The 71,741-nt window shown below is 42.9% G+C and overlaps 5 protein-coding genes across 7 annotated transcripts; all 5 read right to left on the reverse strand.

Annotated features, from left to right (window-relative positions):
* LOC8074479 (rapid alkalinization factor) lies at nucleotides 10,495-11,549 on the reverse strand. The gene has a single exon (XM_002457545.2). The coding sequence runs from the start codon at nucleotides 11,300-11,302 to the stop codon at nucleotides 10,874-10,876; it is 429 nt and encodes a 142-aa protein (XP_002457590.1). The 5' UTR covers nucleotides 11,303-11,549; the 3' UTR covers nucleotides 10,495-10,873.
* On the reverse strand, nucleotides 15,794-17,400 carry LOC110433620. The gene is made up of 5 exons (XM_021456109.1): nucleotides 17,391-17,400; nucleotides 16,471-16,699; nucleotides 16,101-16,176; nucleotides 15,901-15,978; nucleotides 15,794-15,808 (listed from the first exon to the last, which is right to left on the reverse strand). Exons 1-5 carry the CDS (start codon nucleotides 17,398-17,400, stop codon nucleotides 15,794-15,796), a joined length of 408 nt encoding a protein of 135 aa, XP_021311784.1.
* On the reverse strand, nucleotides 19,605-20,625 carry LOC8074480 (flowering-promoting factor 1-like protein 1). Its single transcript, XM_002457546.2, has one exon. It carries the CDS (start codon nucleotides 20,379-20,381, stop codon nucleotides 20,058-20,060), a length of 324 nt encoding a protein of 107 aa, XP_002457591.1. The 5' UTR covers nucleotides 20,382-20,625; the 3' UTR covers nucleotides 19,605-20,057.
* LOC8074481 (zinc finger CCCH domain-containing protein 5) lies at nucleotides 27,069-32,554 on the reverse strand. The gene is made up of 7 exons (XM_002457547.2): nucleotides 32,215-32,554; nucleotides 31,897-32,057; nucleotides 31,018-31,086; nucleotides 30,792-30,905; nucleotides 30,428-30,706; nucleotides 29,511-29,831; nucleotides 27,069-27,975 (listed from the first exon to the last, which is right to left on the reverse strand). The coding sequence occupies exons 1-7, from the start codon at nucleotides 32,270-32,272 to the stop codon at nucleotides 27,628-27,630; spliced, it is 1,350 nt and encodes a 449-aa protein (XP_002457592.1). The 5' UTR covers nucleotides 32,273-32,554; the 3' UTR covers nucleotides 27,069-27,627.
* Nucleotides 37,973-43,821, reverse strand: LOC8074482 (zinc finger CCCH domain-containing protein 6). Of its 3 annotated transcripts, XM_021457051.1 has the most exons (9): nucleotides 43,477-43,821; nucleotides 43,141-43,337; nucleotides 42,161-42,229; nucleotides 41,799-41,915; nucleotides 41,464-41,736; nucleotides 40,820-41,140; nucleotides 39,337-39,405; nucleotides 38,567-38,978; nucleotides 37,973-38,481 (listed from the first exon to the last, which is right to left on the reverse strand). In XM_021457051.1, exons 1-8 carry the CDS (start codon nucleotides 43,589-43,591, stop codon nucleotides 38,625-38,627), a joined length of 1,515 nt encoding a protein of 504 aa, XP_021312726.1. In that variant the 5' UTR covers nucleotides 43,592-43,821; the 3' UTR covers nucleotides 37,973-38,481; nucleotides 38,567-38,624. The 3 variants fall into 3 exon arrangements, with proteins under 3 accessions (XP_021312726.1, XP_021312727.1, XP_002457593.1); XM_021457052.1 differs by lacking the exon at nucleotides 39,337-39,405 and having other exon boundaries at nucleotides 40,802-41,140; XM_002457548.2 differs by lacking the exon at nucleotides 39,337-39,405 and having other exon boundaries at nucleotides 43,477-43,817.

A 71,741-nucleotide genomic window follows, 5' to 3' on the forward strand; every position in this document is an offset into this window, starting at 1 on the left:
GACAGCCTGTTCTCCTTCGCCATCGAGATCTCTGAGGATGAAGGCGAGGAAGCAAGTTCTTCTCGAGCAGTTGGAATCTCATCGGCAGAGATTAGAGCAAAGCTGGCGGATCTGTCAGCCCTTCTCTATCAAGACACAGCGCAATTGGTCGATGACTCTGATCCAGCCAAAGCCCTGTTCAAGGCTCTCAGAGGTCAAATTCCTGCCGATGCCGAGGAGGTTCTTTTTCAGGCTGCACACTTAGAGAGTCGTCAGCTGCAGTATCAAAAGGCTGCCCAGCGTCTTGCCGATAGAGCTGCTCACGCTCAGCTCTCAGAAGAAATGATGAAAGTGAAGCTCCTTGCCGATGAGAAGCATAAGAGCATCGGCATTCTGAAATCCTCAGGAGATGTACTGAAGCAAAAGATCTCTGATCTATCGACGAGAAGGGAAGCTCTGGTGGCTGAACTCAGACAAGTAGAAGAAGCTCTGTCTCAAGCTCAACAGGAAGAAAGCCAACTGCCTTAAGCAATCTAGACTCTTGAACAAGAGCGAAACATCCAGGCCCGTAAAGCACTGCAGATGAAGAAGAAACTGAAGCCAGTGGAAGGCTCTGCCGATGATGACGTGAAGGAGATAGAAGAAGCCAACCAGATCCGTCTGCGCGCCATATCGACGATCCAGGCTCTGTTAAACATGTGAACTCTTCATCGGCGGCGTTCTCTGCTTCTTTCTTCTAATCATTTTGGTCCAGCCGATAGGACTGTTATCGGCATTCTTTTAAAACATTAAGTCTGGCCCCAGATACACTTTTAATTCAGCCAATAGAAATGTTATCGGCACTTAAACTTTCATGCATCAAGCCATATGCTGGGGTAATATCTCTTTAAATATTTACCGTTCAATGCTCTGGGAAATTCAACTCCTTCGAGAGTTTCTAAGATATAGGCGTTGCCAGGAGCGGATCGATTTATCCGATAGGGACCCTCCCAATTGGGAGACCACTTCCCAAATTTTGAACTTTTAGTCCCGATCGGTAAGATTAGTTTCCATAAGTCTCCATCGGCAAACTCCTTAGCCTTTACCTTCTTATCATACCATCTGACAACTCTCTTCTTATTTTTTTCTATACTTACCAAAGCCCTTAGCCGATGCCCTGCTAGATCATCCAACTCGTCTGTCATCAAAGTAGTATAATCATCGGCAGCTAATTGATCTTGAAAAGATAGTCGCCTAGACCCAGTTTTAATTTCCCAAGGTAGCACTGCATCATGTCCATACACCAACTGATAAGGTGAAACTTTGGTCGACCCATGACAAGCCATCCGATATGACCATAAAGCTTCATTCAACAATGTATGCCATCTCCTAGGATTTTCTTCAATCTTCCGTTTAATAAGTTTGATAATTCCTTTGTTAGACGCCTCGGCCTGCCCATTAGCTTGAGCATAATAAGGAGAAGAATTTAATACTTTAATTCCCATACTGATTGCAAACTCATCAAACTCCCCTGATGTAAACATAGTACCCTGATCGGTAGTAATTGTTTGAGGAATTCCAAATCGGTAAACAATATGCTCTTTCACAAAATCAATCATATTGGCCGATGTGACTTTCTTCAAAGGAATAGCTTCAACCCACTTGGTGAAATAATCGGTGGCAACCAAGATGAATTTATGTCCTTTGCTTGATGGTGGGTAAATTTGGCCGATTAGGTCAATAGCCCATCCCCGAAATGGCCAAGGTTTAATAATGGGGTTCATGGCCGATGCGGGTGCCCTTTGAACATTGCCAAACTTCTGACATCCTTGACACCCCTTGAAATATTTAAAGCAATCTTCAAGTATGGTTGGCCAATAATACCCATTCCTCCTAATCATCCATTTCATCTTAAAAGCCGACTGATGTGCTCCACATACTCCTTCATGTATTTCTCCCATTAAACTTCTAGCCTCATCATCACCTAAGCATTTGAGAAGAATTCCGTCAATTGTTCGATAATATAATTCATCTTCGAGGAGCACATACTTGGTGGCTTGAAACCGAACACGTCTCTCAACTTTCTTGGATGGATCCTTTAAATAATCAACGATTTCTTTTCTCCAATCATCGGCACCGATTGCCGATATTGTGTTTAATATAGGTTGATATCCCAAGGCATGCCGAGCCAACCGATTGGCCTCTTCATTATGCAATCGAGGAACATGCTCTAATTGGAAATCTTTGAATTCCTTTAACATTTGCATACTCCTTTCATAATACGTTATTAAGACCTCACTTCGGCATTCATAACTTCCAGCTAATTGATTTATAACCAGCATAGAATCCCCAAAGATTTCAACAGTGTCAGCACGAACCTCTTTTAACAACTCCAACCCTTTAATTAAGGCTTGATACTCAGCTTGATTATTTGTCGACGTAGCAACAATCGGTAGGGAGAATTCATACTTCCTTCCCTGAGGGAAAACTAACACTATGCCGATTCCTGCCCCCCGGTCACACGTGGATCCATCAAAGAAGAGCGTCCAAGGCACAATTTCCAAAGCTTCCACTGCACCGCAATGTTGAGTTACAAAATTGGCCATAACCTGTCCTTTAACTGCCTTAGCCGATTCGTAACGCAGATCGAATTCCGACAGTGCCAAAATCCACTTACCGATCCTGCCGCTCATGATCGGCATAGATAGCATATACCGGACCACATCATCTTTGCATATAACAGTGCATTCAGCCGATAACAAATAGTGCCTCGACTTAATACATGAGAAATATAAACACAAACACAACTTTTCAATGGTCGAATACCTGGTCTCAGCATCAATCAATCTTCTGCTCAAATAGTAAATCACACGCTCCTTCCCTTCAAATTTTTGAATCAAAGCCGAACCGATGACCATCCCATCGGTAGATAAATATAATCTGAAGGGTTTTCCTTGCTGAGGTGGAATCAGAACTGGAGGATTTATCAAATAATTCTTGATTTCATCTAAAGCCAACTGTTGCTCTTTCCCCCACACAAACTCTTGATCGGCTCTCAATTTGAGTAAAGGACTGAAAGCACGAATTTTACCAGACAAATTAAATATAAACCTCCTGATAAAATTTACCTTGTCGATCAAGGACTTGAGCTCAGTTTTGTTGATAGGAGCAACTATTTTGTTGATAGCATCAATGGATCTCCTACTAATTTCAATTCCCCTTTGATGCACTATGAAACCAAGGAATTGTCCTGCCAATACACCAAATGCACACTTGTTAGGGTTCATCTTCAAACCATGCTTCCTTGTACATTCCAACACCTTTCGCAAATCGGCAAGATGTTTTGTGAAATCCCCAGACTTAACCACCACATCATCAATATAAATTTCCACCAGCTTGCCGATGAACTCATGAAAGATAAAATTCATAGCCCTCTGATAAGTAGCACCAGCATTTTTCAAGCCAAAGGTCATGACTATCCATTCAAACAATCCAACATGACCAGGACATCTAAATGCAGTCTTTGGAATATCTTCCTCAGCCATGAATATTTGATTGTATCCTGCATTGCCGTCCATAAAGCTGATGATCCGATGCCCAGCCGCAGCATCAACTAGCAGATCGGCAACCGGCATTGGGTAGCCATCCATCGGTGTAGCTTTATTAAGATTCCTGAAATCAATGCAAACCCGAAGCTTCCCATTTTTCTTGTAGACTGGAACAACATTAGAAATTCACTCGGCATACCGACACTGCCGAATAAATTTAGCTTCAATAAGTTTGGTTATTTCGGCCTTAATATCAGGAAGAATATTAGGATTACATTGGCGCGCTGGCTGTTGATGTGGCCGAAATCCAGATTTGATGGGTAACCGATGCTCAACAATCGATCGATCCAAACCGGGCATCTCAGTATAACCCCAAGCAAAGCAATCTTTATATTCCTTTAACAGATCAGTTGACTGTTGCTTACACTCAGAATTTAACTTGGCACTAATAAAAGTTGGTCTAGGTTTATCACCACTACCTATATCTACCTCTACTAAATCATCGGCCGATGTGAACCCCTGGCCTAGCTTTCCATCATCGGCGAATCTATCCATTAAGACTCCTCATCAGAACCGATTGCTTGGATCGGTGGAATTTCATAATCGGCAACTTTGAGGAAATCCTTCTCCCAAATTTCTCCCGAGATACACCTAGTCCTTTCATAGGTGTCTGCCTCTGCCGATGCAATGACATAAAAAGAATCTCCTGGGACAATCTCAATCTTGTCACCTACGCACTGAACCAAGCATTGGTGTATCGTAGATGGGATGCAACAATTGGCATGAATCCAATCTCTCCCTAGCAGTAGATTGTAGGCACCTTTCCCACTGATCACAAAGAAGGTCGTCGGCAAGGTTTTGCTGCCGATGGTCAACTCGACGCATATTGCCCCCTTAACTGGAGACACATTCCCTTCAAAATCTTTTAGCATCATATCGGTCTTGGTCAAATCTTGATCTCCTTTTCCAAGCTTCCGATAGACTGCATACGGCATGATGTTAATAGCAGCTCCACCATCAATTAATATCTTGGTCATTGGCTGACCATCAACTCTTCCTTTGACAAACAGAGCTTTAAGATGCTGTCTTTCATTGTCGGCAGGCTTTTGTCATCGGATCCAGAGCCAACTGAGCTATCTGGTCGAAAAACTCTAACTCCTCATCATCACTAGATGGCGCAAGGAATTCCATCGGCAACATAAATACCATGTTAACATCTGCCGATGGCCCTTTCCCCTTAGGATCTGGTTGCTGCCGATCCTCAGACTGACCAGAATTCTCGCCCTTGCTTAGCTCTTCTCGTCTTTCGCGTTGCAGTCTCCTTTTTTGTGTCTTAGTCAACCCCTTCGGACACCATGGGGGAAGTGGTGACTGCCTTGCCGATGGACGACGATGTCCCCTTGACTCCATTCGATAAGTATTAGCGTCCCTGCAAAATATGAACTCATCGGGAACTTGTGCATCAGCCATCTCTTCAAGTTCTTCCTGGTTCCTGAGAAAATATTCAACACGATCACCAAGCCTATCGTGCACACTGAGTCTGTCCCCCAGCCGATCATGAACTGACGCTCTCTCCCTAATCGGCCCATTGAATCGCCGATCATCATCGTGATAGCGCCGATCGGATCTGTCATACCGATCATAACTATTGCACTTAGGGCAATCTCTAACAGTAGGCAATTTGATGTTCTGCTCCCAGCAATGGATAAAGAATGGGCAGTTCTAGTGATCCTTGTGCCGATTCCACTCAAGTCGGCGTCTTTCTTCTTCCCGACGATAGTCTTCTTGCTGGCGCCGATACCGATCCTCACGTTGTTGCCAAGTCACCCGAGGCCTTCTGTGAGTTATCACAATACCAGATCGAGGAGGCCTTCCTGAACTATTTCCTTCCTGAATCAAGCCTTTTCCTTTGGCATCAGCAGCAGTAATCTGATGCTGAGGATCTACCGATGCACTCCTTTCAGCTGCTTCCGACGTTAAGACCTTAGTTTTTCCCTTAGCATCCAACATATTTGTTGGGAAAGGATGTTGATCGATCTTCATTGGCTCCTGAGCTTTAGAATCAAATTTGATTCTCCCAGATTCTATAGCCGATTGCAGCTGTTGCCTAAAAACCTTGCACTCATTGGTGCTGTGAGAAGTTGCATTATGCCACTTGGAGTATTTCATCTTCTTTAATTCTTCAGCCGATGGAATTACATGATTGGGTGACAATTTGATCTGACCTTCCTGAAGTAGAAAGTCAAATATCCTATCGGCTTTGGTGATATCAAATGCGAACTTCTCTGGCTCTTTATGCCCAAAAGGACAAGACATCGGCTTCTTATTTTTCACCCACTCTGCCAAACCGATGACTGGCTCTTCATCAGAATCCGAGCTTGCTGCTTCGTCGACAAATGACACCTTTTTATTCCAAGCTCTCTTAGGTTCAAAGGGTTTGATATCCTGATCGGAAATCCTCTAGACCAAGTGACTCAGGCTCTCGAACTCTTGAGAAGCATATTTATCCCTGATATGTGGCAACAATCCCTGGAAAGCCAAATCGGCTAGCTGCCGATCATCTAAAACCAGACTATAGCATTTATTCTTGACTTCCCGCAACCTCTGCACAAAACTTTCAACCGATTCATCATTGCGTTGTTTCAATCTAACTAAATCGGTAATCTTCTTCTCATGGACTCCAGAAAAGAAGTATTTGTGGAATTGCTTCTCCAGATCGGCCCAAGTAATCGCTGAGTTAGGAGACAACGAAATAAACCAAGTAAAAGCCGATCCAGATAAAGATGATGAGAACAAACGAACCCTTAACATCTCTGTTAGCAGCTTCTCCACACTAGATGATAAACCTATTGACATGCTCCATGGTCGATGTATCATCCTGCCCAGAAAACTTGGTGAAATCTGGTACCTTGTACCGATTTGGAAGTGGAATTAAATCATATGTCGGAGGATACGGTGTCCGATAAGAGTAAGTGTTGACTTTGGGTTTTATCCCAAATTGGTCTCTCATTACTTCAGCCATCTTATCGGGAAAATAAGCATCAGCATCTTGCCGATGAGGCGGTTGTAGATCTGGCACCTGCTGGTAAGCTTCCACGTGTCGCTGAGGCGCACGATCTGCATGGAACATGGGGTTAACCATCTGACCACCAATCTGCTGACCCAGATTCATCGGCTGATTGATCAATCCTTGATTCTGAAACCCAGGTTGGATCTGACCTTGTTGAAACCCTGTAGCCTGATGATTCTGTTGAGGCACCTGTGGGAAGACAAATTGCCCAGGCCATCCACTATTAGCATTCATCGGCATAGGCCCTGCCGATGACTGATAATTGGGCATCATCATTGAGTTGACGTACCCCTGCTGTTGCGTTGGCATTGAATCTGCCGATGCGTTAGGCATCTGGAATGCTGGAACTTGAGAATTCCCAGTGTAAGGTCTTGCAGTAGTAGTTGTAGTATACTGGGGACTCTGATTCATCGGCATATTTGGAGGTGCCGATGCCATAGGAGCCTTGCCTCTCATGTCAGCCGTTTGAGACGTGCCAAGAATCTTCAACATCATCTCAGAGGGCATACCATAACCCCACCAGTTAGGAGGAACTGACCCTGACATTGCCGATGCGAGTAGATCTGTAGCAAGTTTAATCGACTCATTTGATGTCGATGGATTAGTTGTCATCGGTGTAGATTGCGCGTTAGTGACTCCTAACGTGCTCGGAGGAACCGTAGTTTCTGTGCCCGCTGCGGCTGTAGTGGCCGATAGAGCTGTGACAACTGGTGATCCCGGCTGATGATAGACAGGGCCCACATAGTTTGGTGGCAATTGTCCTTCTTTGAAAGTTCTAGCCACGGCATTGAAAACCGTATTGGACAGCACACCAGCTTGGTTGATCAAGGCACGGTGGATAGCATTATCGACCATGTCTTGGAGTTTACCAGGATTGGCTTCAAAAGTAACCTGTCGAGGTGCCGGCAGTGCTTCTTTCTGGATCGCTTCACCGCTCCTGTTGATACTGAAGGATTTCAAGCATTGCTGCTTGTAATCCTCCATGGCTTTTGCAATAGCTTGCTTTTGCTCATCTCTGAGATTGGCTTCCGTCACAGGGATGACGTTCTCCTGATCGAACTCGGTAGTCGACATGTTGATCTTGAATCTTGTATCAGGGAGTCCCACTGGGCGTGCCAAAAGATGTGTTGGTGCAAAAGCTGATCTGCAAACACAAAGGGCTAATACCCGATTTAAACGTTAAGGCATGCCAGCCGATTTGACCTTACTATCGGCAAAGGTGGTAACTCGAATACTTTGGTCCTGACAACAGCGATGCGCCCGGATGTCACGGCCAAGAGGTACTCACGCGGAACTCGAGAATACGCCGAGCTTAAGTCGACGAATTCCTAAGAACTCGTAGTAAAAAGGAAAATATGACGAAGTCGTCGAAAAAGTAGATGCTGGAATATGAGTAAAAACTTGTGTTTGATTGATTGATAGATATCTCATTATAAGGCCCTAGGGTCTACATTTATACCCTGCTCAAAGAGCTACAATCAGACACGACTAGGACTCGAATTCCAAATTAAACAGAATCCGTACACAAAACAAATTTAAATAACTAATGAAAACATAAAACTACCCCTTTGTAACCGACCAGGACACCGCCACAGATCAATCGACAACCTCCACGCTTTCCTTCAGAGTCATCGGCAGTCTTCCTGTTATGACCATCGGCAAGCACCAATATTGATCATCGGCAAGAACACGTCACAACCTCTGGACTTAGTCATATTCAACCGTCTCTTCATCGGTAACTATCCTCATCGGCAACTCTTCTGCAGACTAGTTACCGTTGCTCCACCTGCCGATCTATACTCTACTGGTCCCCGGGTACGTGTCCAAAAACGGTGTCAACAGAAACTAATCAAACTTGTGGTAGTAACTTTTGGAAGAGAACTAGAGAGTACTATAATGCAAACAAGAACTTTGTATCTGATTGCTTTGAGAGATCTTTGATTCACAGTTGGTTGACTATTTTAGAAGAAGTAAACAAGTTGAGTGTAGGAAACAAAGTGGACATACTATTTAGAACAAAGTTATTATTTTGTCACTTTTTTGTTTTCATCAACGTTCTCATTTGCAGTGACAACTATAATGTTAACTATATAAATTCTCACATGTGCATCTACGTTGATGCAATTGCTTCAAGTAACAAGTATTTATGGACAAAGACGAAGACAACAACTCGTTCCAAATAATCCATTGCTGGAACAAGTTGAAGGATGATGCCAAATGACATTCAAAGCAAAAGGATTTGCCGATTTGGTAGTCCATAAGAATGGTGCTAGGAAGAAAGAAAAGATTGGCAAGAATGGAACTCCACAAAACTCACGTCCCAACATTGTTGATAGTACCACAAGTGAAGTAACTGAAGTTAGAAGTCCATAGTCTAATGAGTCTGGTGGCCTAAAGAGACCAATGGGTAATAAGATTGCAAAGGAAGCGTTGAGGCGAGATGGGGGTGATGATATATGTGGAGGAATTCGTTTAAGTGCGAGTGGAAAAGGAGGCTTTGACATAGAAAAGAAAAAAGTGGGGGAAGCGAAAACATTCGCTATAGAGAAAGAACGGCTTGAGTTAGAAAGAGAGTGGACACTGAACAAGCCATGGTTACACATAAGGTCAATAAGCTTGACCTTCACAAGATTAAGGGTGTCCCAAACATCACGAGTAAATCGTCGGTTGAGATGTATGAACAAAACGATAAAATAATTACTAGACTGCATAGCTAATGACGTGGGCCACAAGAGGAGAGACCAACATCTCTTGGGGAAGTGTGTGAGCCTAGCTATGAGAATGTCACCAGTGACAAGTTTTTTTTCTACTTCTCTTGTCCATGTCAGAGAATAGCTAGCTCCTAACTACTTGTTGGGGGACGCCTAAAGAGAGATTTATAACCATTGACACTATTTCCATGAGTTGCAGCAGGAGTACTATAAGAAATTGTAGAAAAATATCATTAGTCATTTCTCCATCTACTTAATATTACTGTCAGTAGACAAATATTTTCTCAGTAAATTTATTTTAATATGTATAGTAAAAGTTAATAATATCCAATATAAAATAGTTTGACTTAGAGCAAAACTATAACGAGCATTCTCTGTGGGACCGATGTAGTAAGTAAGAATTCACTAAAAAGGAAGGTGGTCCAAGCTGGCCGTTGTAAAGATTTACTGTCACTTTGCTATAGGGCTGTACAAATCAAGGAGTTGTTACGTGTCCCTCTGAAAAAGCAAAAGAACCTGCTTTTATTTATGCCAACAATAAAGCTCCTAGGTACATTGACTCCACATATGATGAAAAATGACAGCCCAACCACAGTTGGTGGCATCAGCTAATGACTAGTTTTAATACAGATTACTAGCTAATCCCGGTCGCTGAGCCATTTGAATTGATCTTTTCTACTACATGACCAGGTCGTTTTCCCTCATAGACGAAAGATGACTAAAGATTGGCCTCCATAGTGCCTGCTCTGATCCGGATCCGCCGATCACCCAAAGAAAGTTAGAAAAAGGGGGTGAAGTTGATGGTCAGAAACGGACAGCTCAACTCAAAAGGAATTGACGTCTCGTTCCTGACAAACCTGGCCTGCTGCCAAAATTCATATACTGAATCGATCAAGAAATAAACATGCAGAAATAATAACAATGTTGCTTCAGGCGTATGAGGATAATCATATAGGCCTTGTTTAGTTCTCATCGAAATCCAAAAAGTTTTCGAGATTTCCCGTCACATCGAATCTTGCGGTACATACATGAAGCACTAAATATAGATAAAAACAAAAACTAATTATACAGTTTGCCTATAAATCATGAGATGAATCTTTTGAGCCTAGTTAATCTATGATTGGATAATATTTGTCAAATAAAAACGAAAATACTACAGTACCGAAATCCGAAATCTTTTCGGAACTAAACAATGCTATAGTATGTATGAATGAAAGGCAGGCACTGCAAATTATTCATTGGCTGTAAAATCAGAGACACCAGAAAATTACACGATCATCACAAATAATTACTTTTACTTTCATCCTGAAAGGGATGCTAGCAACAACAGCACAGACACATATCCACTGCACCACAATAATCGATGGACCAGTCATGGAGATGCCGCTTGATCAGCCGGACAAAGCTGTGCTAGCACAGCAAAGACGACGACCTCCATATATGCATGTCTTCTCAAATTAAAAGATTCAAAAATGAAAATCACCATGAAGCTATCACACAGCAACCGATCGATCATCCTTAACGCTAGCAGCTGCGATTAACATTAACTGGGGAGGAGAATGGACTGAAAACATCAGCATCAGCCATCAGCCCCTGCACTGGGTGATGGCGCTGCAGCCGCGGGAGTAGGGGTTGGCCTCGGCGCCGGGCTGGCAGTTGTAGTAGGACGCGCCGCGCTGCGAGCAGGGCACGTTGTCCCTGCGCAGCGCGTCGTAGCCGATGTAGCCGGAGCCGCCCTGCAGCACCCGGCGCTTGCTGCCGCCGGTGGCCATGCCCGCGACGTCGGCCTCGCCCTCGGCGTCCGCGCCCAAGTACTCCATGCACTCGCCCACCGTGCCGCGGCACGTCCGCCCGCCGCGCCGGATCACCACGGCGCCGGCCAGATGGGCCACGGCCAGGTCGCCGACGGCCACTCCGGCCGCCGACGCCGGCGCCGCCGAGAGCGCGGCCACGGAGACGACGGCCATCAGCAGCGCGAGGACGGCGGCGGCGCGGAGCTGCAGGCGCGGCGCCATGGCGATAATCGAGCTGAAATGCGCGCGCGCAGGCGGAGGGCGGAGGCGGCGGCGTGTCGTTGCTGGATGCTGGTGCGATGGGTGTGGAGGGCCGGCGCGCGGCCGATGCAAGAAACAGTCGCGTTTGGTGGTGGTGTGGGAGAGCGCGGGGTGGGGGTGGGGGATTATATCATGGCAGCAATGGCGGAGCCGATCGACGGCAGTAGCTGAGTAGGTGAGGACTGAGGACGCGCGAGAGGGACCGCGACGAGACACGCGAGAGAGGAAGAGAGGGAGGGGAGAGATGGCGCGTCGGCGTCGGCGTCGGCGCGGCGCTGTGGGGGCGGGCCGGGCGGGCGTGACAGCGACCGTTGGCCGGTCTTGATCGATGGATCAACGTAGGCCTGCCGGCCTCGCGACGCGGACGCGGTCACCACACACACCTGATCATTGCGCTCGGCCGGCTCGTGCTCGGTGCCGTCGGAAGGGCGGGCGTTGGAGGCGGCACACGCGGATCACCATCGCTTATTCGCCTGTCTCCTAGCCTCTGTACACGCACGGCATGATTGCGTGATCTCGACGGTGGGTGGCAGTGGCAGGCAGTTGGTGTGCGTGTGTGTGTCAGTGTGTGTGCGCATCGGATCACGAGCTAGCGTCGCTCGGCGAGCCCAGGTGCTCGGGGAGGGGAAAAAAAAGGCGAAATTATCCGGTAGCGTAGCGAGCGAGAGACGCTAGCTCGGTAGGAGTTGTAGGACGACTAGGAGCCAAAGGACGCACGTACGCACGGCGGCCTCCAGGCAGGGTGGGCACGCTGGGGCCTCGCGTGCGTGCATGCCAGGCACGTTGGCAGTTGGTCCCTCGATCGGCCGGAACAACAACGGAGGGTGCACCCCCTGCGCCTGCACGGCACATGTGAGTTGGCTGTGAGCGAGACCAGCTTATTAGGGCCTTGTTTAGTTATCGGAACGAAAAAATTTCGGCTATGGTAGTATTTTCGTTTGTTTGTGACAAATATTATCCAATTGTAGATTAACAAGGCTCAAAAGATTCATCTCGTAATTTACAGTTACACTGTGTAATTAGTTTTTTGTTTTTGACCATATTTAATACTTCATACATGTGCCGCAAAATTCGATGTGACGGAGAATCTTAAAAAGTTTTTGGTTTTTGGGGTGAAAGCTTTTGGCGAGTGGGAGCTGAGGTTAATAATACACCTGGTTGACACCAGCTTAGCTTGGCGAGTGAGAGCTAAAGTTAACAATACAGCTCGTTGACACCACCTAGCTAAGATTAATAATACATCTTGTTGTATGAACATTTAAAATTTATGTATCAGTGTATTTATATTTTAGTTAGCTCACTTATAATTTACATTTTCCTTTCATAAAGTTTTTTGTTTTTTCATAAGCTCGATGTAAATTTAGAGCATGTTTCTCTTATTTCTCCTCCTTTCTCCCCACTTGAGCATAAATTACACATAAAACCCTTTACTATACCGGAGTTGAGCAGTACTCTTTGCTCAAGTTAGAGCAACTGCAGCAGAGCTCTCAAATTAAATCCTTACTTTTGATTTGAGAAGCTCCCCTACTCTTGAGGGCCTGATCAGAGCTCTCAAATCCCAATACACACTAGCAAATGGAACTCACTTTTCGTCTTCTCATGACCATTGTAACTGTCTGAGGCTCCGAGCTATGTTCTATGTTGTAGGGAGGCACTAGAGGAGAAGGAGAGAGCCGAGCACCGACATGATGGGTGCCTCGCCAGCGAAGAGGAGACACGCCCTCAAGGGGCTCACCACATCGGGAGAGAGCCTCTCTGAGGGACGGTACGAGGGGAGTGGTCCTCAAGGGGCCTAGCCGCACTGGAAACGGGAGAGGGCCTCACCGAGGACAAGAGTGCAATTTTGCGAGTGCACGGGGGTGGGGGGTTGTGTGCTCAAAATCAGGCCCAAGTGAATGTCGACGAAAGCTAGTCGGCAATCTACCTTGGAGTATACCCACGGTAGTAGTTTATCGACAGACAGGTGCGCAAGCTATGAATTTGATGGTGACGCCAGACACGGACAAGGTTTTTATCCAGGTTCGGCCGCCGTGTGGGCGTAGTACCTACGTCCTGCGTCTGATTGTATTGCTGTGGATTGAATTGTGTCGAGTTGAGTTGTGTATGATCTGTCCTCTAGGCGACCTTTGCCCCTCCTTATATATCCTGAAGGGACAGAGTTACAAGCAAAGTATCCTATTTGGTACAATATCTTGTAGCCTTGCGGTGCACGTCGACCAGCATCGTACGCCGCACGTCTTCATCTTGTGGGCCGAGCCACCTCTGATGGTGCGGCCCATGTCAACCCATGAGGGTATAGGGATTTATACCCCCACAGTGAATGAGCTTGAGAGTTGCTCCTAGGCCTTGTTTAGTTCTAATTTTTTTTGCAAAATGGATACGGTAGCATTTTCGTTTGTATTTGATAAAATATTATCCAATTATGGACTAACTAGGCTCAAAAGATTCGTCTCGTAAATTACAGACAAATTGTGCAATTAGTTATTTTTTATGTATATTTCATGCTCCATGCATACGCTGCAAGATTTGATATGACAGAAAATCTGAATTTTTTTATAAATTTTTTTTGAACTAAACAAGGCCCTAGTATGCACTACTTATTGACCACGGTGTGTTGATGAAATCATTTTTTTCCAAACACTTGTTAAAATTGATTAACAGCCGCTACAATAAGTCGTTTAATCACAGTAGAAACAAATTAAGGTGCAACTCAATAGTACAACCATACTCCTGTATAAATCTTGTGATTAATGCCGCCACACTGATCAACATCAATTCAGTCCCTTACATTCTACGATATCTAGCAATGCACGTGCCTGGTAGGGTATTCGCTTGCTGCATGTTAACTGGTCCTCGATCTACTATGAACAGTGAGGAAGTAGCACGGTAGTACTGCTGATAGGTCGTCTCAAGTCTGGTGGAATCGAGGGAGCCAATGACCTAGATGTCTCTGCTTCACTTTATATATATATATATATGATGAAACACACACAGTACAATTTAGCCGTTCACGCACCCACACACCAGATACAGGTTGAGCCGTAGATCTCCTGTTAATTGTGAATTTGTAATCGGTGAAGTCATCACCTATCACACACGGCAATATGCTACCAGTAGTAGCTTTCTGGGACTGATGAGCTTGATGGTACTGCTGGCCTGGCGTCCTCTTTGGAACTTTAACTTGCGTACAGTACTGTATGGACCTGGCACTCGAAATATTAATTCGAACTTTAATAGCCGTTTAACGCCGCAGTTGACAGGAGTACTGTTTCTTCTGGGCCTATATGTAAGGTGTTTTAGTTATGAGCTTGGGCTTCCGCACGAATTCAATTTCCCTGCCTTTGTTTTCGGAACCATGTCCATGTTCCTTTTCATCTTTTCTATTGTGCACTGAAGTGAAATGCTCATGCTGTTATTATAATAATTTCAATTGTGAATTTCATTATGTTGTTTTAAAAAATGCTACATCAGCTTTATAGGTTTTATGAGTTACGACATCATATCTCAATGCATAGTTTCATATATCAAAGTTTCATAGGTTACTCATACCGTTGAATTATTGAATAGCGTTTGTGATCCACTGTGCTATATAGATTATGTAGCCACATATGATTTAGACTTGCTAAAATTTACTCAATCTGAAGTCATGCCTTATAACCTTCATTGTTTGGTCACGTCCTGGATAACTAAATTGAAACATGATTATATTGAAAATTGAACTGAACAATTTGAACATAAATCAAAGTGCAGCCCTGAGCTCAAGTTTACTATAATTTTCATCATAACTTCACAAGAAGATGGACGACAACCTATAGACAAGGACTTCGCCACGGCCTTGGTTATAGGCACAACCACGAACATGATGCTGTTGTGTGCCTCCTCGCCCCTACCATTCCACATATCACGGCGGCCCGTGGCACTGGGTTCTTAATCTCTGTGGCTGATCCCTATGGCGCCTACGTGGCCAATGTTGCCGACCAACAATGACCACCACTATTGCAATACGGAGGATGGGGGAAGCACATGTACATTGCAAGCGGCACTGGATTGAAGGAAGGGACGAGGATGAAATTAAATGGCCTCGGTGCGGTTTTCAACCATGATCCAACTTCTGAGAGGTTTGAAACACTGTGAACCAGTTTCATCTTGGTAAAACTCAAATATTCTCTTTTCTTATTATAAGATGTTATCATATTCATTGAGATGACATATTATTTAATATAAATGAAACTTTTATAAAATCGCTGTTGAGACTAGTCCTACAAGTGTAACGTCTCGTGATGTTGCAAGTTCTTCTTGTTTTGCGTGGTTTTTTTTTCTTCTTTTTTTTGGGCCACAGGAACCACCCAAAAGCCAAAGGTGTGTCGATGCCCCGTACGTGCATTTTTCTTGCTGCATGATTGGAGCTGCGGTGGACGTGCAAGAATGAAAACGTCCAGATCAAATCAACTTTCATGAACAGTGTAACTAACAACGCCCGGATAGTTAAGAATTAATGAAAATGCTGAAACAAACACTACTACACAACTGTTTAACCGTGACGGGCACTTTACATTTACCGCAGCGGGCATTGGCGTCCACCACGAATGAAAGGTCACGGTTAATCGTGGCCTCACCGTGGCGGGCGCCTGTGCCCGCTGCGGAAAATGGATTTACCGCAGTGGGCAACATAAGGTGTCCGCTGTGGTTAATCCCATTAACCGTAGCGGGCACCTTATGTTGCCCGTCGCGGTTAATGATTAAAAAAACAAAAAAAAACCTGGACAGGCCTGTCGAGCCCATCCAGAGGCCCGATGAGCCCATCCAGGTTGTTGCCGCCGCCGCCGCCAGGAAAACCCTAGCGCCGCCGGTGCAGGGTTGTCGCGGTCGTAGTCCATGGATCTACTCTAATCCACCTTCTCAAATCTGGCTCGTGGCGGCTCCTTCACCGGATCTGAAAAGAGAGAAGGAAGAACACTGAGATGAGTGAAAAAAGAGAGGGAGACGTGAGGAAGAGAAGGAGGAGCAGCGTACCTCATGTCGACACAAAGGGGGATCTATGTCTTGGTGCCTTCCCCGCCGTGGATCTGGGCTCCATCCGCGCCGCCGTGCCGCCGTGCTCTGTCCGCGCCGCCCGAGGAGGTGGGCAGAGCGAGGAGTGGTAGTAGAGCAAGGCGAGGATGAGGAGGAGCATGAAAGCGACGCCGACGGGGGAGCCTCCCACGCGGTGGACGGCGTCGGGGAACCTGCCGAAGACGGGGAGGAGGAGCAGACCCACGGGGCTCAGTAGCTCCGCCACGGCCTCCGCCAGCGCCTCGTCGCCGTTGCCCAGAAACAGCGGGGCCGCCACCACCACCGCCAGCAGCAGGCCGTGAGGCACTAAATTGAATAATCACCGCTAGCAGCAGCAGCAGGTAGAGACCTTATATATTTGGGCTTCAAAATTTACTGTGACGGGCATGATAGGTTGCCCGCTGCGGTAAATCGATTTACCGCAGTGGGCATCTTAATATATCCGTCACGGAAAATATATAAGTGCCCGCTGCGGTAAATCGTACGATTTACAGCAGCGGGCAAAAAAACGCCCGCCACGAAGTGAACAGTAGCAACGTCACGGAAGTTCGTTTGTGTAGTAGTGAAAACAAAGAGCTGACTGCTAAGGAATGGTGATAACAACAGCTTGATTATTATATATACTCCGTAATTTGGAACCGGCCTGATGTTTGTTCTGGCGAAATATATATATAGAGCGCCTCATGCAAAAGGAAAAGCAATAAACTACTACAAGTACTGTAGAAATTTTAATTTGCTTCTTGGGCCTTGTTTAGTTCAAAAAAAAAATTGCAAAAAGTTTCAAATTCCTCGTCACATCAAATTTTGTGACGCATGCACGGAGCATTAAATATAGATAAAAAATAATAACTAGTTACACAGTTTAGCTATAATTTGCGAGACGAATCTTTTAAGCCTAGTTAGTCTATATTAGACAATATTTATTAAATACAAATGAAAGTACTATTATTTTTATTTTGTAAAAAAAAATTGTAAGTAAACAAGGCCTTGCTACAACATGCAGACATCCCGGCCGGAAAGCCGAGACACTGGGACTGCCACTGCCAAACCACACACGTATCATCACGGGAGCTACCCTAAGCAGTTGACCCGGCGGCCGGCGGACTGGTCTCCGGTGCGCACACCGTGCACCAAACGACGACGACAGGTCCAAGCGAGAGGCCGAGAGGTACAAATAGCTAAGGCAACGAGTGCGCATGCGTAGGCGCGGCGCGCAGGCCGGGGGTGGTTGCACCGGCACGCGTACTACCAATTCAACACGAGATGCGGTCCGGGTGCCGCACGGTTGGTGATTGCCGGCCGGACACGAGTGAGATCGGCCGGCGAGATCGACCCACGATGACGTCGCACACGTACGCGGGCGCGATGCGATGGGGTCGAATGCGTCAAATCTGTTCACGAGCTAGGGCGCCAAAATTTATCCAGTAAATTACAGATAAACTGTGCAAATATGTCAAATCTGTTCACGAGCTAGGGCACCCAAATTTATCTCGTAAATTCAGATAAATGGTATAATTAATTATTTTTTAATCTATATTTAGTATTCCATGTATTCACCGCAAGATTTAATGTGATGAGTAATTTTGAAAAATTTTACAAACTAAACAAGGCCTAAAGACGCTCAAATAGTCGTCTCGATGTCGTTCTCTGCTCATTTCGTTGTTCTAGACGAATAGGCTAATGTGTTCTCCCCAACGCACGCTATAGCAGCCACACGCGGGCGGGCAGGTCCAAGTCCAATAATGAACCAAGGCGTCGTCACCTCAGCGCCCGTATACGTTTCTCTCGAAATTGTGCCCAGAAAGATTTTCACTTGAAACCACAGGCTATTAATTTTATATAGCAATTGAGGTCATGGCTTGCTTGTGTTCCTCATATATCAGATACTTTTACCAGAGCGATTAGTATGTCCGAATTACGACGGCCTCTTGCCATCAGAGAACTAATAATAAACTGCGTAGCTCAAGCTGAGTCTGTCATGTGTGTATACACGCGCTGATCTCTGCAGCATGCGCGCATAGGACGACCTATAGCTGACCGATCGATTCTGATGGATGACCAACTGCACTTCCTTTGCTTTGTAAATACTATTTATTTTATTTTCATTAGTGTAGCAATCCATGGGCGTTGCAATGTCCATGAGTCGTATCAGTGTATATATTATATTTATTTGCATTATAATCATGACAAGCTACACTTTGGTAGAGGCGGCTACGTAGCTTATATATATATATATATATATATATATATATATATATATATATATATATATATTGCATTATAGTCCTTATATAAATATAAGTATATGCGATGCGCGGGGCGCGGCGCGGTGGTCAAAGTGTAGCCGGAGGAGGGGTCATCGGGTGTACCGCGCGTCCGTCCGTTTCAGTTGGATCTGCTTCGGCGGTAGGGGACAGTAGCACCTGCAAGCCCTTCTCACGTCGCCGTCCACGGTCCACCTGTGACTGTGACTGTGAGCCTCACCTCATCGTCTAGTAGCCCTTTGGTGCTTGTCCTGTCGGTTTATCTTTTTCTCAGGCCTCGTTTACGTCTAGTTTTCGCCTCTCAAAAGCTATTTTTTTTAAAAAAATTTGTCACATCAAATCTTACGACACATGAATAGAACATTAAATATAGATAAATAAAACAACTATCGCCATGTTCGGCTAATCATTTCTGTATGGCTGATGCTGATACTGATGCTGATACTAATATGTTCTGAAAGGAAAAAATACTTTTTTTTTGGCTCAAAAGCAGTGGCTGATATATATTTACCAATGCTCTTGGAGCTGCTTTTGGACTTTGGGTTTATCGCTATACCAGGTACCAGGGCCCAAAGAAAGAAGGAATGAAAACGGAGAAAGGGGGCGCCGTGCGTGCTCTATCTCTATTCCTTTGTGGACCATGATGGGCCTTAAGTGGGAACCGCATGTTTGTTTCCGCGGCGGCTCGTATGGAACTACGGGCCGAATTACAAAGTGCGCGTCCGTTCGTTAAAGGGCCTTTTGGGAGAGTGTTCCTTGGCATCGTTGGGCCATTTTTGCCACAGCAGCGCACACCCTGCTGCCTGCTTGTTCTGCATTTCATACTTGGCACATGGCAGCGGCTCTCGGTCTCAGCTCCATTGATTTGGCAGAGCTAGCTCCTGCATCGTGCCCTAATTCTTCTTGAAACTATAATGTGTGTACTATAGTGAAAATGCACGCATATATCAATAATGGTGGTGGTCACTGGCACACAAACGATAAATGTACAGTCGTCACACGCATGCGTGATCCATCGTCTCGAGCAACTTACACATCATCACTCCCAGACGACGACAGCACGCACACACACTGCTGGCACGTACACACTACACACGTAAGCTACTGATTCAGATCAGCTCCACACTCACACACACACTGCTTCGAAATCAAATTTAGCGAGACATGCATGCATAGTAGCTAGTAGCTAGCAAACTCACGTACGGCGACTGTCAAACACTAGCTAGCTATATATCTAGCTGCTGTGCACGTACTCCTCACAAAGTCACCACTAATTAATTAACAAGAGCAAGCTCTCCACCATAGACGACGATCGATGATACTGATGAGACTGATCGAGATGCTAACAAGAGGTAGGTAGGTAGGTAGCTAGCATCAAGCAGATGCATGGATGGATCATATCAGACGTCGACGACCCTGAAGGAGTCGCGGTTCTTGATGACGATGTCGTACATGTGGACGGAGGAGAACCTGTTGAAGTCGGCGGGGAGGGAGATGAGGTCGAGGGAGCCGCGCTTGTGGAACTGGTACAGCGCCGGGTCCTCGTAGTAGCGCTCCCACCCCAGCGCCCGCAGCTCCGACTCCAGCTCCGCGTACGACCGCACCACCTGCCCGCTCGGCGTGTGCACCAGCGCCTTCCGCCGCCGCACCGCCTCGCCGCCAGCCGCCGCGCCGTTCTCCACCAGCCGGACCACGCCGTTCTTGAACACCCAAACGCCAGACATGATTGATTAATTGAGCTGAGAGGATGGTGATGATAGCTTTGAGTACTGCTTCAGAGCAGAGAGATGGTTATAGCTTAGCTAGTGTTGCTGCTGCTGCTGCTGGCCGGGAGCTAGGATTGTGTGGTGGATGGATGGATGTTTGATGAAGCAAGGGAGGCCGATCAAGGGTGTATATATAGAGCATGAAGGCAGGGTAGAGCATGAAGAAAGCCAAAAAGTGCCAAAGGTATTTTTTGATGATGTGGGGTAGATGTGACATGGATGTAGGAGACATACAACACATACATATATAGATGTTATAGTACACGTATGTGAATATATACTCTACCACTATAGATTATAGCTACATACAGGGCACGTACTAGATATATCATGATGCTAGATAATGAATGAATGAAGAAGGCAAATATTAAGGGAAAAGTAAGCCAGCTAGCAAGAGATCAGGAGAACATATATCTTGGTTTGCAGGTGTGGATTCGCAGTTAGCTTGGTTAGGTCACGGCAAAGATGCTGTTTATATATTCTGAACATCGAAATTAAATTAGAGAGCTAGGGAAGAGGAACGGAAGAAGATTATATACTTGAGTGCGTGTACACCGGATCAGAGAGAATATATGTGTATACATGTATCTACCTATATATATTGTAACAGTGTTAGTTAAGGATTCTCTCTGCTCCGATCCTCAATGTGCTTGATAAGCTACCTGGAATATATTTTCTTTTTTTGCGAAAAGACAGAAATGAAAGATCCACGCACAGGTGCACTGCACGGATTGTACAAAAGTGTGTGGTGTGGATAGTGCAGTGCATCCGACATCATCCATATATAATTGCACGCACTGTAGAATGTGTAGTCTCCGGAAAAGTAGTAAGGCCTTGTTTGGATGTAGTCGGATTCGCATTAATCCACATGTGTTGGAGTGGATTGGAGTGGAACTTGAACTAAATTCCACCCCAATCCACTCTAACACATGTGGATTGAGATCAATCCGACAACATCCAAACAATGCCTAAATCGTTTCATATATACTGGAACCTACTGCCATATATTTTATGTTCAGGCCGAATTCAGGTGATAGATCAGTTTGAGAATCGCGCGATTTCACCACGTGTCGCAGCACCGTCACGGCACGTAGCAAAGGCAGAGAAATATCGCCAAATTTTTGCATCTTTTGATGGGGATGTTTTGGAATGAAAATGTTTGCTTAATTGCAAATGGGGGCGATCCTACTATACTACCTTTACGAAATGTTCATGAATGCATTGTTTATAAATAAAGTTAATTCTGTGGAAGTTAGATAAGTATTCGATCGCTTGTCGAGAGAAAAAATATAGACGTTGTGTGCGGAATCCTACCAACCTTTTCCCCGAAAAGAAAACAAAAAGGATCGGGGGGCCAAATTCTCACTACTCAAGATCAAGGGAATACGATTCACTCGCTATAGTTTACTCCTTTACTTAGCCATCGCACAAGAGAATTTGGGCTGTACGTCCTCATCCTTAGAGCAAATTCTTTTTTTTAGCGAAAGGGAATTTGATCGATCATCGAGATCAATCTCGCCTTTTATCGGCCGGGAACAAAATTGATCCTCGCTCATTGTCAAGTATATATTTTGGTGTACGGCAGGAATAATGCGGGATGCAATTGCTGTAGGCAAGCTTGGAGCATCCGCAAAGAGAGATTTTGGCTTATCTTAGTTTCCCCTGGTGCCTACGTAAGTGATGGCACATTTGTTGGCTACCTATAATTCCCGTGAATATTAAGATCATTTGGCACAACTTTACTTCACCTGTAAAATTCTTCTTTATTTTTTCCTTCAGGTCCATAAACAGTTTTGTCTTGATGGAGCTAGAGCTGCTTTGATAAACCATTTTACACATGTAGATCTTGTAATTAAAACATGCTCTCACATAAACTCCATATAGAACCCACTAGGACGAGGTGAAGCCCTGCTTCATATCTCTTTGGAAGCACAATTTAAGAAGTTTTCTGGATGAAGCCATTTTATTTACATCGTTTGACAAAAAAAGACTGCAAACGGCTTCTGAAATGGGACCTAACTTGGCACATGCTATGCTAGCTAGCTCATGGATTGATAAATCTCAGAGTCGGTTCGGTTGTACAGTTACATGGTGAGCGCGCACCGCAAAGGAAATGCTTGTTTTTTGGTGTGTATGTCAAAGTCGCCTTTTCACGTATATATTAAGCTGCTGTGTGTGCCAAAATTAAAGTTCTCCTTATCTTCCTTCTGATTCTCTATTCTGCATTACGAATAGTCGGCTTGCTAGGTATAAAGCTACGAGTCCTACCTAGCTAAACCATGCATCCTGCTGGAGAATTTGTGATATAGTAGTATATGTATCTGTGTTCTGTGGTGATCCTGCTGGAGAATTTGTGATATAGTAGTATATGCATCTGTGGTGATGATTTAATCTATATTAGTACAGGAATAAGATCATACTACTGCAGAGTGACACTTTAACAGTAGCAATCAATACATACCAAACACACAGCACACAAGTTTCGATCTATCACTGAAAGTATTAGAGAGCCTTGCTTATTACCATCCCCTCCCTGGTAACACTCCGGCCTCCGATCCTTTTCGTTTTTATATAAGACGCTGTTATTTGACCCACGTCTCTATCACCACACTTTTACATTATTCTCATATATTTTATAATGTCGTCTACGGCTATGCATTTGAAACTATATGAAAATTTTTGTGTGGTATTCCAGTGATACTAAATTTGTAATGGTATTTTCTAAATTTTTTAAGTGTTAATCAAAGAGTAATATGTTTAAACCTTTACTTGCTTGTGTCGCTAAAGAAAAAGAAATGAGAGAGTAGTGAACCAAGATTTGTAACTTCAGAGATACTCCTTCCACCGCAAACTATAAGTTATTTTGACTCTTTTGTATACAGCTTTTACTATATATCTGAATGTATATATACATAACTTTTACTCTAGAAAATCAAGAACTACTCATATTTCCATAAAAAAAAGAACTACTCATATTTGGAAATGAATTATACAGATGTATTTTTTTTCGAGATCGCGACCTCACATATTTTTCATTAAGAAGAAGAGCCGAGAGAACGGCAAAGTAACTGATACAAAGGATTCGCAAGTAATAGGATTACCAACGAAGTCCCCAACACAAACGAAAAGCAAGAAACATGAGGGAAGGGACCCTCTACCTAACAACCCTATGGATGAACCCAATACAAAGAACACAACACTTTGGAAGCAAGCAGTGAGGTGAAGTCGTAGATAAAAACAGTGGCAAAGCATCCGCTAGAAACATCCGACGGCACAGCATCCGTCCAAGTACGAGGACCATCGACGCGGCAAATTATACAGATGTATATATACTACTTTTGCTATATATCTAAATGCATATATGCTACCTTTTTGTGATAGAAACCGTTTACCTATATCTACACACACGAATTGGTTCTGTTTTGGATCGAAGAAGCCCTACGTGGCATATGCCCCTGTTTTGGAACCGGGGTCTTTAATTTGCATGTTCCTGTATTATAACAAAAAGCAAGGAATGAACCATCAAGGATCGATACATATGATTAATTAGGTACGGTAAGTGGGTACGTACATTAAGTACATCAACTTGTGAATGGCACGCACTTTCCGTCACTGAGCTGGCCGGCATGTATGCGATTACTTACAGCCAAGAAACTCTCGATGGGGAATCATATCCGACTGATTGATCAATGGATCGTACGCGTATATATTGCATGCAGTACACACAACGCATACACATATTCTCACGTACGTGTAAACTGTACAGCAAATCTTTAAGATAGTAACCCGGCGCATGGAAAGGCGAGCTCGTGCGCGCCTAACTATTTTTGACGAGTTGAACACGTGCTGATGGGTCTGATCGCGAGATGATCGCCTACACAATAATATATTCCTGAACGGCTAGCTGCATGGGCGACCTGACCAGTCGATCAATATATATGTTCATCTTTCATGTGTGATTCTCTCTCTCGTTTTCAGCCTGAGCTCGAATATTTAGGCCTTGTTTAGTTCCAAAAAATTTTCAAGATTTTATGTCACATCGAATCTTGCGACGCATGCATGATGCATTAAATATACATAAAAACAAAAACTAATTGCACAGTTTATTTGTAAACCGCGAGATGAATCTTTTAAGCCTAGTTACTCTATAATTGGACAATGTTTGTCAAATAAAAACGAAAGTGCTACAGTGTCGTTTTCCAAAATTTTTTACAAACTGAACAAGGCCTAGGTTTAGACAAATATGGCTTTATTACGTAACAGTCGTAGTATTCTTATTAGACGCGACTGATCTGACGACTAGATGACTGGTGGTGACTAGGATGCATGGTTTCCACAAGTTACAGCATATACTGCTCCCAGGTCAAGCTCAAGATGCTAATTTTTTGTTCAAACCGAGCGGGAATTGTCCATGTTTCACACTGCGTTTTGACGATCATGATGATTCGATCGTGTCAGCCAGTTTGCTTGGCTTCCAGAGATCGGCCAGACATAGATGCTTGGATTAGCACGAAGTTAATTAGCCAGAGCCAGAAGAAGGTATATTAATTAGATTTATGTCTCCGAGGGGAGTCACTACTACATAAACATATGTAGAGGCGGCTAGGAAGTCTTTGTAGAGGCGGTTGTCCGTCCCTATAAGACTGTTGTTTGGATCTGATGACACCCACAAGTTACCCTCACTCTATACCTGTAAAAAAAATCGTTTAGGACAAAGACACGGTTTCTAAAACCTACTTTGACTTCTTATTTTTATAAAAAATATTTAAGATAAAGTGGTATATGTATATTTTTATAAAAATATTTTTCAAGACAAATATATTCATATAGATTTTCAATTTCTAGACTCAACAACTTAAGAGTTATTCATGATGATTTATATTTTCAATGTTTAACTCGAACCTTATCTAAAATGATTTTCTTTATGGATACGAAGTACTCTATTCACATTGTGAAGAGGGCTTGGATGCTTACTAGTACCCGTAGACCGGCAAGATAGGTCTAGCTATGTTGCCACGCTGAGCTTGGCGTAGGTCGACGTTGGGCGCCATAGTGGCACTGGCACCTAGTGGCGAAGCCACGTTGAGCCACCCGAGTGCACAGGCACCAGGGTAAAATCCAAATATTATGTTCAGCTGCATTCAATACAAGAGATTCATTTCATGATTTCAATGTGGATAGTTTGATAAGCCTAGCTAAGCTATACCCAAGTGACTTTGATTCCGTGCAACAGGGAGATCTGCATACTCAACTTTTCCTTTATATTGATGATGTACGACAAGATGACAGATTTCTTAACATACAAACCATTGCTGAGCTTTCCAAAAAATGGTGGACACAAGAAAACATCTTACCTATCCTTTGGTTTATCGGTTATTGAAGCTAGTACTTGTATTGCCAGTCGCCACAGCTACAGTTGAGAGGGTCTTTTCAGGCATGAAGAAAGTGAAAACATGTTTGCGCAATAGTATTGGTGATCAGTATATGAGTAACAGTCTCATTTGTTATGTGGAGAAAGAGAAAATGTTGAAAGTTACCAATGCTGATGTAGTGGATCGCTTCAAGAAAATGAAAAATCGCAAATACTAGGAGGTGATGATTACTTTCATATTTTATTATCATTTTCTAGTTCTGAATCCATCTTTTCTCGACATATTTAGTCATCTAACTAGCACTTCTGTTATAGGTAATTGACTCATTGAGGACTTTGGCTTCACAATTATTTTATGCAGACCATGTAAATTTGGGGTGTTTATCTGAATTGACTATTAATATCTCAAATCCATCATTTTGGTAAGCATTTCTCTAATTATACTGTGTATGTACGGTCACTGTGTAGTAGATATTATCATTATCCTTATGAAGTGTGCACTCGGGTCCTTGATGCTCTAGCTTCGCCACTGCTGCCACCCCTACCGTGCCACGTTATTTTGCCATGCCAATGGCAGTGCTCTGCCTTTGACGCGACCAAAACGATAAAATTTGCACACTTGAAGGATGTTTTTTAATATATTGATTAAAAAAGCTAAAAATAAAAATAAAAATATCTATCTGTAGAGCACCACTGCAGTGTACGTCCTCGGTTCACCATTAAAGGCTACATAGGCTATAGCTAATCCTAATAAGAACCAGATTCGTGCTAACAGTATTCAATCTAGGATGGGAAATCAATTGATCGTGCTCGTGGAAATTGCGATATGTGGAATATATGGGGATCATGTCGAACACATCCGAGACACTGACAGGCATCTCTTTGTCACGTGTGCTTGACCCACATCTTGAGCTCTATCGGGAGGGAATAAGCTTCTTGTGAACTTGGCGTGCATGTATACTTGTAGAGACTATAGACACTCGTGCAAACGAAGCGTGAACATTTTTTTCGATCGAGACGACAGAACATTCCATATGCTTCAGGTTTCCTGTGCAGACGTGATGCGATCCCGTCCCTTGGGTATGCATGGTTTGGTATGAGCATCTTACCCTAGACATTTCCATGGGTTTGATGTTACCGATAGATCAACCCACGTAGCAGAGATGTTCCTCCGAAGTAAAAGCAGGCAGGCAATAGATCCCACGGTTTAGAAACCAGACATTAAAACCAACCAATTCGTACAAACAATAATCTTAAAGTCAGCACAACAGAATAAAGTATCAAAAGATCAGGGGATGACCAGGGAATGGTTTCAGATTGATTCAGTTAAGGGTTCCAATCGTCTCGTTACAACGTGCCGTGTTCCCAGTTTATATATATAGAGATACATACATGTTGCGGAGGTCGTAGTTGCTGTTCCAAGGGATATACATATTATATATAACATATATAAGATGATTGATGAGATAAACAAAAGATTTGGGCTAGAGCTACGAACCCATCAGCTTTCCCATACGAATCCCCTGCACCTCTGCATCTTAGACGTGATAATAATGGAGCTCTGAACCCTACTAGAATCAGAATTATATCTCCTCTCATTTCAGAGACGGACAGAAAAATGGCAAGTGAATGAGCTTGCCAATTCCTATCTTTGCATTTATTCAGACTTTTCTATGTCAGCTGCAGCCTTTATTCACAATTGATTGATGGGAAGTCGAACTGGAGCAAAAAAGAATCCGAGACCTCATTCCACCTATGGCAGAAAATCCTGAGAAGGTTGCCCAAGATCTATCTTTCATGACAGAAAGGGGACTAAAGCTCTCAACTGTCTCATTACGACGCTTGCATGCCAGCAGCTGCAGAAGCTGGGGATCGGATAAGCGTGTGGGGAGCATAAACCTTTGACATAGACCCAACAGGTCCATATGTAGTTCCAGGCGCTGGAGGTGGATTAGCAGAGGAATCCTTGACTAGAGTGTATTGTGGACGCAGATCAGAAGATGGCAGATATGGAGGCATAGGAGTAACAGGGAAACTGTGAGGATATGGAGCGACTGGCACATCGGCAAGTGATGATGCTGAAATACTATAGTTTGGAGTACCCATCGGATGATCAAACTTGCATGTCGGCCCAAACTTGCAAAACCCATGGTGTGCATAGTAAGCACATGGCTGAGAACCCTGCACATCAAGAGAAGCTTCAGACAAAGATGTACTTGAAAACTGAAAAGGCACAAACAAGAACTAAAGAAGTGCAAAAAGGAAATCAAAAAGAAAAGAGGCAACATATGATGTCAATCTCAACCTTGTGTGTTTACATTAATGTTCACAAAACTGCTATCATGCTTAATTATGATAGATAAAAAAACATTTCAGCAAAGACTGCTATGCTTCATATCAGTTGCAGTGGAACATTAAAAATCTGTCTGTGTCAAGGTAGATTCAGAAGAAAAAAAATTGTCAAGAAAACAAGGATGGGGGCATGACTATATTCATAGCTATTGCAAGGTTCAACTTCACAAATAAAAGAAAATGAATCCAAGACAGATCCATGTCACGACAAATGAAGTTGGTCACTGCTCAGATCTTCAATAAGCTTCTCCCTCCCAGCCTCTTTTGTGATTTCATAATGGAAAAGAATATCCAACTTCTATCATAAGGATGGCTGCCTCAGACATGGATAGAAAACTATTTTATATCAACAAAAAGGCATAGTAGACCAAATTTGCTCCAGTTAAATTCTACAGTTTGCTTTGCACTACTTAGCTTTCCAACATCATGGTACAAAGCTGAAGGGTTTTTGAACTCTTTAATGGTCATTCAACAATAAAAATCTTTGAGACCAAATACAGGGGTACCACTTTTTAAGTATAAAAAGCTGTAGACTTGGAAATGAAAATACAGTTTAGACATAACCAAAATCTCATTCCTAACAAGTATTGATTTATGGACGTGGAAATGAAACAGCCTCGTTGACTACTAGGGCCACTGCTCCGAATGAACAATGAAGAAATTACATGGACGAACTTAGGTCATAAAACTAAGGTGTTTGAGTGGACAACTCTTGAAGCTGCAGTAGTTCAACTGTTTTGGACTTTTGTCCAAAATTGACATACTCCCTCCAGGTTGGTAAAAGAAGTCATTTTGGACAATGACACGGTCTCTAAGGCATAACTTGACCTCTTATTTTTATAAAAATATTTATTGAAAATTGATATATGTAATATTTTTATGAAAGTGTTTTTCAAGACAAAGCTACTCATATGGTTTTCACAATTCCAAACTCAACAACTTAAAAGTTATTCATGATTTATATTCCCAATTTTTGACCCAAACCTTGTCCAAAACAACTTTTTTTACCAACCTGGAGGGAGAATTTAAAATGCAGCTCGTTTCCATCAGCAACTTACCTAAATGCCACCATCTGAAGTTTTATTTTGGCATGAATTCTGGATAATCTAAACATTCTAAAAGATGAATGTGTTCGAGTGATCAAAAGGCCTCAATAATAGTGCAATTAGGGCAAACAAAATGCATGTGAAATTGGTCAAAAAAAAAGATCACCTTGCACGCAAATTAAATGTAAATTATCAATTAAATTGTATCAGGCAATAAAATGCACACTGGTAATCGAAGGATGAAAACCAATATGGATTATATTTCATGTAGACAGCATAGAAGTTTCCTGAATGAAAACATGCATGAGATCTACTCACAGGACGCAGGGGAAGACCCAGAGGGCTCAGCATGTAGTTAGACTTTGGTCCACTGAAGTATTGAGGATGATGATATTTGCAAACTGCTCCATATTTACAGGTTCCGGTCTTCATGTAATGTTCACATTCAGGCTGCCCAGGCCGCTCTGGAAAGGCATATTCTTGTATGTTGCTGCTTGAAGTCCCAGATGAAGAATACAATTGTGCATAATGACTGCCATAAGTCATGGCAGAGGTAGGGCCCTGGTGTGACAAACCATAAGATGCCCCTGCTGGAACAGCTTGCTGTCCCCCAGCTGGTGTAACTTGGTTCATAGGTGACTGAGAACCAAATAGAGTAAAAAAAAAATCATTAGGCAATCAGCGGTCTTATAATCATGACTACCATTGCATTTTCAAGACATGAAGGAATTACTAACTCGCATCCAATTATTTGCAGTCTTATAAAATCTCCATTTTAGGCCACTGCGCCTCTATTTTGTCATGAACTCGAGATAGACAAAAATGTTACATAAAGGACATCATGAACTTATCTCTGGATTTTCATTATTTAACTCAATATTGGTCAAGCCAATTTGGAACAAAGATATCTTCCTACTCCCTCCATCCCAAATTATAAGTCACTCAAAGAATCTTGGAGTCAAAGCATCTCAAGTTTGACCAAATTTATATGATAAAATAATAACATTTATGATATCAACTAAGTATCATTAGATTCCTCATTAATTATATTTTCATAGTATACTTATTTGATGTCATAAATCTTCATAATTTTCTTTATAATTTTGGTCAAACTTGAGATTCTTTGGCTCTTCAAGATTCTTGGAATGTCTTATAATTTGGGATGGAGTAATTTATATCATGGAGTGCCTTCTTTAAAGTAATAAAGTACAAAATGACAAGTAATAGAAACTTACAACATAAGGGTTCCATCCCTGCATTGGCATAACTGTAGGTGGAAGCATCATTGGTGGATACGAGCCTGGTAAAAATGACCCTGGCACAACAGGAGGCCTCCCCATTTGCCAATTGGCAAGATGCGGATATGGATGTGAGGAGGAAATAGGTGATGGTTGAACTGGTGGGTACATGCCAGGTGTCTCCGAAAGAAAACCAACTTCTGGGTGATGGAATTTACATGTAGATCCAAACTTGCAATGTCCAGTTTTCATGTAATAGGAACATTCCTTTTCACCCTGCATTAACCATGGAAATTTTCATAAAATAAACAAACGAGATCCTAGATTGAACAGAAACGTGGATTGAAATGAAAGCACCCACCAGACGTAGAGGGAATCCACTGCTGTTTAATGTGACAGGTACAAAACCACCTTCCCTGGGATGATCAAACTTGCAATTGGAACCAAATTTACAGGTGCCATTCTTTGCATAGTACTGAAAATAACAAGAACATTTGTAACCAGAGCTTCCACAACATGACAATAAAAAATAATATATTTTGACCTAAAATATCAATCAGAAATAGCTTTAGAATTGGTTTAATTACCTCACAGAGTGGCTGTCCAGGACGCTCTGGGTACTCCACCATACCTGCGGTCTTTCCAACTCCATTAACCTGAAAAGCACGGCAGAATTTCATAGCTACATGCTTAAATCAAAAGCACACAAAAATATTTTCAGAATATCCTACAAGTCTGTACATTCGACTCCAATCATCACCCATTCATTCTGGTGCGACATATGAAGGTTTCAGCTCCTATTCGGTACTAGTACATGTTTATTGGTTCTAGCTCCTAGCCTCCTACCAGAGACTCCAATCTCTCACTCATTGTAGAAAAAAAACTGGTTATTATCTGCTCCCTCCGGTCCAAATTATAAGATGTTTCGGCTTTTTTAGATACATCAATTTTACTATGAATCTAGACATAGTGTATATCCAAGTGGATAGCAAAGTCTATGAATCTAACAAACCTAAAAGTCTTATAATTTGGAGTGGAGGTAGTACTAAAGACGCAAGACATAAGAAAAGGACATGCAAATAGGCAATACTAGGAGTAGAACTGCAGAGCGAAAGCAGCCTACAATGCAAGCTAGTTAACGGCCTAAGCAGTATGGCAGTATTCACTATTCAGAGCAAAGATGGGAAGTCTGAATTCCCCCCCTCATCAACCACAAGACACCAATTTTTCATAACTTCCACACTTCCATGCCGTTATATAATCATCAATTCGCCGAAAACCTTCAACTTTAAGCAACAAACTCGTCACCCACCAACCATCATCACGCGGTGTCGGTCATTGTCAGGAACTCAGGATAGCAGAAGCGCTAGCTCACCGGTAACCATCGAGCTAAAGGAGGAGGGGGAAAAAAAGAACAGAACAAAACAGAGCAGAGCAGGGGGTAGGAGGGAGCGGCGTGCCCTCACCGGAGGCGGCCGATCGCGGGGGTGGTTGTAGCGGCAGCGCTCCCCGTAGCCGCAGGCGCCCGTGCGGAGGTAGTAGGCGCAGTCCGCCTCGCCCGGCCGCTCCGGAAGCTTCTCCTCCCCCGGTTCCCCGTCGTCGCCGAGCCCCAGCCTCCGCATCGACTCTGCGAAAACCACCCACGTCAACACCACGCGGCGGGTCCAAAGCAGTCGCATCGGAGATCCAAAACCCTAGCGAGTGGGTGGGCAAAAAAGCAAAGGCGGCGAAACCCCCTCACGGACGCAGCGGAACCCCCAAGCCCCAATTGGTCGGGCCCGTACCTTCCAGGCCGGTGCCGGCGTCGGCCCCACCGCCCTTCGCCGCCGCGTACGGCTCCATCCGACGGCACGGGCCCCGGCGGAAGCTCCCGGAGCGCGGGCGATCGGGCGCCTGCCTCGCCGACCGGGACGCTCGATCGAAGCTACTGCAGGCGAGCGACCCTCACGGAGCCGAGCCTGCGCTGCTGCTGCTGCTGCAGTGCTGCTCGCTCGCTGCTCCGCTCCTCCCTCGCGCTCCGGTTCCTTCCTGGCGACTCCTCCCTCTCTTCTCTCTGCGTGCCTGCACTCGCGGCTCGCCCTCCGTACGCGGTCGCGTCGCGGTGGCCTTTTGCGGGGAGAGGGATGGGATCGGGAGTGGCCAGTGCTGTGCTGTGCTGTGGTGGTGGTGGTGGGGTTTTCCCGTTCGGCGCGGCGCTGCCCCGTGCGCCCGGGGGGGACAGCGAGCGAAACGGGCGGACGCGGGACGCGTGTGGGATTCGCTCGGGCAACCGCAACCGCAACCGCAACCGCGCGGCGCTGTTACGCGGGCGCTGTTACGGGGGACGGGCGAGTACGGCGTGGCGCAGCGGCGCGTGTAGAGCTCCTGTCCTGCTGTGGGTGGGCGTGGGGCTGCAGCCGGAGCAGAGGGGCAGAGGCGCGGCGCCAATGGGCAATGGGGATTGGGGAACGGAAAGGGAAAGGGGGCAGGGGCAGCCGCGTGTCGCAATAAATGCGCGGTCGACGTGGTGGGTCCCGCTGCGGGACGACGGTGGTTCGTTGCTTTCCTCCGAGGCCTGACCGTGGCCTGGCCTGCTACTGCTATTACACCGCAAGGTCACGTGCCGCTACCAGAGTCGCATCCTAGGAAGGACTCTAGGAGCATCTCTGTCCCCGACTCACCGCTAGATTTCCCCCGGCCGGTGCCGATTTCTGGTGGAGGTTTTGCTAAATTTTAATCACTTTAAATTCTAAATTTTTATAAACGACTATAAAAAATTAAAATAGTTTAATTCTATTAGTAACTCAAAAATAGCTAAAATAATTTTAGCTAACTAAAATTTAACAAGGAAAACCGAACATTGCTTTAGTTTGACTCTATCTAGCAACGAATTAATAAGTAATTTTTGGTTTTCTTGTAGTCCAATCTTAATTTATTAGATTCTCCATGAAATATGTTTTGAATATATATATTTCATTTAGGTTTGTAGCCATTAGTCATTGCTAAAAAGATATTTATTAGAACACAAAAATGATTGAATCATTTTATTTTCTAACCATTTTTTTGTCTCTTTCTCCTAAACATTAAAGGGTAAATATTAAGTCACTTATCATTTTGCTCTTATTCAAACCAAACGAGTGTGTCTCTTCATCGGCTCCGACTCAGGGTATGACGGCGAGGAGGAGAGAGGGTGGTCGGCGGGAGGTACAATGACAATGAGTGACATGATATGGTCGTGGTGGTGGGCGAGGCGGGTGGCTGTAGGACAAGAGGATAGAGGTTGGAGACGAAGAGGAGGTAGAAGATTAGATGTGAGTGAGCAGAGGATGAAAATGAGTGTTGATATTGTTACTAACGCTCGCGTGTTGGGAAAGAGTGGCTGACTAAACCAAGCAAAGATTGTAATATAATACATCATTGGTTCCTGTGAATACATCATCAAATGTGATCTACGAGCTTATCAAAATACTTTTGTCCCGATTTATTTTATAACATGAGGTTCCAAAAATATTACATGGCAGTGCACTATTACTCCATAAACCACAAAAATCATGTGTAGCAGTGTCCCAAATACTTAGTACTCTCAATGTTCTAAATTTAAAGTTATTGAGTAAAGTCCATCATCGGTCCCTAAACTTGTTCATGTGTATCATCACGGTCCCTAAACTCGCAAAACGTCTGTTTAGATACCTAAACTTAGAGCTTATTTGGTTCCTTTAGTGATCCTACTAAAGTTTAGTGACCCCACTCAAGTTTAGTAGCACCCTGTTTGGTTCTGTTCATTAAAGACCACTAAAACACTAAACAAAGACCATATTACCCTTAATTAATGCTAGTGAGGCGGAATTAATAAGGGGTATCCCCTGTAATCTTTGCACTTTAGTCACTTTTAGCAGCCTCTTATCTACTAAAGCCACTAAACTTTAGTGACCCTTTTAGAGGGAGTGTTTGCTATTTTAGTGACTAAAAGTTACTAAACTTTAGTTGGGGTGAACCAAACAGGCCCTTATTCGGTTGTGTCATCCTAGTCTCTAAACTTGAAAAATCTCGCATATAGGTCCTCAAACTTGTTCAGTTATGTCATCCCGGTCCCTAAATTTGTTTTAAAGTCTCGTTTGGATCAAAGCAGAATGAATCTAAAAACTTTATATTAAAAAATAACTCATAATTTTTTCATATAAACTCAAATGAAGATAAACTTTATATCAAAATTGTAGCCAGCAGCGTGATCTATAACTTTATAGTTGAAATTTTTTTAAATTAAAATAATTTAGGGTCCTAAAATATTTTTTGTAAGTTTATAGATTTTGAAATTTAAAATTTAAATTAAATTTCATGACACTAAACGACTTGAAATAAAAAATATTTCAACTATAAAGTTGTAGATCGTGTTAAGGGTTACAACTTTGATATAAAATTTATCTTCATTCAAATTCATATGAAAAATTATAAATTATTTTTTGATTCGGAATTTTTAGATTACTTTGTTTTGATCCAGATGAGACTCAAAACCAAGTTTAACGAATGACACAACTGAACAAATTTAAAGACATAAACGGGTGATTTTTATGTTTAAGGACCGAGATGACATAGCTGAACAAGTTTAGAGACCGAAATAACATAGCTGAACAATTTTAGAGACCGAGATGACATAGGCGAACAAATTCGAAAACATAAACGGTCAATTTACGAGTTTACGGACTGATATGACATGAGAGTATAAATTTAGGGACTAGTGATGGGTTTTACTTTAGGGACCAGTGATGGATTTTACTCTAAGTTATTTTTAGGCACCTAGATGTCTATTATGTCTAGAAAAACCATATATCTAAAGAAAAGGTCAGGACTACTTAGAGCAACTCCAACCATTATGCAAATGGACTTGGCATTTACCAAAATGCATAAAACTCCAAAAAAAACCTCTCCAATCGTTATGCATTTGGACTTTGCATTTTACATAGCTATGTATTTGGAGGGGGAAACTTGGCATATATGCTAAAGGAGTCCAGCTATGCAAATAGAGATCAAGGGATTCTCGGTTTCACCTCGCGGACTTTTTTCTTCCCTTCGCGCGGTTTCCCTTCGCGTCGCCACCACTTCGCGCGATAGGAGAAGCATCGCGCGTCCTCCTTCGCCAGCTTCGCGCGCGCGTTTGGACGAAGCAGCGCACAATAGGACGACGCAGCGCGCGATAGGACGAATCTACGACGCCTTGCTCATCAACGCCGGCCAGGTACGCCTTCTTCATCAAACCTTGAAGCCCGCAACTGATAACAACTGCGCAGCTCAGTACATCGAACAAAGACCACATGAATTGGATCAAGATATTCGGCTACGAAGTTCAAACCTTGGCGATGCGCTGTGCAATACGGCTAGATCCATTCTCCGGTACCCTCGATCCCATGTTGGCTTCACGAAATTCTACTGCTCGCGAGCTGCAACGGCTTGACTGATGGCGACGACCGGAAACTGATGGAGAACAGGACCTGATGAAGATCGGTACTGGAGCCAAAGGGCGAACCTGTACGACGACGAACTGATGGCCAACAGACGACGAACTGGTACGGTGAACGGGAACTAACGGAACGGGAGGTCGGTACTGCGTTCGGTACTGCGAACGGGAACGACAAACTGCGCAGCTCACGATCGGTACTGCGCGGCTGTTTGGCGCTGGAATTGGTGAACGGGAGACGACGGCGGGCTGTTTGGCGCGGGATCGATTGTCCGCGCGGGAAGGAGTGCCGCGAAACAAAATTTCCGGAAAAAAAAGATGATGAACTTGGCATTTTGCATAACGGTTGGAGATCACCCGATTTTAGCCTTGCCATTTTCATTTGGGGGTTTACAATTTGCCTAAAATGCATAACTTCAAATACATAATGGTTGGAGATGCTCTTATAGTTTAAAATGGGCGAGTACTAAATCTATGTACTCTCTCCATACTAAATACATGACGTTTAGGACATAATAATTGTGCTTATTAAAGAGTCATTAATTAGGGACTAATCTTCCGATTTTATCCTTATTAAATAGCAGCGTGGGTGTATTCTAGACATGAAATGTTCTCTGCTCTACTGGTTTCGGAGGTTACGACGTCATTATTTACGAAAGCACGGAGGGAGCCTAGAACGTCATCTAATCTAGATACGGAGAGAGTATCAGTACCTTTTTTTCCATTTAATGAGATGTATAAATAACATTAGTATCGAGTCAGTCGAGGAATATATTGATATTGATTATGGAATATCAACAACTAGACTAAATTGCTCTTGTGGAAATTTAACTAGAACACTTTCATCAAAAAAAGAAGAGAACCTGCCTAAGAGTACTAGATGTTAGAGCGACTCTAAGAGACTCTTTTATACCCTTTCTAATTTATAGATTTATAGATTTTTGTGAAAAATAATCTTCAACGATCCCTTTAAATGGGTCTCCAAATATAGACGTTACCTATTCTAGATTTCTTAGCTAGCCAAAAATAGAGAGCAGGGTAGCTCTTTCAAGTGCAGAAAAATATAGAAAAGCATTTAGAGAGTACAAAGACATAGAAAACGACTTTTACTCGGAAGCACTCCAAATAATGATTTAGAGAGTACATTTGGAGATACTTTTAGGAAGCCTTCCGTCCCAAACTTTGTTGAGAATTTTTATTATAGTATCTCCATAATAGATTTATGAAACTAATTTGACTTAGAAAATCTAAGTTCATTTTTTTGATAAACTCAGTGAAGTTAAAAAGAAATTTTGACTTGACAAAATGATAAAGTGACCTATTGTTTTCATGAAGTAATAGCTTTTAGGCCTAGTTTGGATATAATAATATTCATATCAATCCACGTGTCTAGGGTAGATTGGAGTAAAATTTAAACTAAATTTTACCCTAAACCACCTTAATATATATGGATTGAGGTAAATCCAACAACACCCAAACAAAGCCTTAGCGAATAATTGGTTTTTAAGTTCCTATATCGTAAACGCCTATCCATGTTGGAGGCTTGGAGCTCATTTGTGCAGATATGAAATTTCATGCGCTCTGGGGAAACATAATCATAATATAGCAGAAAGTCACGTGTACAAACTTCTCTTTTCTTTTCCTGAACGATAACCATTTTACTTTTCATGATTATTTGCATGTTCACATATTCTAACATGTAAAACGATATGGTATTTTAGAATTTTTAAATCACATATTCATAACTTTTTGGAGAACTCCACAAAATCCAAAGAAACATATATGTTTTTTTTTTCTGTACATCTCGACACTAATGTCTAATATACTACCTTCATCCCACAAAGAGTATAATTCTGGTTTTGTCATAAGTCATATAATTTTATATTTAACTAAGTTTGTAGAAAATAAAAATATTTATGATACAAAATAAATATCATTAGATTTAACATGAAATATATTTTCACACTAAACCTACTTAGTGTCATAAAATTTAATAATCTTCTCTATAAATTTGATCAAAAAAGATAATTTAGCTTAGGACAAAACCAAAACGTCACTCTTTACGAAACGAATGTAGTATAAAAGAGGAACCCTAAAGTGTTAAGTTGACCTCACCAATACAATCATTTCAGTACTGACAGCAAGATCTCTTCAATTAAGCTTTTTTTTTTGGCGATTACAATGCGTCTTGCTCCCAGTATGAACATTTATATATACGTAGTTAAATGTCTCAAGTCTGTTCATGATATATATGTAATATATATGTGACAATATACAGAAAACAAAAAGAAAAAAGAAATTTGAAAGGTGGAGGAACTCAGTAACTCTGCATGTGAAAATTTTCTTGATAACAACGAAAATTTTCTTGCCCGAGAATTATTTACCGAGGGAACGGACCTGAGCCTCACCACCGCGCCCAATATGCTATGGAACCTGACCTTCAAAAACCTTCCTTTTCCCGTTTTGGACATGAACAGAAGAACGCAAAAATTGCAAGTGAATCGAGCTTGCTTGTAACCTATCAATGCTCTCTTATTCTGATGGTAGAGAAAACCACCCTCACCGCGGCTTCTCTACAGAGGCCACAGCTTCTTATTCACATTGGAGAGGCCTATCAGAACTGATATCAATAGAGCAAGATAATAATCATTGTCAGAAGCAGTATGTTTTATGCGATGATGAAATACAATCGAAGGCTGAAGTACCTGTGTCAAGTGATAGAAAAATTGTGCTGAGAGGATCACTCCCACCAGCTCAGAAAAATCAGCGACCACCACCAGGGCTTGAACTGCCAACACTTGTAGAAGTCTGAGTTCGCATAATGGTATCCGGAGGGAATACCCCTTTTGGCAAGATTGCTCCAACAGGTTCGGGTGCTGCCACTGGTGATGCTACTTGATTGATAGATGGATCTTTGGTTGAAATATATTCTGGGGAAGATGAAGATGGAGCCAACGTGGCAACAGAGAAGCCGATAGGGTAGGGAGCAATTGACATGTCAGATAGGGGTAAAGCAGATGAACTGTAGCCTAGTGTACCCATTGGGTGATCATATTTGCATGCAACTCCATATCTGCAATATCCATTTTGGGCATAGTACGCACAAGGCTGAGCACCCTGTACATTTTAGATAACATAGTAAGATTGGGTAAGAAACTGCAAGGTTATTTTTTAAAAAAATGAATATGATAAAATCTGCATGATTAGTTTAGCACAATTTTCCTTCACATGTACTCCCTCCATCCCAAATTGTAAGTCATTCCAAGAATCTTGGAAAGTCAAACTTTTCTAAGTTTGACTAAATTTATATGATAAAATAATTATTATTATGATACCAACTAAGTATCATTAGATTCTTCTTTAATTATATTTTCATAATGTACTCACTTTACGTTACAAATCTTAGTATTTTTCTCTATAAGTTTGGTCAAACATGAAAATGCTTTGATTCTCCAAGATTATTGGAATGACTTACAATTTGGGATGGAGGGAGTAAAAAAGAAACATAACGTCCTACATGCTTGTATTCAACTGTACCTTCCAGCTGCAGTAGGCAATCGTGCAGGGGGGAAAAGATGTTTGTAAGTACAAATCTCTAGGTCATTACAAAATTATACAGGATTCCATCCCAATAATCAGTCAATAAGGAATTGCAGTATGCAACTAAACATCAAGAGCATGCAAGAACAAACTAAAGGAAACAAATTTAATTGTGACAGATAGACATTTTCACTATATATGGGACATTTGGCAGGTACAATAAGGTCAGCCATAGTTAATGCAACACGGATACACTTGGTGGCCAAACAAGTACTCCTAATTTGTATCAAAATTTATATCTTTATTTATTTGTTCTCCATAACAAGAAGTATCATGATTCTAAGCAACTGACAAAGTAGAAATTGGTTAATTATTGTTCTGATCGAACGCCGTTAAATTTACACCTAACATAGTTTATGACTACCTGCCACAGTAAGTCATTGTATAACAGAGGACCAAAAATTACATTAACTATCATCTCTATTAGCTAAAAAAACAATATCTGGCTCACTAGAACTAATCATCAGTGGAAACAGTAGAATTGTAGCTTCCATTTGCTCTATATGGCTCACAAAAAGGGAATTTTTAAGAGACAAACAAAAGCCAATTTGTACCTTAATCAAGCAAATAATTTTGCCAGAATGTCACAGTGAATCCTGATAAGTTGCATGATTACACATTAACACTGTTGTGCGAATGGTATAAATCTTATAAATACCAGAGTTTAAGAACACGATCATTCAGAAAGTCAGCTTCTAAATACATCTGTAAGTTCCTTGCATAAGCTACAAATGGTTTTCATTCTACCTCATCAGCTTGAATAGGTAAAGTTTTGCAAGTTCACAAGGTCATCACATTTGTCACTACCCAGGCTGTTATAGCACAGTTCCAATATTAGTTGACATGGAATTGTATCTACTCTAGAGGGATCCTACTCTGCCATTTAAATTCCACTCCTTTTTTATATGGCCAAATAGCATGACAGAAACCACATTGTAACAGTGCTGCTTCTAATTTCTCTCATTATCGTGCACAATTTTTCAGTAAGATTTTTTCATGTAAAATCATGTCTCATTTTCATCTGCTATGAAGTGTATTTTCTAACATAGTCTGATAGAGACCTACCGTTTGCAACCCCTTAACATGCAGAGATTGCTGACAAAAAAAGAACTAAGTAAAGATACTAAACTCGATAGTCACCCGTTTGGATAGAATATCATGGATACAATGGTTCCTGTAGACTATTGGACAGATTATCTTCAAGATTTTTTTATGAATAGTGTATGCGTTTAGTTCCTATAGTGGTTAGGAGTGGATTGATAGGCTTGATTTGTCCAGATTTGTTAGAACTATGAATTGACCCATTACTGGAGATATAGTGACTTTACAAGAACAATTACCAAGCTCTGGATGCTCACCGGACGAAGTGGAAGGCAGAGATGACTGAACATGTAATTGGACTTAGGAGCGCTCCAATCTCGCGGATGGTTATATTTACACGTATTTCCAAATTTGCAATCTCCAGTCCTCATAAAATATTGACACTCGGGCTGCCCTGGCCGCTCAGGAAATCCATGCTCTTGATGATTATTGCTCGATTGTCCAGTTGAGGAAGAATATGGCAAGTATGTACCGCCATAAGCAATTGCGGTGGAAGATCCATGGTGCCCTATACCATATAACGGTCCAGCTTGAACAGTTTGCTGTGCTCCACCTGATGCTACAGGAGTTACCGATGCCTGCATCAAAGAAAAGAGTTCAAAGTTGGGGGAGAATAGTCCCTTGCTCTTTTAGGTAACAAGATATTTTCCCTAGTTTGCTCTCTATTATTTATCAAACAAGCCAACTTTATTGCCCTACATTATTTATTTTCTTGACAATGTCAAGAAATTCCAGGTAAGACATACTTGAATATCTTTCAGATGTTGCCTACAATGATCAAATGAGAATCTTAGACTAGCTCATAAAAGGGTTTGCTCATTTGCTTTATATCTTGGTAGAAGCTTGTTGCTAGGAACCTTTCCTTGTGTCAAAATTAAAGCATTTTGTCCAAATTATTTACCGGATAAGGGCTCCATCCTTGCAATGGAACCATTCCAGATGAGAGCATCATTGGAGTGTATGAGCCTGGTATATATGATCCAGGAACTGCAGGTGATCTTCCCATTTGCCAATTTGGAGCATATGTATGGGGGGAAGGCACAGACGCTGATTGTAATGGTGGATATATTCCAGGGGTCACCGGAATACCACCAAATTCTGGATGATGAAATTTACATGTAGAACCAAACTTGCATTGCCCAGTCTTCATATAGTAGGAGCATTCTTTCTCACCCTGCATTTCATTAATGTCAATTATTTTTTCCAAGAAGCACAGTCATAGGAGAATTTTCATACCGGGCGTAGAGGGAATCCATTGTTGTTTAATATAACAGACTGCACAGATCCATCTTGCTTAGGATGGTGATATTTGCAATTGGAACCAAATTTACAAGTCCCAGTCTTCAAATAATACTGTAGAAAAGAACAAAAGAACAGGTGGTAAAGCACCAACACTTAACAAGAAGTCAGGCATGAATCTTTATGTTCTTTTGTATTGTACACCCTGCATACCCATAGACAAGCAGCAGTACATGCTACACTGGGAGCATGCAAATAGTGTGCCGGAGTTGCCAGGTACACTGGGAGCTTGAATGTCTGATTGATGCCCAGATTTCTATGAAAGATAGTGAAACTCAAGTGTGAAGGTGTTAATGTACCTCGCATACAGGTTGACCCTGTCGTTCTGGAAAGTCTTGTGCTGCTCCATTCTTGGCACCTCCACCAAACTAAAAATTTTGAAATATAAGTTTTAAAAAGAAACTATTTATCAGCTTGACGTTTCAGGAGAATTTTGTAAAGTCATTCGCTAGGATTCTATCAGAAAACATTAGCAATTGGCAACTAGAGATTTAGTTGCAGCAGGCCTCAGATATCCTAAATCCTTTGGGATGAGCAAAATGGGATTAGAAGCAGACTTACAGGTGGTAACTGTAAATATTGAGCAATAGCAGCACTCAAAGTCAAGTATAGCAGGTCATAAAGCATCTAATCCGGAAAAACTACCAAGTATAGCAGCATTTTGTTAATATAAATCTTGAATACAAAGATGGCTACCGCTAGTTTTCACATTTAATTAACATATAGGAACAAAAAACTACAAATTGGGAGAAGAAAAGGTAAGTTTTTATGTTGAGTGGTCACTTGTCAGGAACTCAAAATCACCATGACAACATCTAAAATGGAAAAACAGCCGCTGAGCAATTGGCTTTCTATACATGCATTTATCTGGAAGCCAATAAAGACAAACCCAGGACTAGTAAATTTGAAGCAAACAAGAAAGAGGAACCATTCTGTCTCAACCGTGAAAGGAAGGAAACTCAAAAGGTGCAGCTCCAAGCGAGGCAGCTCAAAACTTTGAGCGCTGCCATCCAATATCTAATAACAACAAGACACCACGGATAATTCCACGAGGGCAGCGTGCATAACCCGCTCTGAACGAACCACATTACCCAAACCACTAGTTTCTCCGGTCCGATCAGACCGTAACTACCTCAATCACACAGCGAATCTACCTGAAACGGAATAATTCGCCCGCAGCAGCACCCCCCTCGGACGCGGACACGGATCAGATCGGGAAAGAGTGAGAGAGCGAGAGAGCAACACGGGAACACAGAGGCTGCCGTCCGGCCGCGCTCACCTCAGTGCCGCCGCGATCGCGGGGGTGGTTGTAGCGGCAGCGCTCCCCGAAGCCGCAGGCGCCCGTGCGGAGGTAGTATCCGCAGTCCGCCTCGCCAGGACGCTCCGGCAGGCGCGCGTCCGCCTCCTCCCCCGCCCCCAGCTCCCCATCCTCCCCCTCCTCCCCACCGCCATCCAGCCCCAGCCTCAGCATCGGCCCTGCAACAAACAGCCACGCACCACACGGTTACATACACCCGGGGAACCCACCCCCACCAGAGATCCGCGCGGCCGTACGCCCGGCCGGAGATCTGAACGGCACCGAGAGAACCGTTAGGGCAGGCAGGAAGTACCGTACCTTCGAGGCCGGTGCCTGGGCTTGCGCCGCCGCCGCCGCCCTCTCCTCCTCCTCCTCCTGCTCCTGCTGCAGCGGCAGCGGCAGCGGCCTCCTCGGCGGCGTGCGGCGGCTCCATGGCGTCGCGGGCGGCGGGGAGGGTACAGGGAAGCTTCACGAGGCGGCGATCGGTAGGGCGATCGGAGTGGGAGGAGGAGATCGGGGGGCCTGTTTTTTTTTTTCTTTCTCTCCCTCTCGTTGGTTTCCTTTCCTTCCCACCACTGTGGTGTGGCAGGTCACTGCTCCTCCCTCCCCTTCCCTTGTCTGGTTTTTCTCTCGGTTTCTCTATTTTTCCGCTGCCAATGTCTCGCCGTGTGTGTGCACCTGTCCGGAATTTACACGGGGTAGGTGTTCGTGTTCGTTTCACTTTTTCCTTTTATTAATTTTGGTGACGAAAGTTTTTTTTGGTTGGGTGTGCCTTTGCTGTTGGACCACGCTTAAGGTAGCTTAGCTATCTAGGGGGCGGATTTATGGTGGTTTTGGTTGCATAAATGTTGGTGAGATAACGGTTGGAGTTAAGAGTGCTGTTATGGCACTTGAGGTTCAAGTTACGCTGCTCGTTGAGTCGTCATGTCCCATGGAACATGAGAATTTGACTTTTATACGTAATTGGTTTCCTTTTAGCCTAGGTAAGTGATAATGTATGTGTCATCTCTTTCTCGCCGCATGAAAATGCTTTAGTACATTTTTTTCCTTTTACATAAGAGCATATATAGATAAACTTAGAGTATATTTGGTGCACAGCCACTGCACGCTATGTGAGGTGGGGCGCCATCGCTAAAATTATGATGATGAAAGTGGCCGTCACAACTATGACAAAAATTGGCACATAAATAAATTGAAAAGGCTCTATAACTGTGTCCGCTTACGTGCAATCTAAACGATGATGTGACAAGTGTTGGTGAGGAACCAAACATAGGCACTCCTTTTATGAATGCTTGCACATATATTTTGCTATTCGAGCATATCATCACAAGTGTCTCATTGTCTATGAGTCTGAGAAGTTTATGCTATAAAATATCTATTTTTTTATGTTGAGCCTATTTATTTAGCAGAAAAGTTACGATTAAAAGTAATATCCGTTAATTTATTATAAAAAATACTGCTGAATGGCTGGCAGATTCGACAGATAAACTCAAACGATCACGCTAGTTATATGGCTTGTCATGTTTCAGATCCTAAAATAAAGTTCTATGTGGTCTAAACTTTGCTTCATCAAACTTTTCTTTTTGTCATACTACGAGAGCAAAGAGTCTAACCTGGCATGCTTTTCTCTCTTATCAAAAATCGACACAAGCAGATGATGTATAGTTTGGTAATCCTAAAGGGCATGTGTCATCTCTCGCATGCCTTATAAAAATGATTTTGTCCATAAGATAAGGCAAGACACTTTCTTTTTCATAAAACGTAAGTGACGCGTATTATTTTTCACTATATTAGCCTCACTATAAATTACCAGTTAGAGAATATTAGGGTATATTAAATTAAACATGAATTAAAGCACATGCACTTGATATTTTTTTTAGATAGAGAAGATTAGTGTGTATGGTGAGGTCAACAACAATATTCTAGATAAAAAAGGAACAAACCACACCAAGGATCGCATACATAAGCGTGGAAGCAGCTATGGAGGGGAGCCAAGCCCCAATTGATGACCAGCGGCTGAGTGAATAGAGGAACTGTTTGGTTTTGGAGTTAAACTTTAACTCCTCGTCACATCCAATATTTAGATGCATGCATAAAGTACTAAATATAGACTATTTACGAAACTAAAAACATAGCTATAAAGTAATTTACGAGACGAATCTTTTAAGTCTAATTAATTCATGATTGATAATAATTGCCAAATAAAATAAAAATATTACAGTATCTGTTAAATTTTAACGCCCCTTAGGTCACTAGCTGATAGTGGACAATGGTAGTGGTGGATGAATATATATATTTTTATGGTGGATGGAGTTCACCAATTCACATTCAGTGTAAAAGGGGGCTTGCTCGGCTTGTGAGAATTGATGATAGTTTGATGAGGGATGAAGGATTATGAAAGGTAGAGTAGTCTTTTTGGTCTCTCAACTATTACTCAAGGCTCAATTTTGTCCCTGAACTTTCAAAACAACTATTTTAGTCATCAAACTCTACTTTTAGGCTCAGTTTCATCCTAGAACTATGAAGATGGCCATTTTCGTCTTCAAACTTTGCATTTTGAGCTCAATTTTATTTTAAAACTACCAAAGTGTATTTTGTTCTTTAAAATTTTATTTTTAACTCAATTTTATCTACATTGTATGTGGAACGCTGCACTATTGCACATGATTGGCTCCAACACCACCAGCGATTTAAGATAGAAAAATAATATTTATTCAAAAACTCTTTCATGGCCATTAATAATTCTAAGCTGTCATTTTTAGTGTTACCTTATAACTGAGTACCATTTATATATATCTAACTAAATTGATATTTGTGGGAGCAATTATAGTTGCATCCAGCACTATTTATTTTTCAAAAATACATGAATATATTGAAATAATAGCAGATCTATAATTTTGATAATTTATGGATGAAGTTATGCTTAAAATATAATGTTTTCTTTTTGAATAGAGAAATTGAGTTGAAAATAAAAGGTTAAATGCATTTTGATAGTTTATGGATGAAATTAAGCCCAAAATACAAAATTAAAGGACTGAAACAATCATCTTCATAGTTGTAGGATGAAATTGAGCCTAAAACTAAAGTTTGAGGACCTAAATGGCCGTTTTAAAAGTTTAGGGATGAAACTGAGCCTCGAGTAATAATTAAGGGACCAAAATGGCTATTATGCCATTACGAAACTACTACGTTACTAGTGTCAACACGTTTTGGCCCATGTTCATTACACGAGCTCGAGCTAGCTCCTTAAAACAAGTTGAACTTTTAGCTTAGCTTATGTGATAAATGAAATGAGTTGACTAGCCACGAGTCGAGCAGACTAACAAGAGGTGTGGGTATTTTGTCCAGTTAATTCAACAACAGATAGTTTGGCACTAATAAGGATCAATAAAGGAGAAAAAACATATTGGTTCACTAAGAATCGTTGAAATTCACTCGCGGCTATATCAAGCAACGACACTACTTATATTGTTGTAAAGTAACAGAAGAAAAGCACTTCGATCAGCCTGCATTCTGAAAGCATCTGTGCTTAGGAATGCATGCACGGACATATATGCGATCGAGTGACTCGAGCCGCCGTTCTTTGAGAGCAGACAAGGTCAACTGATCCCATGATGGTCACTCACAGGACGGCGACAACAGCAGGGAATAATTTGAAGCGATTTACAAAGAGCTTAACGTGGAAACGAAGAAACGGGAGCAGAAAAGGAGCACGTACACATGGCGTTTTCAGCAGCCGCGCACGTGCACCCTTTACTTTCGTGATACGGCGGGTGTGTAACAAACCCGAGAATTGCGTGCTGAAAAACAACTTGTAAAAGGAGACTTGAAAACAATAAGGTCTTGTTTAGTTTCCAAAATTTTTTAAAATTTATCGTCACACCGAATCTTTGCAAAACATGCATAAATCATTAAATATAGATTAAAAAAAATAACTAATTATACAATTTATCTATAATTTGCGAGACAAATCTTTTAAACTTAGTTAGTCTATGATTGGACAATAATTATCAAATGAAAACGAAAGTGCTACAGTAGCGAAATCCAAATTATTTTGCAAACTAAACGATGCCTAAGGCCTTGTTTAGTTCAAAAAGTGAAAAGTTTTCGGTACTGTAGCACTTTCGTTTGTTTGTGACAAATATTATCCAATCATGGACTAACTAGGATTAAAAGATTCGTCTCGTGATTTACAGCTAAACTGTGTAATTAGTTTTTGTTTTCGTCTATATTTAATGTTTCATGCATGTGCTACAAGATTCGATGTGATGAAAAATCTTGAAAATTTTTTGGTTTTCAGAGTGAACTAAACAAGGCCTAATTCGGAGTACGTATTGGGTGGGTGGTCTTCTGCTCTGCTCATGTGGGCCGACGACGTCCTCACGCTGAAGCCAGTGTGTTCCGTCACTAGGCTAGCTAGACTTGTTTAGCCTAAAAAACAAATATTTTAATAATAGCTCGTCTGAAATTTTTTTATTTAAAAAATAGCTATTTTAATCACGGCAAACAGTTTGCCACCACGGTGGTCACCGTCAAACACCACGGCCATGGTGGAGCTGATGTTGCAGTCGAGCTTCACTCAGACGATCCCGACGATCGTAGCGCCAAGACGTTTGGCCATTCGCTAATTTATTATGAAAAAAGAAAACACTGCTAATTAAATGACTGATAAATTTAACAGAAAAACTCAAACGAACAGGACGTACTTCTAGAAAATTTAGTTTTAGATAGACTATTATTAAAATATTAATATTTGGGGGCTACAAAAGCTGCCACGTTTATGTATAATGGATTGGCCAAATTGAACATTATCTCCTCAAGAATACAAGTCATTATGAATTTTTTAAAACTTATATTAAAATAAAAGTAGTGGCATAGCTAGAAACTTTTAGAAACTCAGCTGATTTTCTTTGTGCAAAAATATTTATCTAACAAATTACAGTTTTCTTCTTTGATACTTTTGAACTTCGTTGACGACCAGCCGGCTACCTGGGTAGCCGGTAAGAGTGGCAGCGGGGTGATTTCGGGCTGAATATCCTGAAGATTACCTGTGAAAAGGAGTTAGTAATTTTCTTGTTAAACACCATCGTTTCTATTCAACCACAACGTTGATGGATTATTTCTATGTGTCATAATGTATATCCCAAATTGTGTTAAGTAAACTTGACTTAATTTTTCTTTTGGAATCTGATCTATTTAAGGTTGTAGATCTCACATTAATTGTAATTTTTATTTTGGGATACGACGTACTACTTATTTGTGTAACATGCATCAATTAATTAAGTTGTGGTCTTTAATAATCTAACATAATTAATCATAACAATATTTGTGTTAAGTGTGGTATCTAAGGCTTAACTTTTGTCTTTGTGTATGTATGCTTTATGCGAAAAGATAAGGACATATTTTTTTTGAGATTATACAGTACAACGTAGACATTCAACACGCACGCACACTCACCCCTATGAACACACGTACGTAAACCCTACCCCTATGAGCACCTTCGAAGGACTGAGCCGACAAATCTTGAAGTTCACGAAGTCACCACAGGTGCCTCGCTGTCGAGGGGCACGTCGCCTACCACTTAATGCATAGCGTCGGAAAATCCTGGAATAAATCTAGAATAAAGTGCCGCACCCAGGATTTGAACCCTAGGTGGGAGCCCCCAACCAATGGCCTTTGTCATTGCGCCGTGAACCCCTTGGCATCGTGAAAACACACAGACAAAGGCCTGATCTTTGAATAGGAAAAAGAATGGATCCGAAGGTCCCAAATCAATTGGCTTATTCGAAAAAAGCCTTCTTCTTTGAAAGATATATCTCGTGTCTGGTACTGCATTGTTCCACTCTGCAAGAAGTCCGAATCAGTCTCTTGCACCTCCCCCTTTTTATGATAAATATTCCAGAAATAATTCGAATAAATAGCAGTCTCTGACAACTCATCCTCTTTAATCTGCTTGGACCCGCTCCAATATCCATAGGAAAATCCCCAGTCATATTCAGCGTACCTGTCCCTGCAATCAAATAGATTGTCCCAAGAGCCCCATATTCTAGGAGCCCAAGTTATGCTATTGAAAATTCATAACATGACCAATCATTGTAATTTTCTTAACGTGTGACATCTAGTGTCTAATGTGACCATACATGTGTGTTGGACGTTGGACTCAAATCAATTTCAATTGATTTCTGTCCTTAAAAAAAAGATATTCACGTATGTTTCCTTACTAGTCAACGGTGAGACTAAGAAAGGATGCCTCGGCAGATAAAGAAGGATGTTCGATGACATTTCTAGCCTTTTTATTTTTTATACTTTAAATGATTTAGTTATTTATTAATTATCTAATTTTTGTATGGATTTTTAAAACGAAGGGCTGAGATTTGTTTGACATCTTACCTCTTATGAGGTAAACGGTGTACCTAGCAAGACCCCAAACTAAAACGACATATGTAGTGAGAAGGTCCATGTTGCTCGTGTTTGATATCCCTCACACATAACAAAAATGATTGTTGACGATCCTTAAGTATCAAATTTAATTATCAAATAAACAAAGAAAAGGATCCAAATGAAATCAACATCTAGACTTAGAGTTTTATCTGACAGAATTCTACGAGTTTTGGTGTTTGTCTATTTCTGCAGGAGTTATCACAAAATACGGAAGAAAGGCCCACACGTCGGGATTACATAGAGATATTAACGTGCCGCGCAATTATCTTACATCTAGAAGACTCCAGAAGCCACGAGACCGAAGCGGAGGCGAAGCGGGGCCAGAGGCAGGGCGCCCGCCCTCCTGCCCTGGGCGCCCGCCCCCTCCCTGAGTCCAATCAGGACTCTGCTTCGTGGGAGATCTCCACCGACCTAAAGGATGAATCAAAACCATACAATCTATGTCGGTTTGATCCAACGGCCCATATTCACTTGAAGGGACTATAAAACCATACCCCTGGCCCCTAGAGGAGAGAGCCTCTCAACCCTAATTCATTGTTCCTCAAGGGAGAAGAAGCCCCTGATCAAGATTAGAGCCACCACATCAATTAGATATCTAGATTAGCATAGCTACATAGGATTAGAACTAGAAGGAGTCAATCTTCGATTGGTTTCCGGATCTGTCAGGAGGATTCTTGGTAATTCTCTAATTGTGCTTCTAATTGCTTTCTAATTATCTTTGTTCTTCAATATTATGAATATGACTTTGTTCTACTTCAATATATTGCTTATGACTTTGCTCTACTTGCTTATATTCAAGATTATATTGTTCTTAGTTTATCATAGTTATGTACTTGGCTTAGTTAGATTGGATCTATATACATGCTTAGGATCGTATAGCGTTTATCCATCGGATCCATGGGTAAATGATAGATATTGTGTAGGCGTGGTGCTTATACCGTATTTATCTGCGATTGCACCCAATATGCCAGATCGTGGGGTGGTTCGTGATAGTGACAGCTTCATTGATTCTTATATAGTCCCCCTCTCGTGTATTGGGCTGGCAGAGCAACATTATTACAGGGAAGTGATTGCTATGTTTCTCATTTACCTTGCTAATATCACTATGCATGGGCGTAGTCTTGTCTCGCAATGATTGCTAAGTATGCTTGCACTAATTATGATAATGCTAGACTATATAGTTGAGAATAACTTAGGGAATATTCTTGTAGTTCGTTCTAATACCATGCTAATGACTTTCTAGAGTATCTAATTGAGGTGCTTATGAAAAAGCATCTAGGCCCCTAGTGATTTTGTCGATTAATGACATTGTTGATTACTATGACTAACGTGTGTTTTGCAGAGGCAAAGTCATAGGTAAGGTCATGGTAAATAGGTACTCGATGGACAGGGACGTACATGCCTACTTAATAGTGGAAATCGTTTCGGTTTTCAAAGGATGGATGGACATCGTCAAGACTAGACTAGGTCTAAGTGCCATATGGTGAAGAAGGGCACTTAGAGTAGTTTAGGACCTTGTTTTCCTTTGACCGTACTATTAAGAGCGGCTTTGATCTAGTAGCATGACTTAGGCAAGGCTTTAGGTTTAGGTGTGGTGCACACTTGGTAAACCTAGCACTAGGCAGCTCAGAGATAGTCCTTAGATCGAGAGGAACCAACTTCGTTTTGGAGCGATCGCGTTTCGACGAAGTTTGGGTGCCCAAAGGGGCACCGGACGCTGCACCGGACGCTCTGTGAGTGCGTCCGGTTGAGTCCTTAGCCGTTGGGACAGTGCCGTGCTTAGGGTTAGGCACCGGACGCTAGCACCGGACGCACCGGGTAGCGTCCGGTCCCATACCCAGGGAGCTTGTAAAGTTCCCCTGAGCACCGGACGCTAGCACCGGACGCACCGGGTAGCGTCCTGTCCCATGCGCAGAGAGCATGTAGTGTTTCCCCGAGCACCGGACGGTGCACCGGACGCTGGAAGTTAGCGTCCGATGACCTGTCAGAGAGAAGTACAGTTAGCCGTTATGTAGCACCGGACGCTCGGTGCAGTGCGTCCGGTGCAACATAATGTGCGTCCGGTGACCCCGTTTTCAGTGGAAAACGGTTGTCCGACCTTTGGACTTCGTGGATAGTATTTATACTTCTCCACCTCGTCCATGAGAGGTCTCTTGCCCATTTGAACATCAGAGAAACTTGTTGTGGAGCAAGAGAGTTGCAAGAGCCTAGAGAGGATTGAGTTTTGAGTGATTTCTTGAGAGAATCCTCCTCTAGTGAGTTCCAAGAGTCAAGTGTGCATCCACCACTCTCTAGAGCCTTGTTTGGGTCAAGTGAGAGTTCTTTGCTTGTTACTCTTGGTGATCGCCATCACCTAGACGGTTCGGTGGTGATTGGAGGCACGAAGACCGCCCGGAGTTCTTGTGGGTGGCTCGTGTCAAGCTTGTGAGTGGTTTTGGGTGATTCACCGCGACGGAGTGTCGAAGAATCAGCCCGTAGAGAGCACTTGGTCCTTGCGCGGACCAAGGGGGAGCAAGACCCTTGCGCGGGTGCTCCAACGAGGACTAGTGGAGAGTGGCGACTCTCCGATACCTCGGCAAAATATCGCCGAGCACTTTCTTCCACTACTCCTTTACATTCTAGCATTTACTTTGTGCTTTTACATTCTTAGAATTGCCATGCTAGAATAGGATTGGAACTAGGTTGCAAAACTTTTATCCGGTAGCTCTCTAGGACACTCTAGGCACAAGGGGTTGAATTGGAGCTTATAGGTTGCTTAAATTTTTAGAAAAGCCCAATTCACCCCCCCCTCTTGGGCATCTTGATCCTTTCAGCTTATCATACTTATTATGTGGCTAGATCAGATTAATTATCTTTGTCACTATTATTATCTCATATATCTTTTATGTGACACTTATCCCTGTATGAAAGAGTTAGATAAATGTTCTCAATTATACATGCAATGATAGATACTCAATCTCATATTCTATTCTGTAATAAATAGTGATGATTGTTAATCCCTTCCCAGTGGTAAAAATATAAATAACGATACCTGGAATACTTTCCGGTTAAAATGCTGCATCGGTATTAATCTGTGCGCTTGCAGATCCCATTCATTATTTATTTAGAAGAGCAATTGCATATTTCGATACCGCGTCTCTTATATCATGCTGGGGATGACAACTTGGCTTAAGTGGTGTGAGGGATAGGTTTGGCATTTTTGGCACCGTTACTAGATTTAGAGAACTTAGTCTACTTTTGGTAATGATGTTAAGAATACCCAACAATGATCAAGAAGAATATGATTGAAGCACCAACACATCAAAAACCTGTAACAGCGACAAAGCCAAAAATGTATTTTTTTCTTTGTTAGGGATAGTAGTGCAAACTTTACCAAAATTTAGTTGAAATTAAAATTTGGCAATAGAGATTACACTAACTTCATGGTGAGGGTGGGGTGGGGATTCAACCCCCTCCGCCACTGACTAGTAGTAACATTGTACGAAAGTTATAGGAGTGATAATGCCCTCTGGTTGTCAACCCCTCGATGGAGATATCACCTAGGTTTACTCCAGCAGAAGAGCATTTTTTTTATCTGTAGATCATTATGTACTCTTGCAATTGTGCACCTTTGCTTAAGTCATCTTGTTGACTCTTTTGAGGTATCTAGGCTGCTACAAGTCTACTCTTTGGGATCAAGGGCGGATCTAGAATTGGCCCAGGGGGGCTAAATAAGAGAAAAAAAGGCTTCGAGCTAGGTTTCCATAAAGATTTTGAGCTGAATTGAGAGAGAATTGGGCTAACATTCTCATTGTATTTGTATCTCGGGGAAGGGGGGCTGCCCAGCCCCCTGAATCCCCCCTAGTTAGGATGGAGGATCCACAATCTTAGTACTATGTTTTAAATGCTTTAATATAATGACGAAGTCCTTATAAAAAAGGATGTATGTACCGCAAAAGCCTTGCAAATGAGAAGTGATTCAAAAGTTGGTCAAAAGCATGATAAGGGCAACAAACCACGTCTTCTCTCTTAGGCTATCGTTTACACTCATGCCCACATTTATGCCATACTGCTTGCCCCCTATGTTTCCACTAGCTTATATAAACTTGACTTGGGATCTTACCGTTTCGTCTCGCCATCTCTTATGTATAGATTTTCCTACTCTGCCAATGGCTGCGGCACAACCAACATCCCCGGTTAGTCAAAAAATGACTAAAGGCTTCCTCCTAGCCTCGCTCCATATCGTCAAAATATGTCTCCTCATTTTACGGCTTATTATTTGATACAACTCTGGCTCAGAGATCCTTACTGCATATACAATTTGTAGGCTTAATTTTAAGTATTTATGTTTTATTAGAACTCTAAACAAAATAGTTTATATAGATTATCTAGTTCCACCTCCAAGAAATCATACATCAAAATAGGGGTGGTTCGGTTCGGCCCAACGGTTCAGCGAACCGGCCCAAACAAGCGATCCTTATGGCCTCCTTTTTTGATCCATCAAAGCGCTTTGGGTCAGTGTATTATAATAGCTCGAACCCTAGGGTCGAATGGTTCGATCCTATACTCTGTTTTTTATTCATGTCACCAGAAAAACTAGTTTCTCTGCCAAATAACCTTCGAGATTGGAAATTGCTAGTAGAGCTGGGAGAGTTTGTTATTGTGTATGTTTTTTAGAGTATTTTTTTGGCCGTTTTGCATGACTGTTTACATGACTTCTCTCTCTCTCTCTTTTATTGTCTTCTATCTCTCTTTTTATTGTCCATGCTTGCTTATTCTCTGTGTTACAATCTAACAATAGAATGCCAAATAGAAGGAAACCTGCATATGTATATCATGCTCTAGGGTGTGGTATGTATATCATGCTCTGGAGTGTGGTATTCTCTAGCAAATGTTCTAGCATTGCTGGCTTGCGTGTGGTGTCATGGTGGCAAGCATTCCATCCATCATCCAAGCGTGCAGGCTACTGCAGTCACATGGCTAGTTGATTAGCTACATGTATATACTCCGTACAATCTACTCCCTCAATCCTAAATTATAAGTCATTTTAAGAATTTTAAAGAGTCAAACCATCTCAAGTTTGACCAAAATAATAGAAAAAATTATAAAAAATTATGAGATCACATAGATATATGATAGAAGTATAATTAATGAAGAATCTAACGATACTTAGTTGATATAATAAATTTTATTATCTTATCATTTAAATTTGATCAAACTTAAGATACTTTGACTTTCTAAGATTCTTAGAATGACTTATAATTTGAGATGGAGGAAGTACTACTTATACCTGCTGCATGCTTCAGCTTCAGTATAGATACTATATGTATTTGATAGATGGATGGATCAAAGAGTCAATCCATGCATGTAGAGATACATTTCTTGGTCACTTGTTAGCAGTTTGTCATACCACGAACTGATTTTGTATTTTTTTACTATTTGTTTTGACATGTCCAAGAATAGAAGTGACCAAAAGAATTTATTTCACTAGCAGGTTTTTGTTGCAAAGGATGAGTGAAAAAGGAAGCACTGGAAGTAGGGGCAACATTTTTTTAATTAGTTTTTGGTTAAGAGTATACTGAAATAAAATAGAATATTTAGGTTATATTTATGCAAGATATCATAATGTAACCATTCAATATTCCTTATTTCTCTGTTTGATGCACTGAGAAAACCTATACGCACACGTTAAATGACCTCGTCTCAGCTTTGCTTGTTATTGAATCTCAGCTTGATCTATCTATGTACACGTTGACTCCGGCAAGTGCACTTGCTTGGTCGCCACATACCCTTACTTAGTCTATACATACACTTAGGTCTTGTTTAAATGCACCCAAAAACCCAAAACTTTACAAGATTCTCCATCACATCGAATCTTGCGGCACATGTATGGAACATTAAATATAAATGAAAAAGATAACTAATTACACAGTTTACCTGTAAATCACGAGACGAATCTTTTAAGTCTAGTTTTAATCTTTTAAATCACGAGACGAATCTTTTAATATAAAAACGAAAATGCTACAGTGTCGAAATCCAAAAAGTTTTTGGATCTAAGGCCCTGTTTAGTTCCCCACCAAAAAAAATTTCATCCATCTCATCGAATCTTTGGACACATGCATGGAACATTAAATGTAAATAAAAAATAAACTAATTACACAGTTTGGTTGAGAATCGTTTGACGAATATTTTAAGCCTAGTTAGTCCATGATTAGCCTTAAGTGCTACAGTACCCACATGTACTAATGACAGATTAATTATGCTTAATAGATTTGTCTTGTAGTTTCCAGACGAGCTATGTAATTTGTTTTTTTATTAGTTTCTAAAAATCCCTCCCGACATTCTTCCGACACATCCGATGTGACACCCAAAAATTTTTCAACACCAATCTAAACAGGGCCTAAACAAGGCCTAACTTGGTCCATATGTGCATATGGGATGTATTGAACCATGTCGCCTTATTCGTTTGACTGATAAGCCATGACAAAAAATACTGTTGGCTGATTTATTGTGAGAGAAAAACATTGCTGAAAAATTTATAGGCACCATGCGTCAGAAATTTATTTAAATAGTTGTCACACCCGGATGTAAGAGAGCATTCGGGTGCCAAATCACATGTGCGCGAGGATCTCAAATTCACACACACATGGACCGACATCATCAATGGTACAAAACACAGTGTTCAACGAATTACATAAATGAGAGTAAGTGTACCATTATTACAAGCCAAAAGTTATCAAAGTGCGGAGGGGAAACATAAACTAAACTGTTCCATAAATAAAGGGGAAAACTAAACGTCGACGTAGCAGGACCACCTTGCCACAGGAAGGTCGACGGCAGAACCACACGAGCCTAACAACCAGGAGACTCAGGGTAGTCCTCAGGGAAATCGCAATTGTACTCCTGATCGTCCGAGCAACCTTTAATGATTATAGCAAGGGTGAGCTCATGTCGAACTCAGCAAGCACAGACGGAAAGTAATGACATGCAAGGCTTAAAACAAGGTAAAGCTGATTTGGTTTGACTGCGGTAGCATTTTAGTTGAACACTTTTAGTTATGACTATTATTAGAACAACCTATTACTAATTATGAGTAGCATAAACCCAACCCTTATTTAGTGTAAGTAGTAATTAACATCTTTTAGAAGACTATCCTAATTATTATAGTAATCCAGGGATTCACCCCAATTATTAACACAGGATAGCAATCCTGCCAACACGGAATAGCCATTCCGCCAAAATCACGAGGTAGCAACCTCGCCAAGGTCCATCTCCAAGTAACCAGTGAATCCAATTTGCTCATCAAGTGAGGGTCTGGGCCGCTCGTGACCGTGAGCACGGCTGATATATCAGTTTTACACTCTGCAGAGGTGTGCACGTTCACTCCAAGTCGTGATTCCCATTTGCCCGGGGTCGCGACTCCCCAAAACACTTCCAAGGTGAGCAGGCAGGGTCTCACTACGAGACCTTTCACAGGGTCCAACTAATAGGATGCCACTCGCAAGTTTTTGCCGGGGCGCTCGGCAGTCGATACCCATAGCCATGGCGTACCGATCAACCGACAACTTAATATTCGTTACCCAAGTTACTTCCTCACGCCTACCCGGAAAGTAACACCCTACTAGTGGAGGTCCTGCTAATTAGTCAAGCCAGAGCCATATAGCTTGGAGCTGCACTGTAAGTCCCAGGGGGCCGCTCCCTGACTAAGTCCTTACGGAGAGCAGAGACGGGTACGCCCGGCAAACCGGACCACCAACGGTACCCGCTCCCCCTGTCACCACCATCATCACGATGCTCATAAGCATCCAACATCGCCATCACCGCAGTGACCAAAGATTCAGCACAATTTAAGCATCAAGTTGAGTAGAGACTAATACTTGTTTAGGCATGTGTATAAGATGAGTAGAGCAGCTAAGCAAACTTAGTATAGCCTAGTCTACCCAAATACATAACCCCAGGTGAGCAAGGAATAATAAGTAAAGCTAGTCATGTCCTTAGGGTTTGCATTCATTGGACACATGCATATAAAGTAAATGACATTAATGAGTAGGTTCAAAATGATCGAATGGTGTCTGCACTTGCCTTGATCGAAGTCGGGTTGCTCGAATTCAGCGAGATCCTGTACCTCTTCCTTCACGAACGTCTCGTTGGCTAAACGCGACAATCATCAATCATAGGAACAATACATGCAAGCAAACAAACTTAATCAGAAACAGTACACCAAAGCATGCAAAAGCATAAAGCAACTGCACTACTGTATTCTACTCGATGAAACGAAACCATAGCGACCAGAATCACCTAAATCGGAGTTACGACGCAAAAGTTATGGCTAAAACAAGTTAAATGGCATTTCTGTAGATAAACTGAACTATTTTTCGTAATAAAACTAATTAAAAACTGAATTAAAAAGCATTTAGGATCAAATATATAAATTCTAACGGGTGCAGGGGCTAAACTGTAAAAACAGGGGCATAAATTAAATAAATCTAAAACTAAATGGAGCGCGGGTTGATTTCAAAGAAACCCAGGGGGGTTTTTGCAAAAACGCAGGGGCGCGCGGGGACCGTGGCCGTCCTGGCCACGTGGCGGCTTGCGGCTGGCGGGTCCACGGTGGACCGGGTGCGGCGCGGGGTGCACCGGTCCACGGTGGACCGGGGGGGCGTGGGGTGGTGAGCCGGGTCCAGTGGACCGGCTGTGCGGGCGCGGGGGTCGCGGTCCAGCGAGCAGGCGGCGGGGCTGGGCGGCCGGCCGCGGCGGCGCCATGGCCGCGGCTCGGAGCTCCCGGCGGCGGCGCTAGAGGGCTCGGCTGGCCGAGCAGAGGGCATGGGCGGGCGCGGCTCGGCGAGGCGAGCACGATGACGGCCTCACCTCCGCGAGATGACGACGGCGATGAGAAGCTCGACGGCGGCGGTTTCGACGGCGGCGGCGCTCGGGATTCGGCGAGATGAACACGCGGCGCGAGCTAGGGTTTAGGCTAGGGTTTTGGGGGGGGGCGTGCGGGCGGCCGAGGGGCGTTATTTATAGCCCGAGGCGAACCTCGGGGCGCGGGCTTGCGCGGAAACCGGGGCGGCGGCGCTCTCCCCGTCCGAATCGGACGGAGGTTGAAGACGCCCCCGCCTGACGGGTGGGACCCACTCGCGGGCCCCACTGTCAGCGGCTGCGGGCGGCAGGCGGGCTGGGGGCGCTGCGGCCTTGCGGCTGGGCCGCTGCTGGGCCGTGCGGGAGAGGAGAGGGGGGGGGGGCGTGCGCGGGGGCTGGGCCGAGAATCGGCCCAGGTGAGAGCTCTCCCCTTTTCTTTTTTTTTCTTTTTTTTTTAAAATTTTCTTGCTCCAAAACAAAACAAAACAAGCATCAGCAAAATAAATAAAATCAAGCAAAATTATGCAGCAGCATGAATGCAAAAAATCAAACACGTTTCTACCTTATATTTTATTTTAATTAATTTTGTAAATTATTTAATAATTCTCCAAAAATTCAAACTAAGCCAAAATTAAATCAAATTTAAACTAAATTTGAAATTCAAAAATTTGGAGTGTTATAAACCTACCCCCCTTAAAAGAATCTCGTCCTCGAGATTAGGATGAACCAGGGAATAACTGAGGGTATTTGAATATTAGATCATCTTCTCTTTCCCAGGTTGCTTCTTCCTCGGAATGGTGTTTCCATTGTACTTTACACATCCTGATAGTTTTACTCCTGGTAATTCTCTCTGCTGTGTCCAGGACTTTGATAGGACTCTCTTCATAAGTTAGATCATCCTGTAAATCCAGTTCCTCTAGTGGCAACTGTTCCTCAGGCACTCTCAAACATTTCTTGAATTGGGAGACATGGAAAACATTGTGCACGTTGGATAAACTAACAGGCAGTTCAAGCTCATAAGCCACTTCTCCTTTCCTCTCCAAAATCTTGAAAGGACCAACATATCTTGGAGCTAGCTTTCCCTTGACATTGAACCTCTTTAGACCCCTCATCGGAGACACTTTCAGGTATACATAATCACCTGCCTGAAATACAAGTTCCCTTCGTCTCACATCAGCATAACTCTTCTGTCTAGACTGAGCTGCCTTCAGAGTCTGTCGGATGAACTGAACTCTTTCTTCGGCTATTCTCAATGAATCAGGGCCGAACACTTGCCTTTCACCAGTCTCGTTCCAGAACAATGGAGTCCTACACTTCCTTCCATACAAGGCTTCAAAAGGAGTCATCTTAAGACTAGTCTGATAACTGTTGTTATAGGAGAACTCAGCGTAGGGCAAACTAGCATCCCAACTATCCCCATACTGTAAAGCACAAGACCTGAGCATATCCTCTACTATCTGGTTGACTCTCTCTGTCTGACCATCGGACTGAGGGTGATAAGCAGTACTGAATCTGAGCTCGGTTCCCAAAGCATCATGTAGCTTCTCCCAAAACTTTGATGTAAACTGTGTACCTCTATCAGACACAATCCTCTTAGGAACTCCATGCAAACACACAATCCGTTCCATATACTTTTCTGCTAACTGATCTCCACGGTAGTTAGTTCTGACCGGTATGAAATGAGCTACCTTGGTCAATCGATCTACTACAACCCATATTGAGTCATAACCTCGTTGAGTTTTCGGCAATCCCACTATGAAGTCCATGCTGATCTCATCCCACTTCCACTCAGGTATCTTCAACGGTTGCAACAACCCTGCTGGCCTCTGATGTTCCGCTTTCACTCTCTGACAGGTGTCACACAATGCCACATATTCACCAATATCTTTCTTCATACCAGGCCACCAATAGTTTTGCTTCAAGTCCTGATACATCTTAGTACCTCCTGGATGAATAGAGTAAGCAGATTCATGGCACTCCTTCAGTATCACATCCTTAATTCTCTGAATATCAGGGACACACAATCGGTCCTTGTGCCAAACAATCCCTTCTTGATCAACTTTGAATCCAGGTGCTCTACCTTCCTCTATCAGCTTAAGTATCTTTTTGATCTCTTCATCCTCTTTCTGACCTTTTCTGATCTCTTGCTCAAGAGTTGGTTCTATGTCCATGGAAGTACCTTGGGTATTAGCAACAAACCCCAAATTGAGATACTCAAATTCTGCCAGTAGTTCCATCGGTAACTCCGTGGCTTCCATCATATTCACTTGACTCTTTCTACTCAGAGCGTCAGCAACTACATTAGCTTTGCCAGGGTGGTAATGAATCTCCAGTTCATAGTCCTTGATCAACTCTAACCATCTTCTCTGTCTCAGGTTTAAGTCATTCTGAGTGAAGATGTATTTCAGACTCTTGTGATCCGTGTAGATATCACACTTATGACCCAGAATATAGTGTCTCCAGATCTTCAGTGAATGGACCACAGCTGCTAACTCAAGATCATGAGTTGGATAATTCACTTCGTGTTTCTTCAACTGTCTAGATGCATAGGCAATCACCTTTCCCTCTTGCATCAGTACACATCCCAAACCTTGCTTGGAAGCATCACAATAGATAGAAAAGCTTTTAGTCACATCTGGCAAAGTCAAAATTGGTGCAGTAGTCAACCTCTTCTTCAATTCCTCAAAACTAGCCTGACACTGTTCATTCCACTTGAATGGCTTACCCTTCTCTAACAAAGCAGTCATGGGCTTGGCAATACTGGAAAATCCCTCAATGAATCTCCGATAGTAACCGGCCATTCCAAGAAAACTTCTGATCTCCCCAACAGTCTGAGGTGGACTCCACTTAAGAACATCTGCCACATTCTTCGGACTAACAGCAACTCCACCATTTGAAATGACATGACCAAGAAAAGACACTTCCTTCAACCAGAAGTCACATTTACTCAACTTGGCATAGAGCTGATGTTCCCTCAATTTCTGCAACACAAGTCTTAGGTGTTCCTCATGTTCTTCCTCATTCTTGGAGTAGATCAAGATATCATCAATAAAGACTACCACAAACTTATCCAAATACTCCATAAAAACTTTATTCATCAGATACATAAAATAAGCTAGGGCATTAGTCAATCCAAAAGACATAACTGTATATTCATAAAGTCCATATCTGGTGGTGAAAGCAGTCTTTGGAATATCACTGGGTTTAATCCTCAACTCGTGATATCCTGACCTCAGATCTATCTTGGAAAACACACAAGCTCCTTTCAACTGGTCAAACAAGTCCTCTATTCTAGGCAAAGGGTATTTATTCTTAATTGTGACCTCATTCAAAGATCTATAGTCTACACACATCCTCTGTGTCCCATCCTTCTTCTCTACAAAAATAACTGGAGCTCCCCAAGGCGAGGAACTAGGACGGATATACCCCTTAGACTGTAACTCCCTTAGTTGTTTCTTAAGTTCTTCTAACTCATTAACAGCCATTCTATAAGGTCTCTTAGATATGGGTGCAGTACCAGGTAATAAATCAATAACAAATTCAATCTCACGTTCAGGTGGCATACCTGGAAAATCCTCTGGGAACACATCAGGGAACTCTTTCACAACTCGAATGTCTTCTACTGACCCACTGCTCACATGGTAAACTGTTCCTTCACTGCTAGGTGACATAGAAACTCTGACCTCAATTCTGTTCCCACTAGGTGCTGTTAGAGCCACTGTCTTCTCAGCACACTGAATAGTACCCTTAAACTTGGACAACCATCTCATTCCCAATATCATATCTAAACCTTCTGAACCCAACACAATAGGATTGACAGGAAAATCTACCCCCCTTATTTTAATGCTCATTCCCGGACACAAAGTATTAGTATGCATCTTTCCCCCAGGTGATTTAACTAGCATGGTGTTTTGCATGGTACAGGTGGCTATACTATGTTTCTCAACAAACTGTGCACTTATAAAAGTATGTGATGCTCCAGTATCAAACAAAACAGTAGCTGGGCAAGAGTTGACAAGAAACATACCAACTACCACATCTGGAGCCTCCTCAGCAGTTTCCAGCTTCACATGATTCACCCTTCCATTGTTGTTGTTATTCTTCTGCCTCTGGGGGCACGCATTCGCGTAGTGTCCAAGCTGACCACACTTGAAGCAGGTATTTCCAGTGGGGGCGGGGTTGACATTGGGCTTCATTGGGACAGTGTTGGAGTTCTAGCGAGAGCCTGATGGTGCTGGGGCATTCTGGCGAGGCGCCTGACTAGCGGGGCGCTGCACTTGGTTGTTGTTGTAGCGCTGGCTCGTCTGCTGACTCTGGTTGCTGTACCTGACATTCTGTTGCTGTCTTTGGTTACCAGACTGATATGCAGGGCGAGACTGAGGGCCCTGCTGATTGTTGTAATGGGGACGACTGGCACCAGCCTGCTGCTGAGAGGAGTTATACTTCCTCTTCTTGTCCTCCATCTTACGGCGCTTGCTCTCAAGCACCAATGCCCTGTCCACCATCTCCTGGAAACTGGCATACTTGACATTCGACATCATGTAGGACAGACCATCATTCAAACCTTCCAGAAAGTGGTCTTGCTTGTCTTCATCATTCTCCACTTCATTGGGGCAATACCGCGACAACTGAGTGAACTTGTCACGGTACTCACAAACTGTCATGGAGCCCTGCTTCAGAGACAGAAACTCCTTCTTCTTCAGCTTCACCAATCCAGCAGGCACATGATGAGTCTTGAAGGCGACCTTGAACTCATCCCAAGTGATAGTATCCGGGTCCTGATGTGCAAAGCAATATGAATCCCACCAGTCCTGTGCGGCTCCCTGAAGCTACCCAGAGCCATACAGAACCTTCTCCCTGTCATTGCACTGAGCAATGACCAGCTGCTTCTCCACTGCCTTAAGCCAATCCTCAGCTTGCATAGGATCAGCTGAGTGGGAGAAGAACGGTGGACGTCCCTTCATGAACTCTCCACGCTTGTCCCTAGGTGGGGCAAACGCGTTGTTACCTCCTTGATGTTGGTTCTAATTCTGGTTTTGGTTCTGCTGCATGTGGTTCATAATATGAGCCATCCCTTGCATCAGTTGAGTCTGCATAGTCATCAACTGCTCTATGGTCATGGGCTGATTCCCAGGAGGAGGAGGGTTGGCATTAGTCCCGCTCTGATCATTGTTGTTGTTGTTGGACTGCCCATTGTTTCCTCCATTGGTGTTGCTCCTGGTGTGGACAGGCATCTGATGTATAGAAATAATATAATAAAATCAGATGCAGTTCATATGTGTAAACCTGAGCTGTAATGTAAACTGCAATGTGAAAATCTTTCCTCACAGTATGAACCAGCTGATAGTCACTTTCCTTTCTCAGTTGATAAACATAGTACTCACAACAGATGTAATATATAGATACTGAACTGATCATGATAAAGTAAGACTGATAAGATAAAGCGATTATGAAATATGATAAAGCACAAATAAAGGAGACCGATGATAACCCAAACTAACTATCTCAAATAAACTTAATACTTAATCTTGTTCTTGATGCGTTGTGGACATAACCCACAACTCATCGCACTCATTACAAAGAACCAAATCACACCATTAACACAATAATAAATCAAGTTCTCACACAGACCAAGCAAAGCACACTAAGCAAACCACTAAGCAATAGACTCGCATAACTAAGATCGTGCTAACGTTCTAAGCGTGGCACTATTTATTACTAAGCTGGGAATAGCTCCTATTCTATAGTAGTACGAGCGCTGGCATCCCCATAGGCTGGATCTTCACGAGGCGGAGAGAAAGCAGGCCACTTAGGTGAAGGCGGTGGCACTCCAGTGATCTGAGCCTCCAGCTGCGCTATCCTCTTCCTGGCGTCGTTCAGCTCCTTCCTGACTTGCTTCAGCTCCACTAGTGAACTGTTGAGCTCGGTGTTAGTGACCGCCACCAGCTTGACAGTCCTGTGCACGCGGGGGTCTTGCTCATCAGTGGTGGAAGCAATAGTCATCGCCAACTCTCCACGGCGACGGCGAGGGTAGTAGCGACGCTCATCCTGGCTGATCTCCTCGAAGAAGTGATCACGGTATGCGTAGAAAGCCTGGCGAGCAGCATCATTAATGCCCGCCATCTGGGTAGACCTCTCAGCCACAGCTTCATGTATGGACATGATCCTCAGTGCCCTCAACGTCGGGTTAGGCCTGCCGACGTGTGCCCAGACCTTCCAGTACGCCGGGTAGTCTGGGTGACTCCAGTGCTCACTGCGGTACTCCACTGAGAACATGCCATGTCCCAGCTGCTGGTCAAGGAGACGCTTCAGCTCGCTGTGGAAGAAACACTCTCCACCATCCCTGGTGCAGACTGTCACAATCCACCCATCATCAGCAGCAAAAAGTCCATCTTGACCTCCAGGTCCTCCAGGTCCACCGGGTCCTCCGGGTCCTCCAGGTCCTCCAGGTGCATCCTCATCATCATCATCATCCATGTCATCATCACCGAAGGGATCATCTCCTCCAGGTGCCCAGCAAGGCGCCCTTCCATGCACCACCAGAGCTTGAGGTGGTTGCTGTCCTTCATAGGGTTCCGCGTCTTGGAGGTTAGCACCGTCATCAAGATGCTGGTTAGGCTGGAACACGATGTTATCCACGCGACCAGTCAACGAGAACTCCACAGCTTGAATGGGGCGGAAACGGATAACGCTCTTGCGGCAGGTCAGGTGGCGAGTCATCTACTTATGCATAAGATCATAGACATGCAGAAAACGGTTAATAGATCATGACAATGATAGGTAAATGAATAACATAAATGAAGGTAAAAGTGTATGTGTAATGAAGATGAACCAAGATTATACAATGGATGGACAATATGAACTTTGGTGGTATTTATGGTAAGATATAAAAGCAAGTAATGAAGGTATAAAGTGAAAACAAGGTAATGAAATTTATTGTCAAGGCAGAAATAAAACATAACTCAAGTAATAAATGAAAAACAAGGAACAAGAAGGTAATATGAGTAGAATGATAATAAATGACAAGGTATAAAAGAAAGGTTCAAATAACAAGTAGTAAAAGTTGAAACAAGAATATAAATGCAATATGAGAAATAGAAAGCAATAAATGATAACAAGGTAATAAATGCAAGAAATAAGTGAATAAACTGAACTGTTAGTAAAAGTAAGTAGATAAGGCTAATAGATAAAGTCTAATGAGACAGGTTAGTAAGGTAGTTAATAGATCCAATGGTGTATTCCACCCAAAAGGGACAATCTAAATGGCTGTTTCTAACTAGGCTGCGTGATCCTACGGTCAACACGGCTTTGGTACCACTTCTGTCACACCCGGATGTAAGAGAGCATTCGGGTGCCAAATCACATGTGCGCCAGGATCTCAAATTCACACACACATGGACCGACATCATCAATGGTACAAAACACAGTGTTCAACGAATTACATAAATGAGAGTAAGTGTACCATTATTACAAGCCAAAAGTTATCAAAGTGCGGAGGGGAAACATAAACTAAACTGTTCCATAAATAAAGGGGAAAACTAAACGTCGACGTAGCAGGACCACCTTGCCACAGGAAGGTCGACGGCAGAACCACACGAGCCTAACAACCAGGAGACTCAGGGTAGTCCTCAGGGAAATCGCAATTGTACTCCTGATCGTCCGAGCAACCTTTAATGATTATAGCAAGGGTGAGCTCATGTCGAACTCAGCAAGCACAGACGGAAAGTAATGACATGCAAGGCTTAAAACAAGGTAAAGCTGATTTGGTTTGACTGCGGTAGCATTTTAGTTGAACACTTTTAGTTATGACTATTATTAGAACAACCTATTACTAATTATGAGTAGCATAAACCCAACCCTTATTTAGTGTAAGTAGTAATTAACATCTTTTAGAAGACTATCCTAATTATTATAGTAATCCAGGGATTCACCCCAATTATTAACACAGGATAGCAATCCTGCCAACACGGAATAGCCATTCCGCCAAAATCACGAGGTAGCAACCTCGCCAAGGTCCATCTCCAAGTAACCAGTGAATCCAATTTGCTCATCAAGTGAGGGTCTGGGCCGCTCGTGACCGTGAGCACGGCTGATATATCAGTTTTACACTCTGCAGAGGTGTGCACGTTCACTCCAAGTCGTGATTCCCATTTGCCCGGGGTCGCGACTCCCCAAAACACTTCCAAGGTGAGCATGCAGGGTCTCACTACGAGACCTTTCACAGGGTCCAACTAATAGGATGCCACTCGCAAGTTTTTGCCGGGGCGCTCGGCAGTCGATACCCATAGCCATGGCGTACCGATCAACCGACAACTTAATATTCATTACCCAAGTTACTTCCTCACGCCTACCCGGAAAGTAACACCCTACTAGTGGAGGTCCTGCTAATTAGTCAAGCCAGAGCCATATAGCTTGGAGCTGCACTGTAAGTCCCAGGGGGCCGCTCCCTGACTAAGTCCTTACGGAGAGCAGAGACGGGTACGCCCGGCAAACCGGACCACCAACGGTACCCGCTCCCCCTGTCACCACCATCATCACGATGCTCATAAGCATCCAACATCGCCATCACCGCAGTGACCAAAGATTCAGCACAATTTAAGCATCAAGTTGAGTAGAGACTAATACTTGTTTAGGCATGTGTATAAGATGAGTAGAGCAGCTAAGCAAACTTAGTATAGCCTAGTCTACCCAAATACATAACCCCAGGTGAGCAAGGAATAATAAGTAAAGCTAGTCATGTCCTTAGGGTTTGCATTCATTGGACACATGCATATAAAGTAAATGACATTAATGAGTAGGTTCAAAATGATCGAATGGTGTCTGCACTTGCCTTGATCGAAGTCGGGTTGCTCGAATTCAGCGGGATCCTGTACCTCTTCCTTCACGAACGTCTCGTTGGCTAAACGCGACAATCATCAATCATAGGAACAATACATGCAAGCAAACAAACTTAATCAGAAACAGTACACCAAAGCATGCAAAAGCATAAAGCAACTGCACTACTGTATTCTACTCGATGAAACGAAACCATAGCGACCAGAATCACCTAAATCGGAGTTACGACGCAAAAGTTATGGCTAAAACAAGTTAAATGGCATTTCTGTAGATAAACTGAACTATTTTTCGTAATAAAACTAATTAAAAACTGAATTAAAAAGCATTTAGGATCAAATATATAAATTCTAACGGGTGCAGGGGCTAAACTGTAAAAACAGGGGCATAAATTAAATAAATCTAAAACTAAATGGAGCGCGGGTTGATTTCAAAGAAACCCAGGGGGGTTTTTGCAAAAACGCAGGGGCGCGCGGGGACCGTGGCCGTCCTGGCCACGTGGCGGCTTGCGGCTGGCGGGTCCACGGTGGACCGGGTGCGGCGCGGGGTGCACCGGTCCACGGTGGACCGGGGGGGCGTGGGGCGGTGAGCCGGGTCCAGTGGACCGGCTGTGCGGGCGCGGGGGCCGCGGTCCACGGTGGACCGCGCCCTTGGCGAGGCGAGCAGGCGGCGGGGCTGGGCGGCCGGCCGCGGCGGCGCGCCATGGCCGCGGCTCGGAGCTCCCGGCGGCGGCGCTAGAGGGCTCGGCTGGCCGAGCAGAGGGCATGGGCGGGCGCGGCTCGGCGAGGCGAGCACGATGACGGCCTCACCTCCGCGAGATGACGACGACGATGAGAAGCTCGACGGCGGCGGTTTCGACGGCGGCGGCGCTCGGGATTCGGCGAGATGAACACGCGGCGCGAGCTAGGGTTTAGGCTAGGGTTTTGGGGGGGCGTGCGGGCGGCCGAGGGGCGTTATTTATAGCCCGAGGCGAACCTCGGGGCGCGGGCTTGCGCGGAAACCGGGGCGGCGGCGCTCTCCCCGTCCGAATCGGACGGAGGTTGAAGACGCCCCCGCCTGACGGGTGGGACCCACTCGGGGGCCCCACTGTCAGCGGTTGCGGGCGGCAGGCGGGCTGGGGGCGCTGCGGCCCTGCGGCTGGGCCGCTGCTGGGCCGTGCGGGAGAGGAGAGGGGGGCGCGCGCGCGGGGGCTGGGCCGAGAATCGGCCCAGGTGAGAGCTCTCCCCTTTTCTTTTTTTTTCTTTTTTTTTAAATTTTCTTGCTCCAAAACAAAACAAAACAAGCATCAGCAAAATAAATAAAATCAAGCAAAATTATGCAGCAGCATGAATGCAAAAAATCAAACACGTTTCTACCTTATATTTTATTTTAATTAATTTTGTAAATTATTTAATAATTCTCCAAAAATTCAAACTAAGCCAAAATTAAATCAAATTTAAACTAAATTTGAAATTCAAAAATTTGGAGTGTTATAAACTATGGCCCGTGCTCCATTTGACACCAAATGTATTGAGGCCCCGTTTAGATTAGAGATAAAAAAAATTTTAGGTGTCACATGGATGTGTCAGAAGGATGTCGGGAGGGGGTTTTACAAACTAATAAAAAAATAAATTACATAGCTCATCTCGAAAATGCAAGACAAATCTATTAAGCATAATTAATCTGTCATTAGCACATGTGGGTTATTGTAGCACTTAAGGCTAATCATGGACTAATTAGGCTTAAAAGATTCGTCTCGCGATTTTCAACCAAACTGTGTAATTAGTTTATTTTTTATCTATATTTAATATTTCATGCATGTGTCCAAAGATTCGATGGGATGGATGAAAATTTACATATGTGTTGAGGTGGATTGGAGTAGAACTTAAACTAAATTTCACTCCAGTCTACACCAACACATATGGATTTTAGTGAATACGACAACATCTAAGGCTCTAAAAATTTTTGCAAAATAGAAATAGTGTCACTTTCGTTTGTATTTGACAAATATTATCCAATCATGTAGTAACTAGACTCAAAAGATTCGTCTCGTCAATTCTGACCAAAGTGTGCAATTAGTTTTTATTTCCGTCTATATTTAATACTTCATGCATGCGTCTAAAGATTTGATGTGACGGAAAAATCTAAAAAATTTTGCAAAATTTTTTAGGAATTAAACAAGGCCTAAATAATGCCTTGGTGGGAAACTAAACAGGGCCTCAGTTCGACGTTGAACCACCCCCATAACCGGACAGACGTGTGGGTGGGATCACAGAAACGTGCGCGGGTCAGGAGGAGGAGAAAATGGCAATGCGGCAACAAGAGCACGACGCATGGGGGTCCTCTTGGAGTAGCGATGGTCACCCGCGCAGGCGACAGATGGTCGTTGGGTTTGTATTTGTGGGTTCTGACGTTCTCCCACCCCTGTGCACCCAAAGTGACACACGTAGTGACGTAGACCGTGGTCAAAGTGTGTATTTTTTTTTTCTTCTTTCTGGACGCTAAAACCCGTCATGCGAAGCCCATTGGATGCGTATTGGTTCCCATGTCTACGAGTGCTTGGACGACGGGGAATTGAGAAAATGACAGGAGCTACTCCGAGTACAGTACATACTGTATAACCGTGTCGTGTCGGTTCATCACAAACTCCATGCAATCCGTTCTGAAGTAAAGAGCAGACAGGTAGAGGAATACATTTGCGCCTTGTGTTGAAGCTGTCATGATTGGTTCGTTCATTGCTTTTGGTTTGTTGTGTCGGTGGTTTTGTCACGCTAGGATAGCTGATTCCATTTCATTGGCTCATTATATATACGCATGTAAGTAGTATAGGGTTTATTCCTTCGGTTCTAAAACAAGCGCACGTCTCGCTTTTCAAAAATTCAAACATTTCAAATTATGATCAAATATATTAAAAAATATACTAGTATTTATACTTATGCAATAGTAAACAATATTAAATTGATCATTATATATATATATATATATAATAAACATATGCAGTACAAAATATTTATGCTATTTTTTATTAGTTTAGTTAAAAAAATGTTTCTTATGAAACGAGATATACATGTTTAATTTAGATCCGAGCGAGAGTACTTGGTCACACAGACACAGCCACACAGGCACTGGGTGGAGCCGCCAGGCCGTCGCGGGTAGTTCTTAGGCCGGGCCCCCAAACACTAGAATTTGGTCCAAATTCAGGTAGCCCGCCATCTGTTGTTGGTTGGCCCATCCAGCAGCCGCGCACTTTTTTAGCTTTGTTTGTTAAGGCCTTATTTAGATCCAAAAGTTTTTAAATTTTGATACTGTAGCACTTTTGTTTTTATTTGATAAACATTGTTTAATCATAAAGTAATTAGGTTTAAAAGATTCGTCTTGCGATTTTCAGACAAACTGTACAATTAGTTTTCGTTTTCATCTATATTTAAGGTTTCATGCATGTGCCGCAAGATTCGATGTGACGGGGAATTTCGAATTTTTTTTGTTTTGGAGTGAACTAAGGCCGTGTTTAGTTCATCTTGGGAAAAATTTCATTACGCTGTAGCACGTTCGTTTGTTTGTGGTAATTATTGTCCAACCATGGACTAACTAGGCTCAAAAGATTCGTCCCATACATTTCGACCAAACTGTGTAATTAGTTTTTACTTTTGTCTATATTTAATACTTCATACATGCGTCTAAAGATTTGATGTGACAGAAAATTTTGAAAAATTTTGGGTTTTAGGATGGAAGTAAACAAGGCGTAAACAAATACAGCACGAGAACCAATGAGTCAGGTCTTGTTTAGATGTGAAAACCTTTTGAATTTCGGTACTGTAACACTTTCGTTTGTTTGTGACAAATATTGTCTAATCATAGACTAAGTAGGGCCAAAAGATTCGTCTCGCGATTTACAGGCAAATTGTATAATTAATTTTTATTTTCGTCTATATTTAATGCTTAATGCATGTGCTGTAAAATTCAACGTGACATGAAATCTTGAAATTTTTTTATTTTTGGAAGCTGGGCGTACGCTAGGCAGGGCGAGAGCTACGACGCCTACTCTACTGGCCTGTCCAGCGCATTCAATTCGGCCGGCGTCGGCACCCTCGTCTACATACCCATCGTGTATATACCGTGCGCCGAACGCCGGAGATCTTGGGAGCTCCTTGTTCCGGCCGTTCCCACCGAATCGTCCGTGCGGCGATTTTCCCGCTAGCCTGTTTCCCGCCTAAATTGTTTTCGCCTGTATTGTTTCCCATCGAAATCAGACGCGTCTAAATTATTAGGCTTTTAGTGTGGACTGTTTAGACTGTTTCTTTATTGACTGTTCGTAACTGGCTAGAAATTGAGGCAACATATAAATTATTAGGCTCTTCGTTTACTAGTACAGGTATCGTCGGAGCCTAATAATTTATATGTTGCCTCAATTTCTAGCCAGTTACGAACAGTCAACGTTGCCGCATGCATCAAAACAATAAAGAAACAGTCTAAACAGTCCACACTAAAAGCCT

This window comes from Sorghum bicolor, chromosome 3 (genome assembly GCF_000003195.3).
Source record: "Sorghum bicolor cultivar BTx623 chromosome 3, Sorghum_bicolor_NCBIv3, whole genome shotgun sequence".
NCBI lineage: Eukaryota > Viridiplantae > Streptophyta > Magnoliopsida > Poales > Poaceae > Sorghum > Sorghum bicolor.

What these genes read in the sequence shown, in the direction of transcription:
- LOC8074481 (XM_002457547.2), bottom strand. Translation starts at nt 32,272, where the DNA reads ATGGAGCCGTACGCGGCGGCGAAGGGCGGTGGGGCCGACGCCGGCACC. An exon ending in CGCCGGCACCGGCCTGGAAG is followed by an intron (nt 32,058 to 32,214) that starts GTACGGGCCCGA and finishes TGGTTTTCGCAG; the next exon opens with AGTCGATGCGGAGGCTGGGG. An exon ending in CTGGACAGCCACTCTGTGAG is followed by an intron (nt 30,906 to 31,017) that starts GTAATTAAACCA and finishes TGTTATTTTCAG; the next exon opens with TACTATGCAAAGAATGGCAC.
- LOC8074480 (XM_002457546.2), bottom strand. Translation starts at nt 20,381, where the DNA reads ATGTCTGGCGTTTGGGTGTTCAAGAACGGCGTGGTCCGGCTGGTGGAG.
- LOC8074479 (XM_002457545.2), bottom strand. Translation starts at nt 11,302, where the DNA reads ATGGCGCCGCGCCTGCAGCTCCGCGCCGCCGCCGTCCTCGCGCTGCTG.
- LOC110433620 (XM_021456109.1), bottom strand. An exon ending in CTCTACTACCACTCCTCGCT is followed by an intron (nt 16,177 to 16,470) that starts CTGCCCACCTCC and finishes GCGGCGCTAGGG; the next exon opens with TTTTCCTGGCGGCGGCGGCG. An exon ending in GGCTCGACAGGCCTGTCCAG is followed by an intron (nt 15,979 to 16,100) that starts GTTTTTTTTTGT and finishes CATTTTCCGCAG; the next exon opens with CGGGCACAGGCGCCCGCCAC.
- LOC8074482 (XM_021457051.1), bottom strand. Translation starts at nt 43,591, where the DNA reads ATGGAGCCGCCGCACGCCGCCGAGGAGGCCGCTGCCGCTGCCGCTGCA. An exon ending in TCTGCCTTCCACTTCGTCCG is followed by an intron (nt 39,406 to 40,819) that starts GTGAGCATCCAG and finishes TGCCTACTGCAG; the next exon opens with CTGGAAGGTACAGTTGAATA. An exon ending in TACTCCCTCCATCCCAAATT is followed by an intron (nt 38,979 to 39,336) that starts GTAAGTCATTCC and finishes TAAAATGTACAG; the next exon opens with GGTGCTCAGCCTTGTGCGTA.